The sequence below is a fragment of the Zea mays genome, chromosome 2, assembly GCF_902167145.1.
Source record: "Zea mays cultivar B73 chromosome 2, Zm-B73-REFERENCE-NAM-5.0, whole genome shotgun sequence".
Classification (NCBI taxonomy): Eukaryota; Viridiplantae; Streptophyta; class Magnoliopsida; order Poales; family Poaceae; genus Zea; species Zea mays.
In genome coordinates this window covers 110525896-110597807 of record NC_050097.1, presented here as the reverse complement: position 1 = coordinate 110597807, position 71912 = coordinate 110525896, and the positions used below count along the sequence as shown (strand labels likewise).

Below are 71912 nucleotides of genomic sequence, written 5' to 3'. Positions count from 1 at the left end.
GAGGCTACGCTAGCGCAAAACAAAAATTTCAACCCCATAATACCAAGAACTACTGCGGTTATAGGTCATGGAATTACCACTAGACGCGCAGAGCAGCGGAAGACGTCTCGATGTAGACGAACGCGTCGAGCAGTGCCGTGCAGTCGTCGGCGTCCTTCACGTCCTCGCACGGTTCGTCCTAGTGCTCCAGATGCAGCACCTCCGAGGTATCCACACGTACAGGGAGGAAGCGCCGCGTACCGAACTGCTAGGTTCGCGACGGCGGCTTGGCGAGGGCGAGAGGTGAGCGGCGGCTGCTGGTTTGCTGGTTGCCAATTAGGATAAGCCTAACCGCGCCCCCGCCCCTCATTATATAGGCGTTATGGTGGGCTTCTGACACCGAGGCCCATCATTAACCCTAAAGCCCAGTCTAATTTCGGATCTAATCCGAATTAGGCTTCCTTCCCCTTAAGTGTGTGACCCTATAGGTTCACGTACAAATAGACATAGCCCGAGTACTCTTACTTGGCCCAATAATTGACAGCGGCCTCTAGCAAGACATGTCAACTCCTATGTGCACGTAAAGATCATATCAGACGAACCATTGCGACATTGTGTACATGTTGTTCCCTTTGTCTCACGATATTTGGTCTGGCTCTAAGCTGACCTCTCTTTCTCGATACTGTGAATTGGAATCCTTTCAATGGTTAACTCTTAACCCTAGCACGACCATGCATTTCCTGATCCAATCACTCGAGGGGCCCGGAGATATCTCTCTCACAAAGAGAGGGACAAATTCCATCTTGACTGACCATGCCTCACAGCATGCTTCCTGACAAACCCAAAACTACCTTTATAACTACCCAGTTACGGGATAGCGTTTGATTATCTCTATGATTATCTCTAGGGCATATTTCTAACAACTCCTGCCAAGAGCTTTGGGTAGACACGGCCCGAGGTTCTACGGCGGCGGTAATTCTCCCTTTAACGACGACGGCGCGGCCGAGAGAGGAAAGATGAGCTACAGGCGGCGCCTGGACGGAATGCGGGGAAAAGCCACAGTGGTTTGGTTCTTATATTCCGGTTCGGTGGGAACGGCCTGCCCGATCTTCGCGGCGATCTTGACTGCGCGGACGTGCCACCGCTGGCGAGATCCGTGGAGAAGAAAGTGTTGACAGCGAGGGGCCACAAGGTAGTGAAGCGAGTGAGCGGGCGCGCTGTGTGCGACTGACGGTCGGGCCCACGTGACATGGTGCTGAGTTGAGAGGGAGCGCGAGTGTGTGGCTGGATGGTGGACCCAGCGTGTCGGCGCCGATCTGGCTGGGCTGCGCAGTGAAGTTGGAAGTGGGCCGCCTCCAGGGAATTAGGCCCAACCGCGCACAACACTGTTTTTCTTTTTTTTCTCTTTTTTCTGAGTTCCTTTTTCTCATTTTGAATTTCAAATTTAGACTTTAAATTTTGGTTTTGACTCACTCATATTTCAAATGTACAAATTCAAATCTAGTGATGAACAAGGTATAATTGTTTATGTATGTATTTCCTTCATGGCATCTTTCCTCTCTTTCTTTATTATTACAAATTCTAAATTGTAAACCAAGTCTTAATTCCCATTAATGTAATCACTATTTTCAGTGAATGCACACACACAAAATCACTTCAACATGATGCACATTTTATTAAGGAATTATCCACTTTATCTTTGCCTTCTAATAATTTTCATGAATGAAAAGGTACTACACATGAAGATTTATTTCTTTCTCTTATATGTCAAAGTTGGGTATTACAAATCCTACCCCCCTTAAAAATAATCTCGTCCTCGAGATTTAAGAAGGTCTAGGAAAAAGGTGGGGAAAATCTATGCGAAGCTCTTCTTCTCTTTCCCATGTTGCTTTCTCCTCTCCATGGTGACTCCATTGCACTTTGCACATCTTTATCACCTTATTTCTTGTAACTCGAGTCAAAGTATCCAAAATCTTGATCGGATACTCCGTGTAAGTCAAATCACCCTGAACATTGAGCTCTTCCATTGGTAACTGTTCCTCAGGGACATGGAGACACTTCTTCAGTTGAGATACGTGGAACACATTATGCACATCCGATAGACTAGTAGGTAGCTCGAGTTGGTATGCCATCTCTCCAACTCGCCTAAAGATCATGAATGGTCCAATAAAGCGAGGGGACAATTTGCCCTTAACCTTGAATCTCCTCATTCCACGAAGTGGTGACACCTTGAGGTACACATGATCACCTTCCTCAAATTCTAGTTGTCTTCTTCTATTATCAGCATAGCTCTTTTGTCTGGTCTGAGCTACCCTCAAATTCTCTCGAATTATATGAACTTGTTCTTCTACCTCTTGAATAAGTTCAGGTCCAAAGAACTGTCTTCCTCTAGTCTTATCCCAATATAAAGGAATCCTGCACTTCCTGTCATACAGAGCCTCAAAAGGTGACATCTTCAGATTGGCCTGATAGCTATTATTATATGAGAACTCAGCATAAGGTAGACTCTTGTCCCAACTGCTATCATGCTGAAGGGCACAAGCTCTCAACGTGTCCTCCAATACTTGATTAGTCCTTTCAGTCTGTCCATCAGTCTGAGGATGGTAGGCCGAACTAAAATTCAACTTCGTACCCATATTCTCATGAAAACGTTTCCAAAATCTGGAGGTAGACTGTGATCCTCTATCTAAAACGATCTTCTTCGGTACACCGTGTAGAGACACAATCCGAGCCATAAATAACTCTGCCAATTAAGATCACTTATAAGTAGTCTTGACAGGAATGAAGTGAGCTACTTTAGTCAATCTATCCACAATCACCCATATAGCATCATATCCTTTCTGGGTGCGAGGCAATCCAGTAATAAAATCCATACCAATCTCTTCCCACTTTCACTTGGGTATCTTCAGTGGATGCAATAGTCCAGCTGGCCTCTGGTGTTCAGCCTTAACTCTTTGACACACATCGGACATAGCCACATGGGCAGCCACATCTCTCTTCAATCCATACCACCAATATTTCTGCTTCAAATCCTGATACATCTTGGTACTACCAGGATGAATAGAATAATCCGAGTCATGGGCCTCCTTTAAAATAGTCTCACGAAGGCTTTCAATATCAGGAACACATATCCTATCCTTGAACCATACGGTGCCTTGCTCATCTTCCGTAAATTCCGGACCTCGACCTTCAGTAATCAGATCCTTGATCTCTTGTATTTTAGCATCACCAATTTGTCCTTTGCGGATTTTTCTTGCTCCAAGTAGGTTCCACATCAATAGTAACTTCTTCAGTGTGAGCAACTATCCCCAGGCTAAGTCTCCTGAAATTCTCAACAATCTCATCGGGTAGCTAGGCAACAACAGCTGAATGAACATGCTCCTTTCGACTCAAGGCATCTGCAACCAAATTCGCCTTGCCCGGGTGATAGTGAATTTCCAAATCATAATCCTTAATAAGTTCCAACCAACGGTGTTGCCTAAGGTTGAGATCCTTCTGAGTGAATATATACTTCAAACTCTTATGATCCGTGTATACTTGGCACTTGATTCCCATAATATAATGTCTCCAAATCTTAAGCGCATGCACAACGGCTGCCAGTTCTAAGTCATGTGTGGGGTAGTTCAATTCATGTTTCCATAACTGACGAGATGTGTAGGCAATCACATGTCCTTCTTGCATGAGCACACATCCCAAGCCTTGGCCACATGCATCACAATAAATATCAAATCCCTTCTGTAGGTCTGGCATAACCAACACTGGTGGAGACATCAACCTCTTCTTTAATTGATCAAAGCTTTCTTGGCACTTCTCATCCCACTTAAATTCTCTATCCTTCTCCAAAAGCGAGGTCATAGGCTTAGCAATCTTAGAAAATCCTTCAATAAATCTCCGATAATATCCTGCTAGTCCCAAGAAACTCTGAATCTTAGTAACTGTAGTGGGTACTCTCCACTCCATTATCTCCTTAATCTTAGCAGGATCCACTGATATTCCTCCATTAGAAATAATATGACCAAGAAATGACACCTCGCCAATCCAAAACTCGCACTTGCTAAACTTGGCATAGAGTTGATTATCTCTTAGCTTCTGTAGCACCAATCTCAGATGTTCCTCATGATCACTATCACACTTGGAATAGATAAGAATATCGTCGATGAATACCACGACGAATCTGTCCAAATACTCCATAAACACCTTATTCATCAAATCCATAAAATAAGCTGGTGCATTGGTTAATCCAAACGACATAACAGTGAACTCATATAATCCATATCGAGTCGAGAAAGCCGTCTTGGGAATATCCGATGGTCTAATCCTCATCTGATGGTAACCGGATCGGAGATCAATCTTCGAGAATACCCTTGCACCTCTCATTTGATCAAATAAATCCTCAATGCGGGGTAACAGATACTTGTTCTTCACAGTAACATCATTAAGTGATCTATAATCCACACACATCCTTTGTGATCCATCCTTCTTCTGTACAAACAGGATCGGCGCTCCCCAAGGTGAGGAACTCGGACGAATGTACCCAGCCTCTTGTAACTCTGTTAACTGTTTCTTAAGTTCCTTTAACTCCTCTACGGACATCCTGTATGGTCGTTTAGAAATAGGGGCAGTTCTAGGTAAGAGATCCATAACAAACTCAACTTCCCTATCTGATGGCATCCCTAATAACTCCTCTGGAAAGACATCAGGAGAATCCCTAAATTCACGGATGTTGTCACCCACAAACTTCTCATCTACTAAGAATGCCGCTAGTCTGATGGTGGTAGTTACTGTAATTTCAACTTCAAATCTTTCTCCTTTGGAACTGGTGAGTTCTACGGTTCCCTTAGCACAGTGTATATACTGCCTTTGCATTTCTTAACCATGACATACCAAGGATCACGTCTATAGTGCTCTCTTCTAACACTATTTCAATCAATCAAAGAAGCAAATCAGGCATTGATCATCAGAACAATCAACCAACATTTTTTTAATAGAGAAAATAGTTATAATTTCGTCTTAGGTTCCCTATCTCTGAAAAAGTTCATAGTTGTAGGACTCCAAGGTGTGAAATCTATCTTGTCTTAGAGTAGTAAAGGTAAGAATAATCAGAGTAGAATAGCAAAAGGTGAGACATGATCAAGATAAGGTAAGTATGGAATGAATCAGAGTAAGATAAGTAGGTAAGGGTTTGTCCATTTCTATCTAGGTTTCGTCCTACAGTCAACATTTCCTCTAATACCACTTCTGTCACACCCGGTTTTAAGGAACAAAGCCGGGTGCATCTCATACATGCGCCGAAGAAGACAACATATATAATAACAGAGTGTATAGAGATAAATGTCACAATATAATCAGAGTACTTATTACATAGCCGAAGACTTACAAAATAAATTATAAATATAAGACGAACTAAGGATCGTCCTTGGCGCGAGAAAGTCAATTGGGAAACGCCACCTAGATTAGATCGAACTCCTCACTTTGAGGCTCCTCCTGAACCACCTGTTCTTCTTTGTGGGGGGTTGTGAGACAGCAAGGGTGAGCTCACACATGATCATAGCTCAACAAGTTGTGGGGAATAATGTGGCATGAACTCACCAAAGGTGGGAGTTCATGTGATGTGTAAGGCTGATCAACGATAGGGGTTAAAGCTGAGCATTGCTTTTAATAAGTTGTTCAAAATTTTATTAGCAATTACTAGATGTAAGTAAATACCAAACCATAATAAAATAATAGAACAAAATTATTAACAAATCCCATGCAAATGCAAATGAAAAATTGAATTTAAGTTCCATAATTTAATCATCAGAGAGTCCTGAGCTGCTCATGACCGTGAGCTCGGCTAGTATACCAGTTTTACACTCTGCAGAGGTTGTACCCTTTACCCACAAGTCGTGTATCCCATGTCGCCAGGGTTAGCTAGACCCTTAGACACTACCGAGGTGAATGGCTAGGGATCCACTACGTGGCCTTTACAAAGTTCCACTAGCTTCCGAAAACCCGCTACAGTTTATGGGAAGAGCACTTGCAAGAATCCCCCGTCTGACCGCCATCGTAGCAAAATCAACCCGAGAACCTCCTTGCATGCAATCCCCTACTGCCCTTGCCCCTTTCGGGTAAGGTAGTCTTCCACTAGCTTTCCTAGTTAGTTGGCCAAGGGCGTCCCATTAAACCCTTGTGGTGGTATGTGTTTCTCAAGTTAAGCTCCATGTTCCAACTAAAATTAATGATCTTAACATGAACATAAATAGAATAATAAAAGAATTGGAACATGGATATAACAAAATATTATCCCAAAACCATGTAAAGCAATAGCAAAACTACCCAAGTGATTAAGGGATAACAAGGTAAAATGGAATAAAAATCTAGGGTGACCTATTGGGTCCCATCAAAATTAAGCCTATGCATTGAATAGTGATAATAAAGAGCATTCTTGGGTAATGAAAGTGGTCAAGGGCACAACTTGCCTTCAATGAGCTCCTGCTCAGCTACTTCTATCTGCTGGTCACCAGGATCCTCAGTCATAGGTTCTTCTACTCGCCACAATACAAACAAGCACACTATATAAAGAAAATTAACATCACACCAAACATATAAACAAATTACATAGTAATAATCTACATACTAAAATAACATCCTAGGAACATGAATCATAATTTTGGAGTTATATATTTTAAGATATGAATTTCCAAAGGTTTTATGTGCTTGAAAAAGGATTAAGTGAGAAATTATTTTTCTTACTGTTTTCATGTCAAAACAGAGACTTTAAGTGATAGAGAATAATATTACAAAGATTTAGAAATTAGAATGGGTTAATTTGGAGTTCATATAAATTTTCTATGATTTATTAAAGTCCTAGCACTTATTTTTGTATTAGAAAGTAAATTCTAAAATTAAATAACTGAATTTACAGAGCTATGGACAGGGTGCACTAATTACAGAGAATCCAGGGGCTAAGTCGCAAGATTCCTAAGACTCAGTGAATAGTCAGAATGGACCACGGGTTGAATCACCTAAAATACAGGGTCTATTTTGCAAAAACGGCAGGGCGAAGGGGTATGGGCATTTAACAGCCGCCGGATCTGGCTGCAACGTCACAGATTAGAATCGCGCTCTCCGTGAATCGGTACGTCCTAATAACCGCACGATCCCGGATCTGCGGTCGTAGTTGCCTTTAGCCCCCGATCTTACTACGACCGTCCATCTAGATCTACGGTTCGGATTTTGCTGGGTGACGGGATTCTATCCTTTAATGGTAGCGGCCCACGCACGAATCGACGGCCGAGCGCCTTTTCCCCCAACCAAACGGCGAAGCAGCGGCGCCACCGCACCCACGGTGAGATCCTCGCCGGAGATCAGCGATTTGCCCCAATCCCGAACAACCATGGGGCAATTTCAGCGCTACACGTCGATGGGCCAAAAGGAAACAGTAGGGGAGAGCTCATACCGAGTATTACGGCGGCGTTAGGGCGATCCACGGTGGAGAGTGGTAATGGTGGCACCCGAGGACGACGGCGAGGAATCCCAAGGTACTGTGCCCCGATTCGTCCCAGGAACGCCTCGGGTGACCTTCACCGCCACCGGGCGACTCCAATCGAACTCCCGCCAAGAGCTTTGGGTAGACACGGCCCGAGGTTCTACGGCGGCGGCAATTCTCCCTTTAACGACGACGGCGCGGCCGAGAGAGGAAAGATGAGCTGCGGGCGGCGCCTGGACGGAATGCGGGGAAAAGCCACGGTGGTTCAGTTCTTATATTCCGGTTCGGTGGGAACGGCCTGTCCGATCTTCGCGGCGATCTTGACTGCGCGGACGTGCCACCACTGGCGAGATCCGTGGAGAAGAAAGCGCTGACAGCGCGGGGCCACAAGGCAGTGAAGCGAGTGAGCGGGCGCGCTGTGTGCGACTGACGGTCGGGCCCACGCGACATGGTGATGAGTTGAGAGGGAGCGCGAGTGTGTGGCTGGATGGTGGACCCAGCGTGTCGGCGCCGGTCTGGCTGGGCTGCGCAGTGAAGTTGGAAGTGGGCTGCCTCCAGGGAATTAGGCCCAACCGCGCACAACACTATTTTTCTTTTTTTCTCTTTTTTCTGAGTTCCTTTTTCTCATTTTAAATTTCAAATTTTGACTTTAAATTTTGGTTTTGACTCACTCATATTTCAATTGTACAAATTCAAATCTAGTGATGAACAAGGTATAATTGTTTATGTATGTATTTCCTTCATGGCATCTTTCCTCTCTTTCTTTATTATTACAAATTCTAAATTGTAAACCAAGTCTTAATTCCCATTGATGTAATCACTATTTTCAGTGAATGCACACACACAAAATCACTTCAGCATGATGCACATTTTATTAAGGAATTATCCACTTTATCTTTGCCTTCTAATAATTTTCATGAATGAAAAGGTACTACACATGAAGATTTATTTCTTTCTCTTATATGTCAAAGTTGGGTATTACAAGAGCAAAGGGGTAGAGATCACTCTCAATATTTGTTAGCACACAGCTGAACAAAGGGGTTCTGTTTTAGATTATCATAAGATGCCTTACATCATAGACATAGGGGGGTATTTATACTAGTAACAACCAGCCTTAGAGAGGTATAAACACGAAACAAAAGTATTTTCACGTGCTAATGTGAAGGAGCCTCTTCGAGAGATCTGCAGAACTGAATTCTGTGTGTCTGTTTGACTTCTGCGCAGTCTTCAGTATTTTGATAATAACTTCTCCTAGGAATCTCCAAATGACGTGGGACTGGTTGCGTTGGAAATCTGACTTGATAAGCTTTCTCACCATATATAGCATGCTTATTGAAACTTCGTAGAATGATGCAGTTTAATATGAAAATTTGGTCATCAAGCAGACTGTTGACCTTCTGACCAGTCAGCACTAAAGTAGGTCGGCTGCCTTTCTGGTAGATTTGATTAAGTCGGCTTTAGAAGCATTGGAAACTAGACTTCAAGAGCTTTCCCAAAAGTACTTATGGGCCTTCATAGCTTTTGGGAATCAAAAGATATGGCTGTTTCTTCTGGACAGTTCTGTTGCGCTGGACTGACTCGTACATAGCTCTTCTTGCTGATTCGCCTTTGATATGTTTTGTCCTTCCTCTTTGGTGAACCTAAGTAATATCAACATACACAACTTAGGTAGCATAAAGTTCTCATTAGTGTTTAATTGAAATTCATAAAGTAGTGCGTGCACCTCTTGTTGTAGCTTCTTAGCTCGGCTACGTGTAATTGGTCCATCAAAGACTTGGGTTGGTGATGATGTTGGTTGTAGTTGAGTTGATGTAGTATGACTTGGGGGTTGTAACGTATTGCTTAATGGCATGGTCATATCATCCTCCTCACCTTGAAAAGGAGTCATCCTCGACTCTAAAGTGTCTTCACTTGTATATGGTAAGAGGTCAGAAACATTGATAGTGTTGCTCACGCCATAGCTTGGTGGAAGATCTATCTTGTATGCATTATCATTGATCTTGGTAAGAACACGAAATGGACCATCCCCTCGTGGCATCAATTTGGATTTGCGCTGATCAGGAAAACGCTCTTTGAGCAAGTGAATCCAAACCAAGTCACCCGGTTCAAATAACACTTTCTTCCTATGCTTGTTCATGCTTGCTGCCTTGCGCACTACTTTGATCTCAATTACTTCCTTGGTCTTCTCATGTATCTTTTTTATGTATGCAGCACGCTTGGAAGCTTCCATATTAGTTCTTTCCTGCAATGGAAGGGGCAACAAATCTATCGGAGCAATAGGTTTGAACCCATATACAATTTCGAAGGGGCATAAATTAGTTGTAGAATGTACTGCCCTGTTATAAGCAAACTCCACGTGTGGCAAACATTCCTCCCAATCCTTCAAGCTCTTCTTTACCATTGTTCGCAGCAGCATTGACAATGTACGATTCACCACTTCAGTTTGGCCATCAGTTTGGGGGTGGCAAGTGGTGGAGAACAAAAGTTTAGTCCCAAGCTTTGCCCACAATGTTTTCCAAAAATAGCTCACAAACTTCACATCACGGTCAGATACAATGGTCTTGGGCACTCCATGTAGCCTCAAGATTTCTCTGAAAAACAAATTGGCAACATGTGAAGCATCGTCTCTCTTGTTGCATGGGATAAAATGAGCCATTTTTGAAAATCTATCAACCACAACAAAAATAGAATCTCTCTTTTTTCGAGTCATCGGTAGTCCTAAAACAAAATCCATGCTTATGTCTTCCCAAGGAATTTTAGGAGCGGGTAAAGGAGTATATAAACTATGAGGGTTCAATTTTGACTTAGCTTTGTGACAGGTGACACAACGCTCCACAAATCTGATGATGTCTCTCCTCATCTTGGGCCAATAGAAATGATCACTGAGCATTTCATAAGTCTTCTTTTGTCCAAAATGACCTGTTAGACCGCCTCCATGTGACTCCTGCAATAAAAGCAATCTAACCGAAGAATTTGGTACACAAAGTTTGTTAGCTCTAAACAAAAATCCATCATGTATATGATATTTTTCCCAACCTTTTCCATCTTTACAATGATTGTATGGTTCTAAAAATTCATGATCGTCATTATACATTTCTTTCAAATTTTCAAGACCCAAAACTTTTACCTCTAGTTGAGTCAACAACACATTCCTTCGAGACAAGGCATCAGCGACCACATTGTCCTTACCTTTCTTATAGTTCACAATGTATGGAAATGTTTCGATAAACTCAACCCATTTGGAATGGCGACGGTTCAGTTTGGCTTGCCCTTTCAAATACTTCAAAGCTTCATGATCAGAATGAATAACAAACTCTTTTGGCCATAAGTAGTGCTGCCATGTTTCAAGCACTCGGACCAAAGCATATAATTCTTTGTCATACACAGAATAATTTAATTGAGCACCTCCCAATTTTTCACTAAAATATGCTATAGGTTTTCCTTGTTGCATTAAAACTCCTCATATCCCAATTCCACTAGCATCACATTCTATTTCAAAAGTTTTAGTGAAATCAGGAAGAATAAGTACATGCGCTTCAGTCAAACGTTTCTTCAATTCTTGAAAACCATCTTCTTGTGAGTTTCCCCATTTAAATTCAACACCTTTCTTTGTCAATTCATTTAAAGGGGAAGCAATGGTACTGAAATCTCGCACAAATCTTCTATAAAAAACTAGCAAGACCATGAAAACTTCTTACTTGACTTACATTCGTTGGAGCTGGCCAGTCCTAGATGGCTTTCACCTTGGATTCATCCACCTCTATTCCTTTTGCTGAAACAACAAAGCCAAGAAACACAACATGGTCTGTGCAAAAACTGCATTTCTCAAGATTAGCAAATAATTTCTCCTTTCTAAGCTCATCTAAAACTTGTTGAATGTGTTTCACATGTTCATCAAAAGACTTGTTGTAAATTAGAATATCATCGAAGTAGACAACAACAAATTTTCCAATGAAAGTTCTTAAGACATGGTTCATTAATCTCATAAAAGTACTAGGAGCATTAGTCAACCCAAAGGGCATCACTAACCATTCATACAACCCAAATTCTGTTTTAAATGCAGTCTTTCATTCATCTCCAGTTTTCATTCTTATTTGATGGTATCCACTTCTCAAATCAATTTTAGTAAAAATTGTGGAACCACTTAATTCATCAAGCATATCATCTAGCCGTGGAATAGGATGGCGATAGCGAACGGTAATATTATTTATAGCTCTACAATCAACACACATCCTCCAAGATCCATCTTTCTTAGGTACTAAAATCACAGGAACAGCACAAGGGCTTAAGCTTTCATGAACAAAACCTTTATCAAGAAGTTCTTGTACTTGCCTTTGTATTTCCTTAGTTTCTTCAGGATTGGTTCAATATGGTGGACGATTAGGAAGTGCAGCCCCTGGAATAAGATCGATTTGATGCTCAATCCCTCGAATTGGAGGTAGTCCAGCCGGTGTTTCTTGTGGAAACACATCTTCAAAGTCCTGCAAAAGATCAGCCACAACACTAGGAAGAGATGTTATGTCGTTAGGAGAAATCAAAACATATTTGTTCACAAGTACAAAGAGTACTTGATATGGGTTGTTCCTCACTTCTCTCAGCTCAGATTTTGTGGCTAGCATAACTAGATGTTCTCCCTCTTCCTTCCTTTTATCTCTTGAATTTGGCTTGTAGCACTCGCTCACCGAATTGTGGATGGCACTCAATTTCTTTTGCTCTTCTCCTCCTCTATTTGCTGTACTAATTTCAGTTTTCTTTTGTAAATGTTCAGCCATGATTTGTTGAGGGGTCATAGGCTTGAGTACAAACTTCCTCCCTTTCAGATCTAGTGTGTATTGATTTGTTCTTCCACAATGCTGAGAATATCGGTCATATTGTCAAGGTCTTCCTAGCAGCATATGACACACAGACATGGGTGCAACATCGCACTCCACTGTGTCAACATACTCTCCAATCTTGAACGGAACTTTCACCTTATAACCAATCTTGATATCTCCCGATTCATTCAACCATTGGACATGATATGGATGAGGGTGTCGCTACAACTTCAAACCAAGTTTTTCAACCATCTCACGACTTGCAAGATTATGGCAGCTCCCTCCATCAATGATCACCTTTACTACTTTGTCTTGCACTTTTGCTCGCGTTTGAAAAAATGTCGCTGTCCAATTTCAGCTTCTTTCATTTGAACACTCAAGATTTGTGTAACCACAAGAGTAGTACCATGCTCAAATTCACATCCCGTATGTTCTTCAGATTTATCAATGTCATCTTCATTTCCTGCTTCATCTTCCTCTTCACTAGCTGATGTATATTCTCCATCATCAATCACAAGGATCACACGATTATTTGGACACTCCTTTATGACATGACCACGACCTCCACACTTGAAGCACTGAATACCACTACTCTTGGCTGTTGAACCCACTAATGTTGAAGTGGATGCTGCTGGTTTATAACTCGTGTTTGGAGCAGCACCGTTCTTTCCACTAGAATTGCCTTGAATATTGGATCGCAAGCCTCCAGTTGAACCTTTTGTTGCTGAGGATGCAGCAGTAAACCTTGAGATCGATTTGCTTCCTCTAGTCATGGTTCGTGCACCATATGACAAGGGCTTGCTGCTCTTAGCATCTTGTTGCAGCTGGCGTTCAGCTTTGGTGGCTTGATGTACCAAATCAATAAGACTTTGGTACGGCTGAAACTCAACAATACGCTGAATGTTGTGGTGTAACCCAGCCATGAAACGTGCAATGGTTTGCTCTTCGTCTTCATACACATTGGCTCTAATCATGGCCTTCTCCATCTCCTTATAATACTCCTCAACAGAGAAACTTCCTTGCCTCAAATTCTGCAATTTATCAAAAAGATCACGCCGATAATGCTTCGACACAAAACAAATTCTCATTTCTCGCTTCATCTCTTGCCAAGTAATAATAGGGTCATCTCCATCTTCTTCGTGATCACGAAGGAGTTGCTCCCACCAAATTAGAGCATATCCTTCAAACTCAAGAGATGCCATTGCAAGTTTCTTCTCCTATGAATAATTATGTAGGCGGAAGATTTTCTCCGCCTTCAATTTCCATGTGAAATAATCTTCAGGATCAGATCTACCATCAAATTTTGGCATGGTAAACTTAAGTTTCCCAAATCTATCTTCTTGGTTGATGCCTCTATGATGACGACGACCATAGCGATGTTGGGACTGATCATCATCATTCCCAAATTCAGATTCCTCATTGTCATCATTTCTTCAATTCCGGCCTCTTCCTCTACCACGTGCAGCACCTTGATTTCTCCTCCCATGTTCACTTGCCCTTCTAGAATAATTTCCTTCACCTTCGTCCCCATCTTCATCATGGTTTCTTACACCGTCAGGGAGTCGACGACGACCTCTGATTTCAGCCATAAGTGTCTGAAGATCTTGTGCCAACAGATCTTGCTTGGCTTCTATGCTTTGTTTGAGCTCATTGAATTGTATCATGGTGACACATTCTTCAATCTGAATGTTGGGATCCATCTTCCTGCAAAATTAGTGGCGACAAGGCAACAAATATAGGTGGAATATGAAGCTATATAGAATCTCACAACCTCACAACTCTTACCAACCAAAGCTCTTATGAGTTCCCTGCGGGTTGCAAGAAAATGTGTGGTGGTAACAAGAAAGTGGTGGTTAAGTGAATACAAGACCAGAGTACCGATTACGATGGTTTATATGTGGAGCTTGGTGGGGAATAATAAACAAGGGATGCAATCTGAATTCTAGTTGTTGTAAAGTTAAATAACCATCCAACTAGAAGTTCCCTGCCTAGTGCTGACCACAAGATACGAGTGATGTAAATAGATCAAACACACGCGCAAGAAATTTCAGATTTGATGTAGACAAGGAGTATGATTGGAATGCAAGTGTTGCAATCAGATCCAACCAGAATTTTGCACCAAATGACAATAGCAAACTGGTTGAACAACTTGATAAAACTTTCAGCACTTGTGCACATAAACAAACTGATTGTTCTACTTTTTCTTTCACAATTTTGTTCAACACTTTTTTGGCACTTTTTTATACTCTTTTTTTATAGAACTAAACACAGAGATCTGATAGGATATTGCACACTTTATAATACTTAACAAAGAACTCAACCAGCAGCTATAACTTAAATAGGATCAAAGTTAACGCGAAGGAAATGATGAGGTTTTTCAGATTTTTCTTTTTGTAGATATTTTCAGATATATATAAGAGGCTCAAAGGAAACACAAAGGATAGAGTGACCAGCAACTAAACAAAGATTCTAAGGACTGAAACTTAACAAAACTCACTGGAACAACAGATTGAAACAAAGGGCTATGGCAAAAATATTTTATGGCTTTTTGGTGGATAGGACGAATATAAAATATATGTAGCTAAGGGTAAAGAATCCTACCGTGGTAACTGAGGCTTTGATACCAGATGATGCGTCACGATGCCCGATCTTCACGACGTAGGATCAATCTTCAGATAACTAGCTTCAAGAAGCCAAGATAACTTGCTACAAGTGGCGATAACTAGTGGAACCTGACAAATAAAACTCAAAGTCAAACACCGTATTTAACCGGTAGCCTGAATCGAGGATTCGCCCAACCACACTCTCAAAGAACCAACCAACACAGCCTACAATCAATCGAGGAGACCTTGAAGGGAGTAGGAGCACCACTTGGGAGCGGATGAAGCCGCCGCTTCTGCAATCCCGCGAAGGAATTCACAAGAGCAAAGGGGTAGAGATCACTCTCAATATTTGTTAGCACACAACTGAACAAAGGGGTTCTGTTTTAGATTATCATAAGCTGCCTTACATCATAGACATAGGGGGTATTTATACTAGTAACAACCAACCTTAGAGAGGTATAAACACGAAGCAAAAGTATTTTCACGTGCTAATGTGAAGGAGCCTCTTCAGGAGATCTGCAGAACTGAATTCCGTGTGTCTGTTTGACTTCTGCGCAGTCTTCAGTATTTTAATAATAACTTCTCCTAGGAATCTCCAAATGACGTGGGACTGGTTGCGTTGGAAATATGACTTGATAAGCTTTCTCACCATATATAGCTTGCTTAATGAAACTTCGTAGAATGATGCAGTTTAATACGAAAACTTGGTCATCAAGCAGACTGTTGACCTTCTGACCAGTCAGCATTAAAGTAGGTCAGCTTCCTTTCTGGTAGATTTGATTAAGTCGGCTTTAGAAGCATTAGAAACTAGACTTCAAGAGCTTTCCAAAACGTACTTATGGGCCTTCATAGCTTTTGGGAATTAAAAGATATGACTATTTCTTCTGGACAGTTCTGTTGCGCTGGACTGACTCGGACATAGCTCTTCTTGCTGATTCGCCTTTGATATGTTTTGTCCTTCCTCTTTGGTGAACTTAAGTAATATCAACATACACGACTTAGATAGCATAAAGTTCTCATTAGTGTTTAATTGAAATTCATAAAGTAGCGCGTGCACCTCTTGTTGTAGCTTCTTAGCTCGGCTACGTGTAATTGGTCCATCAAAGACTTGGGTTGGTGATGATGTTGGTTGTACATGAGTTGATGTAGTATGACTTGGGGGTTGTAACGTATTGCTTAATGGCGTGGTCATATCACATTGGAGCTTCTTCATATGGATCTCTTCGGCCCGTTGCTTATCTTAGCATTGGGGGAAGTAAGTATGGTCTTGTTATTATTGATGACTATTCTCGCTTCACTTGGGTATTCTTTTAGGATAAATCTAAAACCCATTAAAACCCTCAAGCGCTTCCAAAGATGGGCTCAAAATGAGTTTGAGCTAAAGGTGAAGAAGATAAGGAGCGACAATGGATTTGAATTTAAGATTCTTCAAGTGATGGAATATCTTGAGGAGGAAGGCATCAAGCATGAGTTCTCTGCTCCCTACACTCCACAGCAAAATGGTGTAGTGGAGAGGAAGAACCGAACGCTCGTCGATATGGCAAGGATGATGCTAGGAGAATACAAGATGTTCAAAGTGGTTTTGGTCGGAAACCGTGAATACAGCATGTCATGCCATAAACCGCCTCTATCTTCATTGCCTCCTCAAGAAGACGGCATATGAGCTCCTAACCGGTAAGAAACCCAATGTTTCTTATTTTTGTTTATTTGGGAGCAAATGCTACATCTTGGCCAAGAAAGGTAGACATTTAAAGTTTGCTCCCAAAGTCATTGAAGGGTTTTTACTTGGTTATGATTCAAATACAAAGGCATATAGGGTCTTCAACAAATCTTCAGGTTTAGTTGAAGTCACTAGTGATGTTGTATTTGATGAGACTAATGGCTATCCGAGAGAGCAAGTTGATCTTGATGATATATATGAAAACGAGGTTCCAACGGCCATAATGATGACTATGGTGATAGGCGATGGGAGACCACAGGAACATCAAGTACAAGATCAACCTTCTTCCTCAATGGTGGTGCAATCCCCAACTTAATATGAGGAACATGTACCTCAATACAGCGGCATGGATCAAAGGGGAGCACAAGAATAAGAAGAAAAGGAGGAGGAATAAGTACCACATGCACCTCCAACCCAAGTCCGCACAAGGTTGATGGGAAGAGCACTTCAGGGATTTGGCAGTTTTTGGGAAGGTCCCTAGTGTCTTGGAGCTCAAAGAAACAAACATTTGTTGTCCTATCCACCTCCAAGACTGAGTATGTTGTCGTAGGTCAGTGTTGCGCACAACTACTTTGGATGAGGCAAACTCTCCATGAATTTGGCTACAATTTGAGCAAAGTCCCACTCCGATATCTTCACCAAGCCTTTAGATGAGAAAAAGGTTTTGTAAGTTGTGTAGTGAGCTAAATGTATTAGATTCGTGGAACTTGGATTGATTTATAGCATACATGTACTTTTATGCCTTTGGTCATGTTATTTTGAGCTTAATTGTCTTTATTGCTTGTTTTGGTGCTCAAGTTGTAGAATGTCATCCTCATTCCTCGGACCTCACAAGTTTTTTGTGAAAATGATGCATATGTTTAGGGGGAGGTGAAAGGGAAATGTGCCCTTGAGCCATTTCTATTATATTTTGGTGATTAAGTGTCCAACACATACTAAGTGAGTTGAGTATGTGCCAAATGAAGAAAGAAGTGCAAATCATGTAACAAGGTATGTTTCTAGACTTAGTACATTGTTTTGAGTACTAATATATATTGTCAAAGTGCTAGAAACAGAGAAAAGAAGAAAAGAAAAGAGATGCAAAAGACTTGGCTTGGTACAACCAAGACTTTGCTTAGTCTGGCACACCGGACTGTCCGGTGGTGCACCGGACAGTGTCCGGTGCGCCAGACTGGACTCCGGTGAATAGGCCGCTCTTGGGAGAATTTGGCGGCGTACAGCTATAATTGACCGGACTGTCCGGTGGTGCACCGGACTGTCCGGTGAGCCAACGGCCGCCAGCGCAATGGTCGGTCGTGCAATCCACGGGCGACGCGTGGCCCGCCCCAACGGTCGGTAGGGGGCACCAGACAGTGTCTGGTGCGCCAACTGCCACGGCGCTGCAACGGTCATCTATGCCAAATTAGGAAGGAGATCCGCACCGAACATGCTACAGTGACTGTCCGGTGGTGCACCAGACTGTCCGGTGCACCACCCGACAGAAGGAAACTTTGGCCTTCCTTGATGGCCTCCAACGGCTCCTAGCTGCCTTGGGGCTATAAAAGGGACCCCTAGGCGCATGGAGGAGTCACCTAAGCACACTATAAGCATTCCAAGACTTCTAGTCCTCACTTTCACGCAATCGTTCATCGTTCTTGAGATTGGAGCACTTTTCGAGTTGTAAACTCCCCGTGCGTGTTTTGTGTGCTCATCTTCTCACTTGTGTGCGTGTTTGCAGTGTGGATTTATTTCTAGTGTGCGTTGCTCTTCCAACCTTACTCCGTGCCTTCTTTGTGAACAATCTTGTAAGGGCGAGAGGATCCAACTTGTGGAGATTCCTCGCAAACGGGAAGTAAACTATAAGGAAGAATACCATGGTATTCAAGTTGATCATCGGATCACTTGAAAGGGGTTGAGTGCAACCCTCATCCATTGGGACGCCACAACGTGGAGGTAGGCTAGTGTTATACTTGGCCGAACCATGGGATAAACCATTGTGCCTCTTGTGTTGTCTTTCTCTGTGATCATTATGATTCGCAAGAGCTAGCTCTATAGCCACTTAGTTCTATTGCACTAACATCTTTATAACCAAGCTTGTGGCTATTTAGTATTGAATTTTACAGGATCACCTATCCACCCCCCTCTAAATGCTCTCAATTGGTATCGGAGCCGTTCTCTTCACGTAAGGGACTAATCGCCCGAAGAGATGGATCCTAAGGGAAAGGGGATGGTGGTCAACGATAAGGAGAAGGAGTCCATCTTCAACGAGCCAAGAGATGACAAGCCCACTGACTCTGGCTCGAGTCACAAGAAGAAGGATGGGAAGAAGAAGAGGCGCATCAAGAAGATCGTCTACTACGATAGCGATGAATCTTCCTCTTCACCAAGAGACGACAACGAGAAAAAGAAATCGGTTAATTCAAATTTTTCATTTGATTATTCTCGTATTCCTTTCAATTCCAATGCCCATTTGCTTTCAATTCCTCTTGGTAAACCTCCACACTTTGATGGAGAGGAATACTCTTTTGGAGTCACAAAATGTGTAGTCATCTATTCTCTCTCCATCCTAGTATTTGGGAGATAGTTGAAAATGGAATGCAATTTGATAGTACGGATAACCCTGTGTTTATTAATGAGAAAATTCATAAAAATGCACAAGCTACCACTGTTTTGCTAACATCTTTGTGCAGGGACGAGTACAACAAGGTGAGTGGCTTGGACAACGCCAAGCAAATCTGGGACACCCTCAAAATATCACATGAGGGAAACGATGTCACCATGATCACCAAAATGGAGTTGGTGGAAGGCGAGCTGGGAAGGTTCGCTATGATCAGGGGAGAGGAGCCAACACAGACGTACAACAGGCTCAAGACCCTGGTCAACAAGATTAGGAGCTATGGGAGCACGAGATGGACGAACCACGACGTCGTCCAACTTATGCTCAGGTCTTTTACTGTTATTGACCCTCATCTTGTGAACCTCATCCGTGAAAATCCTAGGTACACAAAGATGACGCCCGAGGAGATACTTGGAAAATTTGTGAGCGGGCGCATGATGGTCAAGGAGGCAAGGTATGTTGATGATGCATTAAACGGCCCCATGCCCATCTACGAGCCGCAGCCCGTTGCGCTCAAGGCAACAAGCAGCAAGGAGGCGCTACCAAACAAGGTAGCACAAGTAGAGGCTGCCGGGCTCAACGAGAGTGAAATGGTGCTTATCATCAAGCGCTTCAAGACCGCTCTTAAAGGACGCAAGGAGTACCCCAACAAGAACAAAACAAGGGGAAAGCGCTCCTGCTTCGAATGTGGTAAGACTGGTCACTTTATTGCAAATTGTCCCGATAATGATAGTGACCAGGGACAAGAAAAGAACGGGAAGAGGGAGAAGAAGAAGGCCTACAAGAAGGCGAAGGGTGTCACACCCGGTTTTAAGGAACAAAGTCGGGTGCATCTCATACATGCGCCAAAGGAGACAACATATATAATAACAGAGTGTATAGAGATAAATGTCACAATATAATCAGAGTACTTTATTACATAGCGGAAGTCTTACAAAATAAGAGATAAATATCGCAGGATCTAAAATCTATCCTTGGCGCCAGAAAGCTGACTGGGAAACGCCACCTAGATCAAATCGAATGCCTCAGAGTTAGGCGGCTCCTCTTCGACCACCTGTTCTTCTCCTGTGGGGGGTGTGAGACAGCAAGAGTGAGCTCACATACGTTCATAGCTCAACAAGTCGTGGGGAATAATGTGGCATGAACTCACCAAAGGTGGGAGTTCATGAAGTGTAAGGCTGATCAATGAAGTAAAGGCTGAAGCTGAGCATTGCTTTTATAAGTTGGTCAGAATTTTATTAGCAATTACTAAGTGTAAGTAAATACCAAACCTTAATAATAATAAAGAAAAGTAATAGTAAAATAATCCCAAATGTGATGCAAATGTTAAATTAAATTTAAGTTTCATAGATTAATCATGTGAGGGTCCGAGCTGCTCATGACCGTGAGCACGGCTAGTATACTAGTTTTACACTCTGCAGAGGTTGCGCATCTTTACCCACAAGTCATGTTACCCATCTGCCAAGAGATGGCCAATCCCATACACCTCTACCGAGGAGGCGAGGCAGGGTAACACTACGAGGCCTTTACAAAGTTCCACTAGCTTCAGAAATCCCGCTACAGTTTATAGGAAGCTCCAGTGCAGGAATCCCTCGCCTAACCGCCATCGCAGCAAAATCAACCCAAGGACCTCCCTACACTGACCACTCCCCTACTGCCCTTGCCCCTTTCAGGTAAGGAAGTCATCCACTAGCTTTCCTAGTTAATCAGCCAAGGGCGTCCGATTATACCCTTGTGGTAGCACTGTTTTCCCGGGTGGTCGCTCCATGTTCCCATTAACATAATGATCTTAACATGAACAATAATAATAAAAATATAATAAAAGTGTAATTATGAATAGTGCATCTCTATACCCAAATCCACATAAAGCAATAGCAGGTACTACCCAAAAATGTTTCAGTGGTAAACAAGGTATAAAGATAACCAAAACTGGGGTAACCTATTGGGTCCCATCAAAATTAACCTATGCAGATCATTATAATTAATAAGAACATGACTAGGAAAAAGTAAGTGATCAAGGGCACAACTTGCCTTCAATGACCTCCTGCTCAGCTACTTCTACTTGCTGAACCTCAGATTCCACACTGGCTTGCTCGTCTACTCGCATCAACACAATACATACAGGGTATAGCAAAAATTAACATCACACCAAACATGTAATTAAAATACACAATAAAAATCTACACATTAAAATAAAATCCTAGAAACAGGAATCATAATTTTTGGTATTATAGATTTCAAGTTATGAATTTTCAAAGGTTTTATGTGCTTAAAATAGAATTAAATGAGAATTAAATTTTCTTACTATTTTCATGTCAAAAGATAGATTCTAAGTGAAAGAGAATAATATTACAGAATTTTAGAAAGTGGAATGGCTCAATTTGGACCAAGTATGGATTTTCTATGAATTTATCAAGTTCTAGTAATTGTTTTCATATTAAAATCTATTTTCAATTCATTTATTCAATTTTAAGTCAGCTCTGGACTGGGCCTCAATTTCTGCAAAGTACAGGGGTCTCGGGGTAAAAATCTGTAGACTCAGAGTACAACACCAATGGATGGCGGGTTATTTTCTTAGAACCAGAGGGTTCCATGAGTAAATATGCTAGGCCGAAGGGGTATGGCATGCTCGTGGCCGTTGGATTCAAAACTGGTGGTCCAGATTAGATCTAATCTCTCCCAAACCGGTACCAAATAGCGGACGCCCGATCGCGATCCTACGACCAAGACCCAACGCATCCCTTGATCTAATATAAGCCGCACGATCCCAGATCCACGCTCCCAGAATCATCTTCGTCCCTGTACTGAGCACGCGGTAGCAAAGGACCTCTACCGCGGCGGCTCCATCAATGGTAAGCAGGTCGGTTAGCCACCGTCGCCCCAACCCGAGCTCCAATCGGTGCAAACAGAGAATAAGAAGATGCAGAGCCTAATGGAGGTAGTCGGCATTAGTGGTGATGGTGATGCCGCCCCCAATCCAGCGACACGGCGGTGCTCTGCCCATCGACGGAGAACATGCCGGCGCGAACCACACCTAGATTTTGGTGCCCAACCACACGGCCCGGCGCTAAACCATCCTAAGGGCATAGCGAACAATCAGAGCGACTTCTTACCGATGATCGAAGCATGGAGATTCCTGGTCACGCGAGCGACGGTGTTGCAGTGGAGATCACGACGCCGGTGAGCAATTGGAGCGGCACCAGTGGTCGAAGACGGCGAACACGTTGGCGAGGAGGCGAAGACGGGGACGACGTCAGACTCGAACCCGCCCATGACGTTCTGCAACCCGCCCGCGCGCGTTCTTGGCGAAGCCGGACATGGGCGGCGGATCCACTCTCCCTCTCCTCTTGATTCTCTCTCTCCAGCGAGGATCTCTGCTCCCCAAGGTATCTGCGGCGGCTTCTAGTTGGCGCAGACGGAGGTGGGGGTATCGGGACCCGATCTATAGGGATGAGGAGTCCCCAGGTTGGTGCGAGGTACGCGAAATTCATGGGATTCCGTTGCCGCAAGCTTCGGTCCAGAGTTGACGACAGAAACGAAGATAGTGCTGGCCAACGGGACCCACTCGGCAGAGGAACACGGGAGCGGCCAGCGAGAAACCTGCAGGAGGGAGGCGTGGGCCGCGAGCGCCATTCGGCCCAGGAAGCGCAGGTTTGACCTTTTCTTATTTTCATTTTATTTTCTATTTCCTTTTCCCAAATCCAAATGTTCAAGCTAAATTCAAATGTTTTGAATTCCAGATTTCCAATATCCAACATAATCCTAATGTGATTATAAATACTACTATTTGCAATAATTTTTATTTATTTTCCTTCCTATTATTCATTTGTGGGAGGAATAATTTACTTATTTTTAAATCTTCTTTTTCTTTTTCTAAATTCTTGAATTTCTCTTAGATCCTAAATTCCACTTTGGAGTTTAATATATTTCTTTTCACATTATATTTATATTATCACAAACACACGCACAATAAAATCCCAATATGATGCATATTCCATTTTTTGTATCTTTTGTTTTTAATTAATCGTTCTCAATTATAGGCATGCTCTTGTTATGATGAATATATGGCCTCATTCTTCTTGACTTCAGGTTTTCCTTTTTTGGGGGGGGCTGGGGAAGAAAAGACTGGTTTTTGTTCATCAAATACTAGTAACGTTCCATTTTCATTTCCCCTGCCCAATTTATGGTTATGGACTGCCTCTATTTTGTTTCTAGTTGTGCAAGTTTGCATTGCTGTTGCCTACACCCTTTTGGCTAGCTGCAGGTCTGCAGCTGTTGCCCTTGCCATTTAGATTTCTGGAGCTTTTTTACTAGCCATTTGTTTCTTGTGGGCATGTATGTAACGTAATGGTGTCGACTTGCGATGAAAACAGCTTTGTAATGCTTTCCTGATAATAGATTCTGGTGTTTAACAGATGGATCTGTACAAGGGCCGCAGTGCGCCAGTGAACTTCGAATGGAAGAAGTAACTGCGGGCCTCTCAAACTATCGCATGGCAATATGCGAGGGTCAAGGTCAGGAGGATCATGCAGTGATGATGGCAATTGACAACCCACCTGACTGCATCCCCCCTGGGGTTGGGACCAAGATTGCATTGAAGTTGATAACCTTGTGCCAGGAATTGCTTCTCAGGCAAACCAGATGCCTATGCAGTATGGCGACCGCGACCGTATCCAAGAACTAGTTTCTATTGTACCACATGGTGTTCGTATGCTGGCTGAAAGTCTTGAAAATGGCAGAGCATCTGAGTTGCAGAACTATGTACAAAATGGCATTCCCGAACAGTGGATGGTTCCAGCAGATCAAAGAATGGAATCCACCTCGAGCCGCCTGCAACATGTTTTAAAATGTCTTCAGGGAGTTGGACCCTTTGGACACCATCTCGGTCCGGAATGTGCAATAATGATACCAAAGCCTGAGCCAAATGTTGTTGTCGAAAATTTGTTTAGGCAGATAGCAAGCCCTCATATCACAGACAACAAATTGAGGAATACAGCGAGCCCTCAGATGTGTGCGTTGGAGGATTTAGAGTTCGGCAAGAGATTTTTATACTCTCTTATCTTTGTCGGTAAGTCTCTTCACTTTATTGTGATTTGTGAACAAATAACCTACTGCTTCCAAAGTCCAGGACTTTGAGGCCCTGTCAGCAAATATACAGTTTATGTTTCCTTTTTTCAAGTATAATTATGTAATTCTAAGTGAATATGCGGTTTCTTCTAAATATCATCTACCTGTTTGAGACAGGAATGGCCTTTGTTTGTGCTACAACTGCTAAGACATCTTCCTTCCATCTTGCAGGAATAACCTGGAAGATGAAGTTGTACTGACTGTGGACTATATTAAATCGTTGAAGTTTCTGTCCATGGTTCATTTTGAGTCCCAAATTTGGAGGAAATTTGGTTAGAAGAATTTTCAGGCATCCAATAGAGCTGCAACAGATAGGGCAAAGGTCATATAATAGTGTTTTTCTTGTTTATCTTACCTCATAATAGGACTGTCACAATTGTCAAATCAATTCCTTTTATTCTAACATGGTAGCCCATGATATGTTATGTTCAATGAAACCACTAGGTAGAATTTGCAACTGCACATGTCATGAGTTTCCTTCAATTTGCTCATGCATGAGCATTTCAGCCTTTTACTTACATTTGAATTTTTGTCGCGGACGGACTCCTCTGAAGTGAACATACTTCGGACTCCTCTGAATAGATCGCGGACGGTCCGGCCACTTGGCTCGGACGGTCCGCCAGACCCATGACTTAGCAACTTTTCTAACACGCTTTCGAAAAGATTTTTAACTCTCGAAACTGGAAGCGCTGTTAGACCTCATGCAAATGCAACCACTAGATGCTCTATGAGGCACTAAGTTTTACACAGGCCAAAGTCATTGACCCCTCTTAATAGTATGGCCATCTAGCCTACTAATACGGTCAAATGTATTCTCTAAACTCCTGGAGACCGGCAAAAACAAAAACATATGTTATACCTTTGCCTTAACTTGATCCACAACCAATGCTTATAAGTCTCTAAGATTTTCTGTTCTCTGTGGTCCAACCTGAATTCTTATTTCTTCAAGAACTGTTAGTCCACAAATAGTGGTCAATAATTACCAAAACATCACTAAGGGGCCTAGATGATTCACACGCGCTCGCGGGAGTACGGACTCCGATCGGAGTTGCAGAAGCCATGGTGGCCATTACAGCGGGAGGAGCGGCTCTGGCCGTGTGGAGGGCTGGCCGCAAAGGAGCGGCGGCAGTGGAGAGGGTGGCGGCACGCTCACCGCTGTGGGCTGCGTTTGCGGTGGCCGCGCCTGGGCGGACGCCTCCAGGGGCCTAGGTGCCGGTGTCTGCCATGGAGAGGGAGGGGAGGAGGCAGTTGAAAGGGAAATGTGCCCTTGGGCCATTTCTAAGGATTTTGGTGATTAAGTGTCCAACACAAATGCCTTTACTATTAATAAGTGTCAAATGGTGGATGAAGTGAAAATCAACACAAAGGTATGATTCTAGACTTGGTATATTGGTTTTTGTGTACTAACATATTTGTCTAAGTGCTAGAATCAGAGAAAACACAAAAAGGAAAAAGACTTGGCTGGAGCTGCCAAGACTCTACGCAGTCTGGGTGCACCGGACTGTCCGGTGGTGCACCGGACAGTGTCCGGTGCGCTAGGCTGGCGTCTGGTCAACTGGCCGCTCTTGGGAATTCGCCGGCGACGTACGGCTAAAATTCACCGGACTGTCTGGTGGTGCATCGGTCTGTCCGGTGAGCCAACGGTGGGCCGCGCAATCCGCGCGTGACGCGTGGCCGAGCCAACGGTCTGATGGGGGCACCGGACAGTGTCCGGTGCGCCAACGGCTCCAAATCTTCAACAGTCGGCTGCGCCAATTTAGGAAAGCAATCTGCACCGGACACTGAACAGTGCCTGTCCGGTGGCACACCGGACTGTCCGGTGCGCCACCCGACAGAAGGCAAGAATTGCCTTCCTGGATTGCTCTCAACGGCTCCTAGCTGCCTTGGGGCTATAAAAGGGACCCCTAGGCGCATGGAGGAGTACATCAAGCATACTTTGAACATTCTAAGACTCCCGCACTTCATCTTCGCACACTCGATTGACATTCTTAGTGATTTGAGCTCCGTTCTAGTGGTGAACTTGGTGTGTTTCATTTGAGCTCAAGTCTTGGCTTGTGTGTGTGCGTATTGCTAGGATTTGTGTGTGTTGCTTTTCCCTCCCTTACATCCGTGTTTCTTTGTGATCATCATTTGTAAGGGCGAGAGGCTCCAAGATGTGGAGATTCCTCGCAAACGGGGTATAGTGAAAGAAAGAAAAACACCGTGGTATTCAAGTGGATCTTTGGATCACTTGAAAGGGGTTGAGTGCAACCCTCGTCCATTGGGACGCCACAACGTGGATTAGGCAAGTGTTGTACTTGGCCGAACCACGGGATAAACCATTGTGTCTCTTGTGCTTGTTTTCATTGTGACTATTGTGTTTCACAAGAGCTCGGTCCTTAGCCACTTGATTTCGTTGTGCTAACCCTTAATCAAGTTGTGTGGCTTTAAGTTTTAAGTTTTTATAGGATCACCTATTCACCCCCCCCCTCTAGGTGCTCTCAGCAGTACGACAGCGGACGAAGATGGAGGGGGAGGGGTCTGGGTGGCAGCCGGGCTAGGTCGTGTCGACAACGACTGGAGGTGGGAGGGAAGGGGGCTGACGGCTGCAGGGAGAAGGGGAGGAGAAACCTAGCTTTTTTTTCTCGAACGCGCAGGAGAGTTGCGCATCTTTTATATTAGAGAGAACAAAAGGTCTGACAAGATGAGGACCTTGGTACCATGTTAGATAGACTGAAACCCTAAACCCTGACCCTAACCAGGGTTGAGAGATGTATTTATAATGAGAGTAGTTGGGTCTACGTTCATTACATAAACACAACCCATCAGTACACAGTTGCTCTAACATTTTCTACACTATTCGGTGTAATGATGAATGGAGGAGTTGGCTGCCCAAATTTTAGGTTGTGCCTCAAAAAGTATTCCCACGACTTACATGGGTCTTCCCTTAAGTAATAAAAGACTCAATTCTGGTGATCTTATTCCGTGGATTTAGAAAATTGCAAGTAGGTTTCCAGGTTGGAAAGCTAATCTCTTAAACTTATCTAGGAGAATAATCTTAATTAAATCTGTGCTCTCTGCCATACCAGTCTATCTGCTTGTTGCCCTCAATGTTCCAAAATGGGTTATTAAGCCCTTGACAAAATTAGGAGAAATTTCTTGTGGAATGGCAGAAAAGAGACTCGTGGAGGAAACTGTCTTATAGCTTGGGAGAAGGTTACTAGGCCTTATGAGTTGGGAGGCCTTTGAATACCAAATCTCGTCATTATGAGTTGGGCTCTGCAAATGATTTGGTTGTGGTTTCAGAAAACAAGCCCTGCTAAGCCTTGGAGTGGCCTCGATCTTAATATCTCACCCCATGCTAGAGCCTTATTTCGGATAGCTTTAATCACCAATATTAGTAATGGAGTCACAACTTATATTTGGACAGATAAATGAATTCATGGGACCTCTATTGAAGATGTAGCACTGAGTATTGTGGCTGCAGTTACTAAAAAGTTGAAAAGGAAAGGACTGTGGAGCAGGCCCTTTCGTCTCTTTCTTGGGTCCAATACATACAGGGTAATCTTTCTCTTGCAAGCATTGAGCAATATCTATAGTTGTGGGATGTCATAGAAAATTTTCATGTAGAAGATACAAATGATAAACATATTTGGAGACATAACATTAATGGGGTTTTTGGGTTCCAAGTCTGCATACAGAGCTTTTTCAGGGGTGCACTACCTTTTGAACCATGGAAAAGAATATGGAGGACCTGGGCGGCCCCCATATGCAAGACCTTTGTATGACTTGCCATAAAAAATAAATGTTGGATAGCACAATGGCTAAAGAAAAGGGGGTTGGATCATCCCCATAGTTGTGTTTTATGTGATCAAGAGGAAGAAACTGTACAACATATATTAACCAACCGTGTTTTTGCAAGGCAGTTTTAGCATGCTATCTTATCTTCAATTGGTCTTAATAATGTCGTACCTAAGACAGGTGATGATTGCTTCGTGGACTGGTGGAGGAAAGCTTCATATATGGTCCCTAAATGCAAAAGAAAAGGTTTCAACGATATTATCATTATTGGAGGATGGAGCTTTGGAAACATAAAAAAGTGTGTCTTTCATGGAAAGAGACCTTGCCTATCTTCTCTTGAGGAGGGGTTTAGGGATGAGTTGCAGCTTGGGCTCTTGGTAGGTGCCAAAAATATACGAAACCTGTTCGACACTGGTTAGAGGAGTTTCTCTCCTTGTTTGTTTGTGTGTGTGTTGGGCCGTGTATATGTAGGTGGTGTTTTGTGAGTGAGTGTGTGTGTGGGGGGTGTTTCTCTCCTTTTAATATAATGATACACAACTCTCCTGTGTATTCGAGAAAAAACTACAATTACAAGGCCTAGTAGGATTGTATGTCTAATTCTAGCAGTCACACATGCCATAGCAAGAAACTTAGCCTTGTTTTCTTGGTTCAAGCATTGAGGGAGCCACCAAGAAAAAACGTTGTTGTCAGAAAGAGGATAGATGATAAGAGGAATGGCTAGCCCTATGAAGAGCAGGAGTGCAAAGAAAGATAGTGAGAGTCCCACAAATATTATGATGATGCATGACATGGTATATAAAACATGCCCTGCAGCACGCTCACCGAATCATGTGTAACAACTAACAAAAGCATGACATACGAAGTGGGAGTAGGCTTGTGCTGACCTAGGAGCAACTTGTTGCCACATGAAATTATTGGTTGAGTAGCATCTCCCAGAAACAAACTTTATGATATTGTTGTGCTTCCTATGTCAAGTTTCTCCTAAAAGATGAAAGTGTGGAACTTTAATAACAAACTACCAGTTTAGGCACATCCTTCCAACTTGGCTCATCATATTCCCAAAGTCTAGTACTTCACCTCGGGCCACTACACCACCAACTTTTTGTAGAACATCATAACTCTTTAGCAGCGGGTTGCTTCCTTGTCTTACCATCGGGCAAGCCAGACTAGCTAGACTTTTCCTGTAAGTTAAATATTACATTAGTATTTCTTGTTTTAGAGAATTACATCCCCCCTGTGTGCTAGCACAATAGCATTATTTTTGCACATTAATATACATTATTGTTCTTTTTTAAATAGTCAAAAGGAGTTCTACAATTCTGATAGCAAAAAATGATGTTTCAGTTACTAAAGACTTTCGAGAAGCGAAGTGAGCCATGGGTTGAACTATTAAAACTGAAGGAGACCCAGCACAGGCTTAGCAGACCTGGGGATTTAAATGAATTGATTCTCGAAAGAGTGCTATTTAATGAATGCTTGACGACTATGTGAAAGGGAATTAGGCTTACACCTAGTTCCTATATAATTTTGGTGGTTGAATTGCCCAACACAAATCTTTGGACTAACTAGTTTGCTCTAGTGTATAAGTTATACAGGTGTCAAAGGTTCACAACAAGCCAATCAAAAGACCAATTTTGGATTCAACAAAGGAGCAAAGGGCCAACCGAAGGCACCTCTGGTCTGGCGCACCGGACTGTCCGGTGTGCCACCGGACAGTGTCCGGTGCACCACCGGACATGTCCGGTGCACCAGAGGACTCCAACTCAAACTCGTCACCTTCGGGAATTTCCAGAGGCACACGCGCTATAATTCACCGGACTGTCCGGTGTACACCGGACAGTGTCCGGTGCGCCAAGGAGGAGCAGCCTCAGGAACTCGCCAGCTTCGGGAAACTCCAACGGCTAGTCCGCTATAATTCACCGGACATGTCCGGTGTGCACCGGACTGTCCGGTGCAACTCCGGAGCAACGGCTATCTCCGCGCCAACGGCTACCTGTGGCGCATTAAATGCGCGCGCAGCGCGCGCAGAAGGCAGGCGTGCCCATACTGGCACACCGGACAGTAAACAGTACATGTCCGTTGTGCACCGGACACCCAGGTGGGCCCACAAGTCAGAAGCTTCAACGGTCAGAATCCAACGGCAGTGATGACGTGGCGGGGGCACCGGACATGTCCGGTGTGCACCGGACTGTCCGGTGCGCCATCGAACAGACAGCCTCCCAACGGCCACTTTTGGTGGTTGGGGCTATAAATACCCCAACCACCCCACCATTCATTGCATCCAAGTTTTCCACTTCCCAACTACTACAAGAGCTCTAGCATTCAATTCTAGACACACCAAAGAGATCAAATCCTCTCCAAATTCCACACAACGCCATAGTGACTAGAGAGAGTGATTTGCTTGTGTTCTTTCGAGCTCTTGCGCTTGGATTGCTTTCTTCTTTCTTGATTCTTTCATTGCGATCAAACTCACTTGTAATTGAGGCAAGAGACACCAAACTTGTGGTGGTCCTTGTGGGAACTTTGTGTTCCAAGTGATTGAGAAGAGAAAGCTCACTCGGTCCGAGGGACCGTTTGAGAGAGGGAAGGGTTGAAAGAGACCCGGCCTTTGTGGCCTCCTCAACGGGGAGTAGGTTTGCAAGAACCGAACCTCGGTAAAACAAATCCGCGTGTCACACTCTTCATTTGCTTGCGATTTGTTTTGCACCCTCTCTCGCGGACTCGTTTCTTTATCACTAACGTTAACCCGGCTTGTAGTTGTGTATTTATTTGTAAATTTCAGTTTCGCCCTATTCACCCCCCCCCCCTCTAGGCGACTATCAATTGGTATCAGAGCCTGGTGCTTCATTAGAGCCTAACCGCTCGAAGTGATGTCGGGAGATCACGCCAAGAAGGAGATGGAGACCGGTGAAAAGCCCACTACAAGCCACGGGAGCACTTCATCGGAAGAGTCCCGCACCAAGAGGAGGGAGAAGAAGAAGAGCTCCTCCAACAAAGGGAAGGAGAAGAAATCTTCTTCTCACCACAAAGAGAAGAAGGAAAAATCTTCTTCCCACAAACCACATCGGAGTGGGGACAAGCAAAAGAGGATGAGGAAAGTGGTCTACTACGAGACCGACACCTCATCAACATCGACCTCCGGCTCTGATGCGCCCTCCGTAACTTCTAAACGCCAAGAGCGTAAGAAGTTTAGTAAGATCCCCCTACACTATCTTCGCATTTCTAAACATGCACCTCTACTTTCCGTCCCATTAGGCAAACCACCAACTTTTGATGGTGAAGATTATGCTAGGTGGAGTGATTTAATGCGATTTCATCTAACCTCACTCCACAAAAGTATATGGGATGTTGTTGAGTTTGGTGCACAGGTACCATCTGTAGGGGATAAAGACTATGATGAGGATGAGGTGGCCCAAATCGAGCACTTCAACTCTCAAGCAACAACAATACTCCTCGCCTCTTTAAGTAGAGAGGAGTATAACAAAGTTCAAGGGTTGAAGAGCGCCAAGGAGGTTTGGGATGTGCTCAAAACCGCGCACGAGGGAGATGAGCTCACAAAGATCACCAAGCGGGAAACGATCGAGGGGGAGCTCGGTCGGTTCCGACTTCGCAAAGGGGAGGAGCCACAAAACATGTATAACCGGCTCAAGACTTTGGTGAACCAAGTGCGCAACCTCGGGAGCAAGAAGTGGGACGACCACGAAGTGGTTAAGGTTATTCTAAGATCTCTCATTTTTCTTAACCCCACTCAAGTTCAATTAATTCGTGGTAATCCTAGATATACTAAAATGAACCCCGAGGAAGTTATCGGGAATTTTGTAAGTTTTGAGTGCATGATCGAAGGGTCGAGGAAGATCAACGAGCTTGATGACCCCTCCACATCCGAGGCTCAACCCGTCGCATTCAAGGCGACGGAGGAAAAGAAGGAGGAGTCTACACCAAGTCGGCAACCAATCGACGCCTCCAAGCTCGACAATGAGGAAATGGCGCTCGTCATCAAGAGCTTCCGCCAAATCCTCAAGCAAAGGAGAGGGAAAGACTACAAGTCCCGCTCCAAGAAGGTCTGCTACAAGTGTGGTAAGCCCGGTCACTTTATTGCTAAATGTCCATTATCAAGTGATAGTGACAGGAGCGACGACAAGAAGGGGAGAAGAAAGGAGAAGAAGAGGTACTACAAGAAGAAGGGCGGCGATGCCCATGTTTGTCGGGAGTGGGACTCCGACGAAAGCTCAAGCGACTCCTCCAACGATGAGGACGCCGCCAACATCACCGTCACCAGGGGACTCCTCTTCCCAAACGTCGGCCACAAGTGCTTCATGGCAAAGGACGGCAAAAAGAAGGTTAAATCTAAATCCTCCACTAGATATGAATCCTCTAGTGATGATAATGCTAGTGATGAGGAAGATAATTTGCGTAACCTTTTTGCCAACCTCAACATGCAACAAAAAGAGAAACTTAATGAATTGATTAGTGCCATCCATGAAAAGGATGATCTCTTGGACACCCAAGAGGACTTCCTTATTAAAGAAAATAAGAAGCATGTTAAGGTTAAAAATGCTTATGCTCTAGAAATTGAGAAATGTCAAAAATTATCTAGTGAGCTAAGCACTTGCCATGAAACAATAGACAACCTTAGAAATGAAAATGCTAATTTGTTAGCTAAGGTTGATTCTCATGTTTGCAATGTTTCAATTCCCAACCCTAGAGATAATAATGATGATTTACTTGCTAGGATTGAAGAATTGAACATATCTCTTGCTAGTCTTAGATTAGAAAATGAAAATTTGATTGCTAAGGCTAAAGATTTTGATGTTTGCAAAGTTACAATTTCCGATCTTAGAGATAAAATGATATTCTACATGCTAAGATTGTTGAACTTAATTCTTGCAAACCATCTACATCTACCATTGAGCATGTCATTATTTGTACTAGATGTAGAGATATTGATGTTGATGCTATTCATGATCATATGGCCTTAATTAAACAACAAAATGATCATATAGCAATATTAGATGCTAAAATTGCCGAGCATAACTTAGAAAATGAAAAATCTAAATTTGCTAGAAGTATGCTCTATAGTGGGAGACGCCCTGCCATCAAGGATGGCATTGGCTTCCAAAGGGGAGACAATGTCAAACTTAATGCCCCTCCTAAAAGATTGTCCAACTTTGTTAAGGGCAAGGCTCCCATGCCTCAGGATAACGAGGGTTACATTTTATACCCTGCCGGTTATCCCGAGAGCAAGATTAGGAGAATTCACTCCAGGAAGTCTCACTCTGGCCCTAATCATGCTTTTATGTATAAGGGTGAGACATCTAGCTCTAGGCAACCAACCCGTGCTAAGTTGCCTAAGAAGAAAACTCCTAGTGCATCAAATGATCATAGCATTTCATTTAAAACTTTTGATGCATCTTATGTGTTGACTAACAAATCCGGCAAAGTAGTTGCCAAATATGTTGGGGGCAAGCACAAGGGGTCAAAGACTTGTGTTTGGGTACCCAAAGTTCTTGTGTCTAATGCCAAAGGACCCAAAACCATTTGGGTACCTAAAGTCAAGAACTAAACTTGTTTTGTAGGTTTATGCATCCGGGGGCTCAAGTTGGATACTCGACAGCGGGTGCACAAACCACATGACAGGGGAGAAGAAGATGTTCTCCTCCTACGAGAAAAACCAAGATCCCCAACGAGCTATTACATTCGGGGATGGAAATCAAGGTTTGGTCAAAGGTCTTGGTAAAATAGCTATATCTCCTGACCATTCTATTTCCAATGTTTTTCTTGTAAACTCATTAGATTACAATTTGCTTTCTGTATCTCAATTATGCAAAATGGGCTACAACTGTCTTTTCACTGATATAGGTGTCACTGTCTTTAGAAGAAGTGATGATTCAATAGCATTTAAGGGAGTGTTAGAGGGTCAGCTATACTTGGTAGATTTTGATAGAGCTGAACTCGACACTTGCTTAATTGCTAAGACTAACATGGGCTGGCTCTGGCATCGCCGACTAGCACATGTTGGGATGAAGAATCTCCACAAGCTTCTAAAAGGAGAACACATTTTAGGATTAACAAATGTTCATTTTGAGAAAGACAGGATTTGTAGCGCATGCCAGGCAGGAAAGCAAGTTGGAGCTCATCATCCACACAAGAACATCATGACGACCGACAGGCCACTTGAGCTACTCCACATAGATCTATTCGGCCCGATCGCCTACATAAGCATCGGCGGGAGTAAGTATTGTCTTGTAATTGTGGATGATTATTCTCGCTTCACTTGGGTATTCTTTTTGCAGGAAAAATCTCAAACCCAAGAGACCTTAAAGGGATTCTTGAGACGGGCTCAAAATGAGTTCGGCTTAAGGATCAAGAAGATTAGAAGCGACAACGGAACGGAGTTCAAGAACTCTCAAATTGAAGGCTTTCTTGAGGAGGAAGGCATCAAGCATGAGTTCTCTTCTCCCTACACTCCACAACAAAATGGTGTAGTGGAGAGGAAGAATAGAACTCTATTGGACATGGCAAGAACCATGCTTGATGAGTACAAGACTTCGGATCGGTTTTGGGCCGAGGCGGTCAACACCGCTTGCTACGCCATCAACCGGTTGTATCTTCACCGAATCCTCAAGAAGACATCATATGAACTCCTAACCGGTAAAAAGTCCAACATTTCATATTTTAGAGTCTTTGGTAGCAAATGTTTTATTCTTGTTAAAAGAGGTAGAAAATCTAAATTTGCTCCTAAGACTGTAGAAGGCTTTTTACTTGGTTATGACTCAAACACAAGGGCATATAGGGTCTTTAACAAGTCCACTGGACTAGTTGAAGTCTCATGTGACGTTGTGTTTGATGAAACTAACGGCTCTCAAGTAGAGCAAGTTGATCTTGATGAGATAGGTGAAGAACAGGCTCCGTGCATCGCTCTAAGGAACATGTCCATTGGGGATGTGTGTCCTAAGGAATCCGAAGAGCCTCCAAAAGCACAAGATCAACCGTCCTCCTCCATGCAAGCATCTTCACCAACTCAAAATGAGGAAGAGGCTCAAGTTGATGAAGAAGAAGATCAATCAAATGAGCCACCTCAAGATGACGGCATAGATCAAGGGGGAGATGCAAATGATCAAGACAAGGAGGATGAAGAGCAAAGGCCTCCACACCCAAGAGTCCACCAAGCAATCCAACGAGATCACCCCGTCGACACCATCCTCGGCGACATTCATAAGGGGCTAACCACTAGATCTCGTGTTGCACATTTTTGTGAACATTATTCTTTTGTTTCCTCTATTGAACCACACAGGGTAGAGGAAGCACTTCAAGATTCGGATTGGGTGGTGGCAATGCAAGAGGAGCTCAACAACTTCACTAGGAATGAGGTATGGCATTTAGTTCCACGTCCTAACCAAAATGTTGTAGGAACCAAATGGGTCTTCCGCAACAAGCAAGATGAGCATGGTGTGGTGACAAGGAACAAAGCTCGACTTGTGGCCAAAGGATACTCTCAAGTCGAAGGTTTGGATTTCGGTGAAACCTATGCACCCGTAGCTAGGCTTGAGTCAATTCGTATATTATTGGCCTATGCTACTTACCATGGCTTTAAGCTTTATCAAATGGACATGAAAAGTGCCTTCCTCAATGGACCAATCAAGGAAGAGGTCTATGTTGAGCAACCTCTCGGCTTTGAAGACAGTGAGTATCCTAACCATGTCTATAAGCTCTCTAAGGCGCTTTATGGGCTCAAGCAAGCCCCAAGAGCATGGTATGAATGCCTTAGAGATTTCCTTATTGCTAATGGCTTCAAAGTTGGAAAAGCCGATCCTACGCTCTTTACCAAAACACTTGAGAATGATTTGTTTGTATGCCAAATTTATGTTGATGATATTATATTTGGGTCTACTAACGAATCTACATGTGAAGAGTTTAGTAGGATCATGACACAAAAGTTCGAGATGTCTATGATGGGGGAGTTGAAGTATTTCTTAGGATTTCAAGTGAAGCAACTCCAAGAAGGCACCTTCCTAAGCCAAACAAAGTACACTCAAGATATTCTAAGCAAGTTTGGAATGAAGGATGCCAAACCCATCAAGACACCCATGGGAACTAATGGGCATCTCGACCTCGACACGGGAGGTAAGTCCGTGGATCAAAAGGTATACCGGTCGATGATAGGTTCATTACTCTATTTATGTGCATCTCGACCGGACATTATGCTTTCCGTTTGCATGTGTGCAAGATTCCAATCCGACCCTAAGGAATCCCACCTTACGGCCGTAAAACGAATCTTGAGATATTTGGCTTATACTCCTAAGTTTGGGCTTTGGTACCCTCGGGGATCCACATTTGATTTGATTGGCTATTCGGATGCCGATTGGGCGGGGTGCAAAATCAATAGGAAGAGCACATCGGGGACTTGCCAGTTCTTGGGAAGATCCTTGGTGTCTTGGGCTTCAAAGAAGCAAAATTCAGTCGCTCTTTCCACCGCCGAAGCCGAGTACATTGCCGCAGGTCATTGTTGCGCGCAATTGCTTTGGATGAGGCAAACCCTGCGGGACTACGGTTACAAATTGACCAAAGTCCCCTTGCTATGTGATAATGAGAGTGCAATCAAAATGGCCGACAATCCTGTCGAGCATAGCCGCACTAAACACATAGCCATTCGGTATCATTTTCTTAGGGATCACCAACAAAAGGGAGATATCGAGATTTCTTACATTAACACTAAAGATCAATTAGCCGATATCTTTACCAAGCCTCTTGATGAACAAACTTTTACCAAACTTAGGCATGAGCTCAATATCCTTGATTCACGCAATTTCTTTTGCTAAATTGCGCACATAGCTCATTTATATACCTTTGATCATATCTCTTTCATATGCTATGACTAATGTGTTTTCAAGTCTATTTTAAACCAAGTCATAGGCGTATTGAAAGGGAATTGGAGTCTTCGGCAAAGAAAAAAGGCTTCCACTACGTAACTCATCCTTCGCCGTCACTCCAAGCAAATCTCCAATCTTGGGGGAGAAAGCATGAGCACCAAGAAAAGGAATTCGTCTTTGGGGAGAGAGTAAGAGCCCAAAGCAAAAAGACCGGACTTCATCTTTGGTATAATCTTAACTCAATCATTTATGACCAAAGGGGAAGATAGCACTTCGAGGGCTCTAATAATTCCGTTTTTGGCGATTCATGCCAAAGGGGGAGAAAGTAAGAGCCCAAAGCAAAAGGACCGCACCACCCCACCAATTTCAAAAACTTCGTGTTTTCAAAGAATTTTATCAATTGTATCCTATTGTGTTCAAAAGAGGGAGAAAGTAGTATTTCAAAAATGATATATCAAAACCCTCTTGAACACTAAGAGGAGGATCTCATTTAGGGGGAGTTTTGTTTAGTCAAAGGAAAAGCATTTGAAACAGGGGGAGAAAATGTCAAATCTTGAAAATGCTTTGCAAACTCTTATTCATTTACCTTTGACTATTTGCAAAAAGAAATTTGAAAAGGATTTACAAAAGAGTTTGCAAAAACAAAACATGTGGTGCAAGCGTGGTCCAAAATGTAAGAAACAATCCATGCATATCTTGTAAGTAGTTATATTGGCTCAATTCCAAGCAACCTTTGCACTTATATTATGCAAACTAGTGTAATTATGCACTTCTATATTTGCTTTGGTTTGTGTTGGCATCAATCACCAAAAAGGGGGAGATTGAAAGGGAATTAGGCTTACACCTAGTTCCTATATAATTTTGGTGGTTGAATTGCCCAACACAAATCTTTGGACTAACTAGTTTGCTCTAGTGTATAAGTTATACAGGTGTCAAAGGTTCACAACAAGCCAATCAAAAGACCAATTTTGGATTCAACAAAGGAGCAAAGGGCCAACCGAAGGCACCTCTGGTCTGGCGCACCGGACTGTCCGGTGCACCACCGGACATGTCCGGTGCACCAGAGGACTCCAACTCAAACTCGTCACCTTCGGGAATTTCCAGAGGCACTCGCGCTATAATTCACCGGACTGTCCGGTGTACACCGGACAGTGTCTGGTGCGCCAAGGAGGAGCAGCCTCAGGAACTCGCCAGCTTCGGGAAACTCCAACGGCTAGTCCGCTATAATTCACCGGACATGTCCGGTGTGCACCGGACTGTCCGGTGCAACTCCGGAGCAACGGCTATCTCCGCGCCAACGGCTACCTGTGGCGCATTAAATGCGCGCGCAGCGCGCGCAGAAGGCAGGCGTGCCCATACTGGCACACCGGACAGTAAACAGTACATGTCCGGTGTGCACCGGACACCCAGGTGGGCCCACAAGTCAGAAGCTTCAACGGTCAGAATCCAACGGCAGTGATGACGTGGCGGGGGCACCGGACATGTCCGGTGTGCACCGGACTGTCCGGTGCGCCATCGAACAGACAGCCTCCCAACGGCCACTTTTGGTGGTTGGGGCTATAAATACCCCAACCACCCCACCATTCATTGCATCCAAGTTTTCCACTTCCCAACTACTACAAGAGCTCTAGCATTCAATTCTAGACACACCAAAGAGATCAAATCCTCTCCAAATTCCACACAACGCCATAGTGACTAGAGAGAGTGATTTGCTTGTGTTCTTTCGAGCTCTTGCGCTTGGATTGCTTTCTTCTTTCTTGATTCTTTCATTGCGATCAAACTCACTTGTAATTGAGGCAAGAGACACCAAACTTGTGGTGGTCCTTGTGGGAACTTTGTGTTCCAAGTGATTGAGAAGAGAAAGCTCACTCGGTCCGAGGGACCGTTTGAGAGAGGGAAGGGTTGAAAGAGACCCGGCCTTTGTGGCCTCCTCAACGGGGAGTAGGTTTGCAAGAACCGAACCTCGGTAAAACAAATCCGCGTGTCACACTCTTCATTTGCTTGCGATTTGTTTTGCACCCTCTCTCGTGGACTCGTTTCTTTATCACTAACGTTAACCCGGCTTGTAGTTGTGTATTTATTTGTAAATTTCAGTTTCGCCCTATTCACCCCCCCCCCCCCCTCTAGGCGACTATCACTATGTTTATACCCAAGTATTGTATCTCTTCAATTATTAATCATGTTCATGTTGGGGACTTGTTCTCAAATGCTATGAATTAAGAACAAGGCAACATAAAATGTTAAATGTTAATGTCCTTCATCCAACGAAGCATTATTCCCTTGGGGATTAATGGACCTTGGACGAAGGTTGATGACAATACGATTACGAAGGTTAATTCTTCGTAATTGAATTTTAATAGATTGTATAAGATAACATAAAATATAGAGTATCAAAGGTAAATGAATCATAAACGAACCATATTATATCTACTCAGTATATTTAATCACTGAATACAGTTATACCTCTGCCTTGGCAAAGATTGGTTCTCGAATGATGCGATTGCAAATACAGGAATGCGTGAACAGTAAAGGAATACTGTTCACTATTTATAGGCACAGGACACAGCCTGTGGGGAATTACAATTATGCCCCTTATAAGGGATTACAACAGCGACCCAAACATTTATGGACTAAAAGGTCATTCTACTTTTAAGTCGGTTTGTAATTCCGAAGCTTTATGAAGAGGATCCTTCGGTCATCTCATGCGGACAGCTTCAGCCGAAGCTGCTTCTTTCTACAAGACCTTCGGCGACGAAGCATAGTCCCAACAGTAGCCCCTTTCGCGGCGCTAGATCGTTTTTCGTAACGAGCTTGATCCGTGAAAAAAGTCTCTTAAGCTTCGGGAAGCCGAAGGTCCAAAAAACACCTTCCCTGAGCTCGTTGTCGAGAAACGATTCAGTTTCCGAGCGCGTAGCGGTCCCACCTTGCAGAGCTACTGTTTGGTCTCTGCGGTCCACCGAGCAGCGAGTGCAAGCGGCTGTCCGCCTGGTGTAAAAATCCTGGCGATTCACCTTCTTACCTGCATCCCTATATAAACAGACGAGTAGGTGTGAAGTTACCACAGCATTCATTGCTATTTGCACTGTTTTGCTGCCAAAATTTTTAACCAATAGCCGAAGCTTGACTCTCAGAATCAGACGAAGCTCCAGTTTGAAGCCTACTTCGTCAGAAGAAAAAGCTTCGGAAGAAAAAGCATTTAGTTCCCAAAAAATTCAGAGTTAAATGGCTAGAGTGCGTTCTACCGCTAGGGTTGAGCGTGAGGGAGGCGAAGCTGAAGGATCGGAGACTGTTCCCATCTTCGAAGCGATGCAACGATCCGGACTGATAACCCCGGAAGAAATCCCCACTGCTGAGACAGAACAGGCAACTGCCGAAGCGGAAGAAGGAAACATTGAGGAAACTGATTCCGAAGATGATTATCGTATTGCCATGCCAAGTAAGCCCAGCCACTTGGATTTCGAAAAGTCGACTGTTTCGAAGGCTGATCTCTCCAAGATGGTGAAGTCGGGTTATTTCAGTGAAAGTCAGAAGAAGCTACTACGCTTCGGGGGGAAGAAACTACCCCGAAGCCAGAGAAGGATGAAATAGTCATTTTCAAGAGCTTTCTAAAGGCTGGGTTGAGATTCCCCCTGCATGGGATTATTGCAGATGTATTGAAGAGGTTTGGGATCTACTTTCATCAGCTGACTCCTAACGCTATCGTTAGGCTTAGCGTCTATATCTGGGCCCTCCGAAGCCAGGCGGTGGAGCCGTTTGCCGATAGCTTTTGTCGAGTTCATGAGCTGCATTATCAGACGAAGGCTAGAAAAGATGGATTGCATGATAACTTTGGTTGCTATAATTTTGCCTATCGGAAAACCACAAAGTTTTCTGTCATCAGCTATCGAAGCAAGTGGCCGGCAGGCTGGAAATCGGAATGGTTCTACGTCAAGGTTGATGACGACAAGGAGAAGCTTGTGCAGAGTCCGCTTGAACTAATCTTCGGAGAAACCCGACCTCATTGCAACATGACACCAGAAGGTCCAACCCAAAAAGCGTTGGCTGAGTTTAAAATTATTTCAGAGCATATCAGCACAAGAGACCTGGTTCAAGAGTTTTTGGCTTTCAGGGTTTTTCCTACCTTAAAAGAATGGGAAATGCCGAAGCTAGAGGGGGAGAAGAAAGAAGGGGAACTTGTGCGGTTACCTTACTATTACAAGTTTAAGAAATATTTTAAAACACCTTGCCAAGAGTGGCTGGACACAATTGAAATAATGTGCAATGAAATACTCGGTAATTACTCCAAAAAAGAGGATCAGTTGATGACTGCGGCCTTCGGTACCCGTCCGAAGCGAAGACTGAATCGAGTGCTGGACGCCTTGGGTTTTGAATACCCTGACTACGAAAATCTGAATAAAGGTGTCGAAGGCCGAAAAAGGAAAACGGTAGCCGAAGCTTTAAATGAAGATGAGAAAGAACCACCAAAAAAGAAGAATATTCCGAAGAAGAGGAAAGTATCATCTCCGAAGCAAAAAGTATCCGACGAAGAGGAGACTCCCGCATCACGCTCTGCCACTGACGTGGAAGAGATTTTGAAGGTAATGACTGAATCCCTGCCTGCGAAGCTAAGTCCATTAGGGCCTCAACTGACAAAGTTTTTTCAGAAGGAAAAGGAGCCCGAAAAAAACGAAGAAAACAACTAAAACAAAGAGACAAAGAATCATCGCAGTGACAGAAGTCATTGACAAGACACCACCGAGAGCTTCAGCTCAGAAGATACCAGCGGCTGAGGAAATAACAAATATTGAAGTCACACCTTCGGAGGTCGCGGCTACCGAAGCTACCTCAACTGAAGATTTGAATTTGGCAAGCACAATCGAACACATCGACAAAATGCTGCTAAACATGGCCACAGAAGAAGCCACTACTGCCGCCGAAGAGGCCATGGCCGCAGTGTCTGAGAAAGAAAAGGAAATTGCTGACGAAGCTTCCGAGGACGAAGCCTTCATGTTTCAAAATTTAGTTGGACAAGAATTGTCAAAAACCGAAATAGAAGAGCTTAAAGAATATGCCAAATCTTGCGGATATAAACCAGGAGCACTCCTCTTCGGGGGTATTGACGATGAAAAATTAGACTGTATCCGGGATCAAACTGGAGCTAAGGTTATCGGTACTCTATCAAAGAGTATCGGTTTTCCGAAGCTGGAAACGGACATTAGCCGCTACCGACGACAACATATCGTTGGTAGTTTATTTTATTTCAATTTCAAGGTGAACTACTTTTCCCTTGACTTTTATTGTTTTTAATAATGAAGACATGTCTAACGAAGGTTGTTTACGTGCAGAGTATGCTGTTGAGCAAGGCTTTGAAAATGCAGCAAGATCTAGAAGACAAAAAACACGAGGTTATAATTGAAAATTTAGAGAGCAAAATAAAAGAGCAATCAGCTACTATTGAAAAGAAAAACTTCGAGCTTCAGACAACTGAAAGCTTATTGGCAGAAGCCGAAGCTAAAGTAGCAGAATTGAATACGAAGTTTCTCTGCCAATCTGAACAGTTTGAAAAAGAAAATCAAGAACTTAATACGAAACTTGAAGTCGAAGTCCAACAAAATTCAGATTTGAAAAAATTATTGGCAAGCCTTCAAGACAAATGTTTGGAGTTTAGCAATAAATGTATTCAACGACTGAGAAAAATCTTCCACTCAGTCGGGGCCAGCAGTGGGAAGTTCACCCCGTCAACTGAAGATTTACCAAAGACCTTCGAACATATTGAGGGTGAAATTGATGAGCTTGACGAAGTTATAGCCGGGCACGGTGACTTCTGTGCCTGGGTAGCTTCTCGGGGCACTGCTGTGGCTTTTCTGAAAACTGGCTGCGACCATGGAAAAATTGTTAATAGGCCCAATTTTACTCTATCACCATCAATTTTAGATGATATTCCTGACCTCGCCCGAAGCATTTCTAATAGATTTGTAAAGATGATATGGACAAAAGGCGGGCGAGAAAAGGCTGGAGACGAACCTCGGAGTCATCTTGAACCAGTAAGAAATCATACCTTGTGCTTACCTTTTCCTTCAAGCTTGGTTTTGACCCACAACAACTTAATTCATGTAGGATGACGAAGCCGAGACCGATGCTTAAAGAGTATGACACCGAAGCTGAGGCCTCATGAAGATCAGTAGGAGTAGACTGTAGACAAACTCAAGAAACTTTTGAAATAACTTTTGTAAATATGACTAAACTGTTCTTAATGAATTCTGTTCATACCTTGTAATATGCTCTTACCCTTCCATTAATGTATGAGAGACGCTTTGATGTGGACGAAATTATCTTTTTGAGCCGAAGGCGAAAAAACACCTTCCCTTCTTTTCGTACACAGCGAAGCATAAAAAACAACTTTTCCTTTTTTCCGAAGCTCTTCTTTTCGTACACGACGAAGTACAAAAGACAGTTTTTTCCTTTTTGCCGAAGCAACCACTTATGCTATGATGATGGTTATCCTACATATGCCTGGATGAATGTTTATGAATGCAAATGTTATGATGTAATGTGATGTGCAAATGAATGTCCAAACACATATCCGAAGCCATAATCACAACCGTTATTTCCTTAGAAACAATCACATATCAGCGCTGACTTTTCGCTGTAAGCCTCCCTTAGGAGCTTCTTCGCCTTTTACTTCAGCGGAATCAGCGTTGACTTTTCGCTGTAAGCTCTGCATTCCCTTAGGAACGTCTTTGGAGCTTCTTCGCCTTTTACTTTCGGCGGAATCAGCGTTTATTTTTCGCTGTAAGCTCTGCATTCCCTTAGGAACGTCTTTGGAGCTTCTTCGCCTTTTACTTTCGGCGGAATCAGCGTTTATTTTTCGCTGTAAGCTCTGCATTCCCTTAGGAACGACTTTGGAGCTTCTTCCCTGTTTCTTTCCGGCACTCGATGGTGCGTTCTCAGCTTTTACATTTACATCTTTGGGGGATTTTGCTCTTATAGAGCTAAAAAAGGAAATTACATGTGATGGCCCCATTAAAAACCTTTCTCCCCCTTCAGAAAGGAAAAGGGTGCCATGAAAGAAAAAATAAAAAATATAAAAAATTACATCAAGTTATACATAATATCGCCGAAGCTCATCCGCATTCCAAGATCTAGGAATGTCGTTGCCGTCCATATCCTTCAATCTGTATGAACCGGGTCTTGACGAAGATACTACCAAAAAAGGTCCCTCCCATTTCAACTGCAACTTGCCCACTGTATCTGGGTTAGCCACTCTCCGAAGCACCAAATGTCCTGGCTCAATATTCTTTAGCCGAACCTTTCTATCACGCCATTTGATTGTTTCGGCTTGATATTTATTGATGTTCTCCACAGCTTGAAGCCTGATCCCTTCTATAGCATCTTTTTCCACAGAATGATCAGCTTCAGGATCTGATTCTGCCGAAGCTACTACTCTTATTGATCCAGTTTTAGCTTCTTCCGGGGTTATTGCTTCGTCACCAAACAATAATTTGAATGGAGTAAAGCCTGTTGACCTTGATGTTGTTGTGTTGTGGCTCCATACCACTTTGATTAATTGATCTGGCCACTTTCCCCTGGGTTGATTGAAGATAACTTCATTATTCTTGTCATTATGATGCCATTGGCTCTTTCAACGAGTCCATTTGACTCCGGATGCCTGACTGATGCAAAATGGATCTTCGTGCCAATTTGATCACAGAATTCTCTGAAAGCTTCGGAGTCGAACTGTGTTCCATTATCTACAGTGATGGCCTTTGGTACTCCGAAATGACAAACAATATTCTGCCAGAAAAACTTTTGAATGGTGGCCGAAGTTATTGTGGCTAAAGGCTTTGCCTCAATCCATTTAGAAAAATATTCCACAGCCACTACAACATATCTTAAGTTTCCTTGGGCCGGTGGTAACGGACCTAACAAGTCAAGGCCCCACCTTTGCAATGGCCAGATGGGTTGTATTAGCTGAGTTAGGGACGAAGGTTGTTTTTGATCTCTTGCACATTTCTGACAACCTTCGCACTTTTGAACTAATTCCGCTGCATCCGAAGCTGCCTTTGGCCAATAAAACCCTTGACGGAAAACTTTTCCAAGTAACGGCCTAGATCCAATGTGAGATCCACACAGGCCTGCATGTATTTCTTTCATCAATTCTATGCCTTCGGCTCTAGATAAACACTTGAGTAATGGAGCACAAACTCCATGCTTGTACAACTCCCCTTCTATCATGACATATGGACGAGCTCTTGCCTCTATCCTCCTGTTGTAAGTTTCATCATCTGAAAGGAAATTACCCTGAAGGTAAGAGATAATCTCAGTTCTCCAGTCTTCACTATAAACAGGAGATATATTGAGGACTGCTCTTTCAAGAAGTTCCACTGAAGGTGCTTTTATTGTTTCGAAGAACACATCCGAAGGTAAGGGCAGCCCCTGTGCTGCTGACTTAGCTAGCAAATCAGCATGCTCATTTTGTCCTCGAGGGATATTTTTGACAGAAAATCCTTCGAAGGAAGCTTCAATCCTTCGGACCGTGTCTAGATATTTTTCAAGCTTCGGATCTTTAGCCTTACAACTCTTGTCGATATGACTCGAAACAACCTGGGAATCAGTTTTAAGAATGGCCCTTCTGATTCCCATTGCTTTTAACTTCCGAAGGCCCAAAAGCAGGGCTTCGTACTCAGTAATATTGTTAGTACAACTAAAATCGAGTCTTGCTGCATAACAAGTTTTAACTTTGGATGGTGAGACCAACACAGCGGCTGCTCCTGCTCCGAAGGTTCCCCAAGACCCATCGCAAAACACTGTCCATACTTCGGCATCTTTATTTGTTTCTTCATCCTGAGCCCCTGGCGTCCAGTCAGCAATGAAATCTGCCAACGCTTGAGACTGGATCGAAGATCTATGCACATAATCAATGCAAAATTCATTGAGCTCTGCAGCCCATTTTCCAATCTGTCCAGTAGCTTCTCTATTTCTCATAATATCCTTCAACGGTTGTGAAGAAGGAACAACAATATTGTATGCTTGAAAGTAATGTCGAAGCTTCCTGGATGCCATCAAAACAGCATATAACACCTTCTCCAATTTTGTATAGTTTTTCTTTGATATACTAAGAACTTCAGATACAAAATACACTGGGACCTGCTTCTTGACTTGGCCATCAAGCTTCTCCTGGACAAGTGCTGCACTTACCGCTGAATGCTAAGCTGCCACATATAATAACAAAGGAGCCCCTGGCGTTGGTGGAGTTAATGTTGTTAAATCTATCAAATATTGCTTCAGTTCCTCGAAGGCTTTTTGTTGGCTTGGTCCCCATTGAAAGACTTCGGCTGATTTCAGCACTTCGAAGAATGGTAAATTTCTCTCTGCTGATCTGGATATGAATCTATTGAGAGATGCCAGCCTCCCTGTCAATCTTTGGGCCCCCTTTTTTGTAGTTGGTGGCTCCATTCGAAGTATAGCTTCAATTTTACTTGGATTAGCTTCAATTCCCTTTGTTGAAACCAAGCATCCAAGAAATTTCCCCTTCTTTACTCTGAAGACACATTTTTCTGGATTCAACTTTAGACCAGCTTGTCTAAAACTGGCGAAGGTCTCCTGCAAATCAGCAATGTGATTTTTCCTGTTTCGTGCTTTTTACAATGATATCATCAACATAAGTTAGCACATTTCTGCCTATCTGAGACTGGAGAACCTTCGCAGTCATTCTGCTGAAACTTCCTCCAGCGTTCTTGAGCCCCTCAGGCATCCGAAGGTAACAATATGTTCCACTAGGGGTTATGAAACTGGTCTTCGGCTCATCCTCCTTCTTCATCCAAATTTGATGATAGCCTGAATAACAATCGAGAAGACTCATAAGCTCTGACGAAGCTGCTGCATCAACTAAGGAGTCTATCCTTGGCAATGGGAATTCGTCCTCCGGACAGGCCTTGTTGAGATTCGTAAAATCGATACACATTCGCCATTTGCCATTGGCCTTTTTTACCATAACAGTGTTAGCTAGCCATTCTGGGTACTTTACTTCTCTGATAACTCCTGCACTGAGGAGTCTTTTGACTTCATTCCGAGCGCCTTCGGCCTTGTCATCAGACATTTTCCGAAGCCTCTGCTTTCTGGGTCTGAAAGATGGGTCAACATTGAGCGAGTGTTCAATAACATCCCTGTTAACTCCGCAAAGATCAGTGGCTGACCATGCAAAAACATCTTTGTTGTTGAACAAAAACCTTATCAAGGTTTTCTCCTGTTCTTCGGATAATTGAGAGCCCAACAGCACCTTCTGCTCTGCTATGTCCTCACATAAGAGCATGGGCTTCGGCTGATCTGCTGAAGCTGCTTTCTCCCTTCTAAATTTGTACTGTTCACAAGCTTCAGCTCCATCTATGTTATGGATTGCTTTTGAGTCAGTCCAGTTTCCCTCGGCCCTTCTGGCAGCTTCCTGACTTCCATGAATAGCAATGGGTCCTTGATCCGAAGGTATCTTCATGCAAAGGTAAGCAGGATGAAGAATTGCTTCGAAAGCATTGAGGGTGCCACGACCAATAATTGCATTGTAAGGGTATTCCATGTCAACAATGTCAAACACAACTTGCTCGGTTCTGGTGTTGTTGATGAAGCCGAAGGTCACTGGCATGGTGATCTTGCCCAGTGCTACAATCTGTCTTCCTCCGAAGCCACAGAGAGGGTGTGTAGCATCATGAATCTTGTCTTCTGGCTCTTGCATTTGTCTGAAGGCCTTAGCAAATATAATATCAGCTGCACTGCCAGTATCAACCAAAACATTGTGGACCAGAAATCCTTTGATAACGCAAGAAATAACCATAGCATCGTTATGAGGAAAATCCTTGAGCTGAAGATCCTCTTGGGAGAAGGTGATTGGAATGTGTGACCATCTTGACTTGATGAAGGGTCCCTGCACTCCAACATGTTGTACCCTTCTCTGCGCCTCTTTCTTCTGCTTTTTGTTGGCTGGTTCTGAGCACGAACCACCTGTTATCGGGAACACCAGCTTCGGGGCCGAAGCAGCTCCAGCTTGATCGTTAATCGAAGCCATCAGCTCAAAAAGTGGAAGTGAGTTGACCGGAGGTGGGCGCCAATGTTGGGGACTTGTTCTCAAATGCTATGAATTAAGAACAAGGCAACATAAAATGTTAAATGTTAATGTCCTTCGTCCAACGAAGCATTATTCCCTTGGGGATTAATGGACCTTGGACGAAGGTTGATGACAATACGATTACGAAGGTTAAATCTTCGTAATTGAATTTTAATAGATTGTATAAGATAACATAAAATATAGAGTATCAAAGGTAAATGAATCATAAACGAACCATATTATATCTACTCAGTATATTTAATCATTGAATACAGTTATACCTCTGCCTTGGCAAAGATTGGTTCTCGAATGATGCGATTGCAAATACAGGAATGCGTGAACAGTAAAGGAATACTGTTCACTATTTATAGGCACAGGACACAGCCTGTGGGGAATTACAATTATGCCCCTTATAAGGGATTACAACAGCGACCCAAACATTTATGGACTAAAAGGTCATTCTACTTTTAAGTCGGTTTGTAATTCCGAAGCTTTATGAAGAGGATCCTTCGGTCATCTCATGCGGATAGCTTCAGCCGAAGCTGCTTCTTTCTACAAGACCTTCGGCGACGAAGCATAGTCCCAACAGTTCATATCATTGTTTTCATAGGATGTTACTTGGTTTTGAATTGATCAGTATGCTTTGCATGATTTCATCATTTATAAATACTTTTGCTAAACCTTATAAAGATTCTTTAATTTGTATTAAATTACATATCTTTAATTTATTTCAAGATATTCAATCAACTATGTGACATTCATGCATATTTGCAAAGCTAGATGAAGTTGTATGCTTAAATATAAAAAGGCACAATCATGCTTATAATGGCATGCCTTAATGACTTACATATTGCTCATGCCTTTTGTTAGTCCGATATGTAGTGCGGACTGGTGAAATGAATTATTTCTCGTCATTGCCTTCATTGTGCAGTTCAACTCGGACTCTAGGTATATTTTATCAATTGGATGTAGTGTCCTTGTAACCGAAACACATTGGATGCATTCCGTATCATATGGCTTGTGGGCACCCAAAGATGTCATTGTTGCCTTTCCCAAATTTGCTTAGTTTATTATGATCACCATAAATTCCATCATCATATTATTGATATTGTTAGAGTGGGAGAAAACCCTAACCCTAATCAGGGTTGGACATGTATTAATAGATGAGTTATTTGGGCTAAAGCCCATTACAATAAAGGTATACATGGCAACCCTAACACTTACGCTAACACCCCCTCACAGTCACAACTCTATCCTGTATATATGTTGAGGCGGGAACAAAACTCAATCAAAATAGTAGAAGGAAGCCCCTTGGTGAAGATGTCAGCAAACTGCGAAGTGGTCAGAACGCGGACATCACCGTCGGCGACATGCCTGCGGACGAAGTGAAGCTCGATCTCCACGTACTTCGTGCGCTGATGATGCACGAGATTGGAGAGGTAGATCTTGCTGAGGTTGTCGCAAGAGACGAGGGTGGCGCGGGCGATGGGGTTGTGGAGCTCATGAAGAAGTTAACAGAGCAAGGACGTCCCGACCACGTCATTGGCCATATCTCGATACTTGGCCTCCGTGTTGGAGTGGGAGACCACGGGCTACCGCTTTGAGTACCATGAGATGAGTCTAGCGCCCAAAAACACAATGTAGTCAGATGTTGACCAGCACATGTTGACGCAGCCAGCCTAGTCGGTGTTGGTGTAGACATCCAGCTCAGAAGTCGGAGAGGGCCGAAAAAGGAGGCTGAGGTCGATAGAGCCACGAATGTAGTGAATAATCTGTCTGACAACGGTGAGGTGGGGCTCACGCGAGGTGTGCATGTGAAGGCACACTTGCTGGACCGCGTAGGCTACGTCGAGTGAACATGAGGTACTGCAGTGTCCCGGTGAGGCTCCGGTAGACCATCACATTGCTCACTGGGGTGTCATCATCATCGGAGAGCTTCGCCTAGGTATCGACCAGCGTGGAGCAAGGCTTGCAGTCGGACATGTCGGTCCCTTCCAGAATGTTGAGGTCATACTGGCGCTGGTGGAGGAAGAGGCCCTAGGGGTGCCGCTCCGCGGTAACCCTGAGGAAGTGGTGGAGAGGACCTAAGTCCTTCATCGTGAACTCAAGCTAAAGGGCAACAATCGTGTGATGGAGGAGGGCAGCACTGGACGTTGTAAGCACAATGTCGTCGACGTTGAGGAGTTAGACGGTGTCGTCATCCCACCATTGGATGAACATGGATGTGTCCGACTTGGCCTCGATGAATTTGAGAGAGATCAAGTAAGAGGCAAAGCGACTATACCAAGCTCGTGGTGCCTGCTGAGGCCATACAGAGAGTAGTTCAACTTGCAGACCAGACCCAGTTGAGAGGTGTTGACAAAGCCGACGGGTTGGCTGCAGTACACTGTCTCAGTCAAAGTGCCGTGTAGGAAGGCATTTTTTTCTCGAACGCGCAGGAGAGCTGCACATCATTATATTAAGAGAGAGAAAGGTCTAAAATGGACCACAATACAATGCCCAAACAAGGCAAAAGAACACAGGGGAAAAAGACCAGAACCCTAATACAAACAGGGAAAAAACTCTATCCTTATCTCATGTTGTAATAGGATGACCTCAGTTGTCACGGCATTAAGCGCTAGAAATAGTCCTGGCCCTAGAAAAGGCAGCTGGGAGACCAAGGCTTTTAAGTTGCTTTGCACCAGCCCTACTCCAACACTCCACTTGATCCATAAGCAGTCTCTGAATGGTGCTCAAGGAAGGACTTGTTCCATCAAAAACAGACCTATTGCGATGGAGCCATAAGCACCAGGCTCCCAGAATAATGATACTATGAATACCTTTTCTGATTTGTTTGGGCACTCTCTTATGCACCTTGCCCCACCACTCAGCAAAAGAGCCCACATCTCTATTAGGCGTGAGATGGCCCATCCTCAAAGATGAAAAGATAGCGTGCCAAAATTGTCTAGCAAAACTGCACATACATAAGAGGTGCAAGATAGTTTCATGCTCTTGGTCACATAAAGGACATACCACCGGGTGCGGTAATCCTTTTCTTTGAAGCCTATCAACAGTCCAACATTTATTCCTTATTGCCAACCAAACGAAAAATTTGCATTTCGGGGGTGCCCACGACTTCCACAACCTTTTCCATGGCTCAAAAGAAATAGCTCCCATAAAAACGCCGAATAACAAGACTGTGAGGAGAATTTTCCAGAGCCTGAATGCACCCACACATGTCTATCCTCCTCCTGGTTAAGCACTACTCCATTTAAAGCATGCCATAGCTGCAAGTACTGCTGCAGCCCAATAAAAGATAAGGGATTCACAATGTCGCTAACCCATTGCCAGTTATGCAGCGCCTGAGCAACAGTTCTTGAAGTAATGGATCTGCTACCCACCATATAGACAACTTCAGGGGCAAAATCTTGTATCATCTTCCCATTTAACCATCTGTGGAGGCCCTTGGCCCAGAAGCGTGCCGGTAGGTGCGCCTGGAGGAGAAGAGTGCGGATGGTGTCGTTGGTCGTGCGGATCATGCGCTCAGCCTTGCTGTTCTAGGAGGAGGTATACGGGCAAGACATCCGCAACTTCATCCCGTGGGAGAGAAAGAAGTCGCAGGAGGTGGAGTTATCGAACTCCTGACCATTGTCACACTGAACGGCCTTAATGGTGAGGCCGAACTGAGTGGACACCCAGGCGAAGAAGTGGCGGAGGGCGGGGAAAGCCTCAGACTTGGCACGCAAAGGAAAAGTCCACACATAATGAGAAAAATCATCAAGCACCACAAGATAGTATTTGTAGTCTGACATACTGGTAATAGGTGAAGTCCACAAATAACAGTGTACAAGATCAAATGCATGAGTAGCATGCGAGGAAGAAGAAGAAAAAGGAAGACGAACATGGTGGCCTAACTGGCACGCATGACAAAGATGCTCATCATGTGATCTAGTACATGGGATAGTCGCACTACGAGTAAGCTGCATCAAGGCATCGCGTCCGGGGTGACCAAGACGACGATGCCAGGTGGTAGAAGACGTGGTGGCAGCAAAAACAGCAGCAGTGGCAGGTGACGAAGATGAAGAAGAGGTGGCGTGCGGAAGCCGAAGGGTGTAGAGGGGGCCAAGTCAGACACGTCTCTGTTCGTCCACCATCATGGAGCAGAGACTGCCTACTTGTTTCTCTATGTGGGTGACATTGTCCTCACCGCCTCCAGTCCGTAACTTCTTCACCGCCTCGTTGACGCACTTCAGCGGGAGTTTCCGGTCAAGGATCTGGGCGTGCTTCACCATTTCCTGGGGGTCACTGCTGAGCCTCGTCCCTCAGGACTCCTTCACTAGTGACAGTACACTCTTGACATTCTGGAGCTGGCCCAGATGAGTGACTGCAAGCCCTGCTCCACCCCAGTCGACACGCAGGCCAAGCTCTCTAAGGCCACGGGTGACCCAATCGAGGACCCCACCGGCTACAGGAGTCTTGCCGGTGCCCTTCAGTACCTCACCTTCACTAGGCCGGACATCTCCTACGCCGTGCAGCAGGTCTGTCTCCATATGCACGACCCCCGGGAGCCCCATCTCGCGGCTCTCAAGCGCCTCCTCCGCTACCTCCGGGGAACCGTCGACTACGGACTGCTTCTTTACCGGTCTACCTCCTCCGAGCTGGTCGTCTACACTGACGCTGACTGGGCCGGGTGCCCAGACACTCGGCGCTCCACCTCCGGCTACGCCGTCTTCTTAGGCGGCAACCTGGTGTCCTGGTTGTCGAAGCGCCAGCCGGTCGTCTCCCGCTCGAGCGCAGAGGTGGAATACCGTGCTGTGGCCAACGGCGTGGCGGACTGCGACAACGTTAGCGCCATCTACCTCTCCACCAACCCGGTGCAGCACCAGCGAACCAAGCATGTGGAGATCGACCTACACTTCGTCCGAGATCTGGTCGCCGTCAGTGACGTTCGAGTCCTCCACGTCCCAACCACCTCCCAGTTTGCCAACATCTTCACCAAGGGTCTTCCGTCCTCGACCTTCGCCGAGTTTCGCTCCAGCCTTAATATCTGTAGTGGCTAGTTGAGTCTGTGGGGGGATCCTATTGTGTGATGTACTTCTTCTTTTCGAGTCCAGTCTGTCAACTCCGCTGCGACGGATGTTCAGACTGCGGGGGGTGTTAGAGTATATGGCTAGGCCCATGTGGCCCATGTAAAACACTATATAGCTACCCTCTAGGGTTAGCCCTAATAGTCAATCATTACCCTCTAACACACATCATCAGCATAAATGGAAAGCCTATTTCGGACTCCTGCTCCTTCTAAGCTATGAAGCAGTCCCTTGCTTTCAGTAGCCCTAAAGAGACTGCTAAGAACATCCATGATCGACACAAACAACATAGGGGAAAGTGGGTCTCCCTGACGAAGACCTCTTCAATGCCTTATATGATTCCCAGGATACCCATTCAATAACACTTGAGTAGAAGAAGCCAGCAGATAGGAAATCAGATTGCGCCAAATAGGACCAAAACCTTGGTGAGATAACACGTCGGCCACGCTCGATCTCCTCATCCTGCTTCTCGTGCTCTTCTCGCTTGCCTTCCTGCTCGCCTCCTCGCTCTCGCACGTCGCGCGCTCGCTCTCCCCGCCCTCTGTCTCCGGTGGCTGCTGGCCCCAGCCCAACCGCCGCGCCACCGGCCTTCTTGCGTGTCGAGCTGTCCCCCTCCTCCCTCTAGTGCAGCAACGGCGGAGGCGGCCGGGCCACCTGCCTGCGGCCCACGTCCGCCCTCCAGCGCCGCTGGCCGGGCCCGCCTGCCTGCGCTCTCCCGTGGAGTGGCGGCAGCGGCGGCCGGGCTCGCCTGCTTGCGCGCCTCTAGTGCAGCAGCGGGGGCAGGGGCCAGGCTCGCCTGCCTACGGCCCACGTCCGCCCTCCAGCGCCGCTGCGCTCAGCCGCGGAGGCAGGACGAACTCTTCCCTGCCATGGTCGTGGATCTGGCCGCCGATTCCCTCTCTCGCTCCCCTCTGCCAGTCGTCGTCACGCGCACAGGCGCCCGCCCAACCGTCAGACTCCTCCCTCTGGCCGCCGCGGCTGACCCCTGTCCTGCTCGGCGCTGGCACGCTTTCCTGGCTACAGCGTGACAGCCCTCCCCGCCGGCCTCCCCGCTCCCTCTCCTTCTACTCCAGCGCTATGCAGTCCCCGTCGTCGCGCTGTCTACCTCGTCCCTGATTGCGTCGACGCCCAGCAGCGCCTCTTATCTTCAAGCTTCTCTCGCTGCCGGCGTCAAACTCCCCTACCAGGTCCGCCGCAGGCCCCTGCCCGGCTGGCCCTGCCCTGCCGCGCGCCTCCCTCCTTCGTCGGTTCCGTCGCTGCCGCGGCCTTCCCGGCCAGATCCACGTTGTTGCGACCTTCTCGGCTCGATCCGTCGTCCCTTTGACCTGATCGCGTCTTCCCGACCGGATCCGTCGCTGCCTTGGCCATCCCGGCCGGATCCGTCGTTTCCCTTCTATTCTGCCGCGGGCGCGGACACCATGACCGGCGCAGACGCGTGTGCTGCCGTCGGCCTCCCTGGTGGGGCTCCTCGACGTCCGAACGATCGAAGAAGCAAGAAGGTCGGCATGCTGATGCTCTTTTGTCGTGTAGCCGATCGTTGACGCTCGAACATCCAGGGGCTAACTCAGCATCCAGGGGCTATCGCCTTCTCGGAATCCACACCGGTCTCTTCACCAGTCGCAACATTCGCACCCTCACGATACTGTGACTGCGGGGGGATTTCAACTCGTCGGCTCCTACGTTCGGCCTCTACTCCAGTCTCATCGTGTGTGGTACCCCTGTTGCGACTGCAGGGGGATGTTAGACTGTGTGTGTGGGTCGGCACGTTGGGGTGTCAGCCCATTAGGGTTAGGGTTTTATGAGAGTCTATATATTGTAACCCCATCTCCTATCAATATATTAACCATTACATAATTCTACACGCAGAATCTTTTTGGTTTTGTTATGTTGGTCTGATGGAATACATGTTTGGCTGTCCCTCCTTACTGTTGGTTAGCACCTGACTGTTGGTTAGCACATATGGACCGATTATTAACAGAAGGAGTCGATCAAGATGAGAAGAAGTCAATCGTGGAAAACATGATTAAATTAGTTGACCTTTATTATGCGGCTCTGGATGGGCACAAGGTTAGTTACGATCTTGTGGTTTGATATGGTTTAGGCTTCCATGCAATTCTGAATTTCATATCATTCTTTTTTATATATTTGATCTATCCAGCAAAAAAAGGTACAAAAATAAATGAAACCTAAGTTAACTTCACTGGGTTATTAGTCTTGTGGCAGCATGCTCTGTTTCGACAGCTGTTTCTTGCCGTGCTCTGTTTTGGCAGGTAGATGTTGATCGCCATCTGAGAGTAAAAGCATATCCACACTTCATGGAGAAGAAAGGATTTGAATCCTACCATTCTTCATCTATTTTGGGCAGAATCTACGATGAGACTGAGGAAATAATAGCGCAGCAATGTGACGAACAGATCCGTGAGTAGTAGTCCTTGTGCTAGTTGGCACTCCGCTGTCACCTTCAGCCAACTGATCTAGCTTACTAGCTTTCTTCAACAAATTCTCCGTTTCTTGTGTTGTGTGTGATCAGAGATAACGACACTGGCGTGCTTCAGTGAGGTGGAGTCAACCCCGGAATGCACCTCCCTATGGGAACACCGGTACCAGGAGTACTTGACAAAGAGCAGGGGCCTTTTCGATCTGGGCAAGGAAGAAAAGAACGACGAGTTCCAGAAACTCTACCAACACTACAAACATGTAAGCCATCGTATCTCTCCTGTTTTACCTGACTAACCAGAAAGAAAGAAAGAAAGAAAGAAACAAACAGGCAGAGAAGTAACCCTGGATGCACGATGCACGCCGACGAACTGGAGGAGACCTCGCGGGACCTCTCAGACGTGTTCATGGAGGCCTGCGCGATCTACAGGATCGTGTACGAGCGAGCATGGTGTACCAGGAGCGTCAGCAGGTGCCGTTTCGTGTGGAACGTGGCTGGAGCGGCGCTGTGCCACCTCCACGCGACCAAGTACGCGGCGCAGCGCGGGGAGAAAACCGCGCTCTGCCCGCTCTCAGTTATCCGCCAGCTTTACATCTGATTTTTTTTTTTTTTGGTAAAGCAGCTGATTTCTGCCTGTAAAATGAAACGGGTGAGCTGATGCGTCTTAAGAGAAGTATATACTGGGGCTCTCGATCAACTTAGTCAAGAGCTTCACAGTTGCTTTGATTTGATGAGGTTAATATAGAATTGCATTCTTGTACGTCACCAGCCTTCAACCCTAGAGACTCATTTGCATCTTTTGATACACACAAGTTGTGTAGGTTTGCCGATTTTTTTTATCTAAATGACATATCTGGTACAGATTTATTGAAGCTTGAATTGCAGTTGAATAACTTTATTGCTGACATTTATCGGAAGTAAGTTGAGAAATAAGATAGTTATATTGAACTGAATTAAGTATACATTGTCATGCTTACAAATATATTAGTTACAACCTACAACAATATACATTTGTATCGATTTGGTAAGGTGACGATATTGTAATTAAATTACTAGTTTGGTATATTCAAAAATAAAATTATAAATCCACTAGATGTCTAGGAGGTGCTTGTTTTAGCTTAAAAATTGGATTTCAGTAGTTAAAATTGGCTTCTAGCAGCCAAACGTTCGGCTTCTCAGCTTGTCTATACAAAACCGTTTCGATGAAAATCGTTTAAATTAAAGTGAACACAAAATCCGCTGAGTTATCGTGTCGATGGGAGGGATCCGTCACATCCTGCTCATCCATTTTCCTTCGTACATAAATCCGATGATATTTAGATTTTCCTTAACTTAAATTCTCTAGATTTTAAGAAATAACTTATAAAAAAAGCTAAACCAAACTCGCAAGTCGCAACAGGTCAGCCCTCACCCCCCGTCGTCCCAGGCATGGCCCCAACGAGAGCGCTGCCCGCCCTCTGGTTGTCCATGGCCGCCGCCGCCAGCTATGTCGTCGGAGAAAAGTACTGCAGGTTGTGCTATCTGAAGGGCAGTTCCATGGTCCCCACTATCCAAGCCCAGGGCGACGTCGGGCTGCTGGACCGCCGCTGCCTTGCCGGCTACGACTTCTCCCACGGCGACGTCGTTGTTTTCAGGTCAGCTGCTGCGCGCAGCCGGACTCTCCTTGGCGTTTCTTCGGTTGGATGGGTCGGCCGGCCCGCTGATGCCATCCCGTTCGCATCGCAGGTTGTCGACGGATCATGGGATGAAGATGGTCCAGAGGCTGATCGCGCTGCCGGGGGATTGGATTCAGATCCCGGAGAAGCGGGACATCCGGCAGGTCCCCAGCGGCCACTGTTGGGTGGAAGGGGACAATGCCGGCAACAGCTGGGACTCGAGACACTATGGCCCCGTAAGGGCATTCTCCCTAACAATCATTCTTAGCAGATTTTCGTCAATCTGTTCAGTTTCTTTCTTTAACAAGAACTGGTAAGTTTCACAGTTTAATTATCAGCACAGCAGGTAATAATGTTATTAGGAAAGACAAAATGTGGTACTAATCAAATTTGTTTGTAGCCATCTATACGTAGGTTCGGTATATACGTTCTAACTTTGCAAGCTTCAGGTTCCTCTGGACCTGATGGAAGGGAAGATCACACACATAATCTGGCCACCCCATAGAGTGCGTCGGGTGGACAGGATGGTACCGGAAGGCAGGATTATGCCTCTGTCAGCAACTCCAAGGAGGAAGCAACAATAGGGTCTCAATCGACCGCATCGAAGGCGTCAACAATTGGAAGGTCTTCATACAAGAATGCATAACAGAGGTGAAATGTAATAAAATGGGATAGATGAATAATATATGAGAACTTATCTCTATTGCCTTAGCATTCTCAGTATGTCTCTCGTTACATTAGATAAACTTATAAACATACCTTCGGCTCCTGAACAATGGGATGCACGAAGGTTCTTCGAAGGCTAAGCACTATGAAGTTATGGCCCTTGTAAAAGGTATCTTATGTAGGACATTGTTCATCTATTTATAGGGGAGATGAACCGCCTTAGTATAGATTTACAATAATTCCCATCAGTTTTTACATAAGTCGTTTACAAATGACATCAGAACAGTAATGTATTTTCTTTGTTCTCAGCTCCGCAAGTTTCAACCTTCGTCGTTCGTTAGCCTCCCCTTCTGGGCTTGCTCCCGAAGTTGCTGCTTTCAGCCATCATCTTTGTTACTTACGCATAGACGAAGCGCCTTTGTGCACTTCTTTAGCCGAAGCTTAGCTTCGTCTACTAGTGAGAATATTCCTGAAATACACTTGTTAATGCCGAAGCAATATGTTTGATAAGTCATTGTTTCTTCGCTAATAAGTGATCTTCGGCATAAGAGGCCCCCAACACTATTATTGCAGCAAGTGACTATAAAAATTAGCATATATATATATATATATATATATATATATATATATATATATATATATATATATATATATATATATATATATAAAGATGGCATCATAATTTTTTGCTAATAGGTTCATAAATCACATAATAATATCATCACATTTTAAGAGCTTTTTTATATTTCAGGTTTCAAAGGTTAGGAACTGAACCCAAACCCATACCCCGAAATATATCACATATAGGAACCGAACCCGAATAAAAGGACAATTCGGTCTATTCAGGTTCGGGTTTCGATTTTAAAATGCCCACCCCTAGGTGTGGGGGATGAAGCCCAGTGCGTGGGGGAGGGCGACAGGGCCACGGCCATCGGGCCAGCCTGCAGGGGACGCCGACGAGTCGGGATGGGTGTTGGTGTTGCCATGGAGTGAGGTGGACAGTCCTCTAGGCGCGCCGGCAAGGAGAGCAGGATATGCGCTAGGAGACACGCCTCTAGGTGCGCCGACGTGGAGAGCAGGGCGGGTGTTGGGAACCGCGCTGGGAAACAGACCCGCGCTCGCGGGAGTATGGACTCCGACCGGAGTTGCAGAAGCCGTGGTGGCCATTATTGCGGGAGGAGCGGCTCTGGCCGTGTGGAGGGCTGGCCGCAAAGGAGCGGTGGCAGTGGAGAGGGTGCTGGTGAGGGTGGCGGCACGCTCACCGATGTGGGGTGCGTTTGTGGTGGCCGCGCCTGGGCGGACGCCTCCAGGGGCCCAGGAGCCGGTGTCTGCCATGGAGAGGGAGGGGAGGAGGCAGTACGACAACGGACAAAGATGGAGGGGGAGGGGTCTGGGTGGCAGCCGGGCTGGGTCGTGTCGACAACGACTGGAGGTGGGAGGGAAGGGGGCTGGCGGCTGCAGGGAGAAGGGGAGGAGAAACCTAGCTTTTTTCTCTAACGCGCAGGAGAGCTACGCATCTTTTATATTAGAGAGAAGAAAAGGTCTGACAAGATGAGGACCTTGATACCATGTTAGATAGATTGAAACCCTGACCCTAACCAGGGTTGAGAGATGTATTTATAATAAGAGTAGTTGGGTCTACGTCCATTACATAAACACAACCCATCGGTACACAGTTGCTCTAACATTTTCTACACTACTCGGTGTAATGATGAATGGAGGAGTTGGCTGCCCAAACTTTAGGTTGTGCCACAAAAAGTATTCCCACGACTTACATGGGTCTTCCCTTAAGTAATAAAAGACTCAATTCCGGTGATCTTATTCCATGGATTTAGAAAATTGCAAGTAGGCTTCCAGGTTGGAAAGCTAATCTCTTAAACTTATCTAGGAGAATAATCTTAATTAAATTTGTGCTCTCTGCCATACCAGTCTATCTGCTTGTTGCCCTCAATGTTCCAAAATGGGTTATTAAGCCCTTGACAAAATTAGGAGAAATTTCTTGTGGAATGGCAGAAAAGAGACTCGAGGAGGAAACTGTCTTATAGCTTGAGAGAAGGTTACTAGGCCTATTGAGTTGGGAGGCCTTCGAATACCAAATCTCGTCATTATGAGTTGGGCTCTACAAATGATTTGGTTGTGGTTTCAGAAAACAAGCGCTGCTAAGCCTTGGAGTGGCCTCGATCTTAATATCTCACCCATGCCAGAGCCTTATTTCGGATAGCTTTAATCACCAATATTGGTAATGGAGTCACAACTTATATTTGGACAGATAAATGAATTCATGGGACCTCTATTGAAGATGTAGCACCGAGTATTGTGGCTGCAGTTACTAAAAAGTTCAAAAGGAAAGGACTGTGGAGCAGGCCCTTTCGTCTCTTGCTTGGGTCCAATACATACAGGGTAATCTTTCTCTTGCGGGCATTGAGCAATATCTATAGCTGTGGGATGTCATAGAAAATTTTCATGTAGAAGATACAAATGATAAACATATTTGGAGACATAACATTAATGGGGTTTTTGGTTCCAAGTCTGCATACATAGCTTTTTCTGGGGTGCACTACCTTTTGAACCATGGAAAAGAATATGGAGGACCTGGGCGGCCCCCATATGCAAGACCTTTGTATGACTTGCCATAAAAAATAAATGTTGGACAGCAGAATGGCTAAAGAAAAGGGGGCTGGATCATCCCCATAGTTGTGTTCTATGTGATCAAGAGGAAGAAATTGTACAACATATATTAACCAACTGTGTTTTTGCAAGGCAGTTTTAGCATGCTATCTTATCTTAAATTGGTCTTAATAATGTCGTACCTAAGACATGTGATGATTGCTTCGTGGACTGGTGGAGGAAAGCTTCATATATGGTCCCTAAATGCAAAAGAAAAGGTTTCAACAATATTATCATTATTGGAGGATGGAGCTTTGGAAACATAAAAAAAGTGTGTCTTTCATGGAAAGAGACCTTGCCTATCTTCTCTTGAGGAGGGGTTAGGGATGAGTTGTAGCTTTGGCTCTTGTAGGTGCCAAAAATATACGAAACCTGTTCGACCCTGGTTAGAGGAGTTCCTCTCCTTGTTTGTTTGTGTGTGTGTTGGGCCGTTATATGTAGGTGGTGTTTTGTGAGTGTGAGTGTGAGTGTGTGTGGGGGGGTGTTTCTCTCCTTTTAATATAATGATACACAACTCTCCTGTGTATTCGAGAAAAAACTACAATTACAAGGCCTAGTAGGATTGTACGTCTAATTCTAGCAGTCACACATGCCATAGCATGAAACTTAGCCTTGTTTTCTTGGTTCAAGCATTGAGGGAGCCACCAAGAAAAAACATTGTTGTCAGAAAGAGGGATAGATGATAAGAGGAATGGCTAGCCCTATGAAGAGCAGGAGTGCAAAGAAAGATAGTGAGAGTCCCACAAATTTTATGATGATGCATGACTTGGTATATAAAACATGCCCTGCAGCACGCTCACCCAATCATGTGTAACAACTAACAAAAGCATGACATACGAAGTGGGAGTAGGCTTGTGCTGACCTAGGAACAACTTGTTGCCACATGAAATTATTGGTTGAGTAGCATCTCTCAGAAACAAACTTTATGATATTGTTGTGCTTCCTATGCCAAATTTCTCTTAAAAGATGAAAGTGTGGAACTTTAATAACAAACTACCAGTTTAGGCACATCCTTCCAACTTGGCTCATCATATTCCCAAAGTCTAGTACTTCACCTTGGGCCACTACACCACCAACTTTTCCTTGAAACACCTTGTAGAACATCATAACTCTTTAGTAGTGGGTTGCTTCCTTGTCTTACCATCGGGCAAGCCACACTAGCTAGACTTTTCCTGTAAGTTAAATATTACATTAGTATTTCTTGTTTTAGAGAATTACATCCTCCCTGTGTGCTAGCACAATAGCATTATTTTTGCACATTAATATACATTATTGTTCTTTTTTAACTAGTCAAAAGGAGTTCTACAATTCTGATAGCAAAAAATGATGTTTCAGTTACTAAAGACTTTCGAGAAGCGAAGTGAGCCATGGGTGGAACTATTAAAACTGAAGGAGACCCAGCATAGGCTTAGCAGACCTGGGGATTTAAATGAATTGATTCTCGAAAGAGTGCTATTTAATGAATGCTTGACGACTATGTTTGTACCCAAGTATTGTATCTCTTCAATTATTAATCATGTTCATATTATTGTTTTCATAGGATGTTACTTGGTTTTGAATTGATCAGTATGCTTTGCACGATTTCATCATTTATAAATACTTTTGCTAAAACTTATAAACATTCTTTAATTTGTATTAAATTACATATCTTTAATTTATTTCAAGATATTCAATCAACTATGTGACATTCATGCATATTTGCAAAGCTAGGTGAAGTTGTATGCTTAAATATAAAAAGGCACAATCATGCTTATAATGGCATGCCTTAATGACTTACATATTGCTCATGCCTTTTGTTAGTCCAATATGTAGTGCGGACTGGTGAAATGAATTATTTCTCGTCATTGCCTTCATTGTGCAGTTCAACTCGGACTCTAGGTATATTTTATCAATTGGATGTAGTGTCCTTGTAACCGAAACACATTGGATGCATTCCGTATCATATGGCTTGTGGACACCCAAAGATGTCATTGTTGCCTTTCCCAAATTTGCTTAGTTTATTATGATCACCATAAATTCCATCATCATATTATTGATATTGTTAGAGTGGGAGAAAACCCTAACCCTAATCAGGGTTGGACATGTATTAATAGATGAGTTATTTGGGCTAAAGCCCATTACAATAAAGGTATACATGGTAACCCTAACACTTACGCTAACATCCCCTCACAGTCACAACTCTATCCTGTATAGATGTTGAGACGGGAACAAAACTCAATCAAAATAGTAGAAGGAAGCCCCTTGGCGAAGATGTCAGCAAACTGCGAAGTGGTCAGAACGCAGACATCACCGTCGGCGACATGCTCGCGGATGAAGTGAAGCTCGATCTCCACGTACTTCGTGCGCTGATGATGCACGAGATTGGAGAGGTAGATCTTGTTGAGGTTGTCACAGGAGATGAGGGTGGCACGGGCAATGGGGCTATGGAGCTCATGAAGAAGCTAACGGAGCAAGGACGTCCCGACCACGTCATTGGCCATATCTCGATACTTGGCCTCCATGTTGGAGTGGGAGACGACGGGCTACCGCTTTGAGTACCATGAGATGAGTCTAGCGCCCAAAAACACAATGTAGTCGGATCTTTGGTTGAGAAGTAAATCTTTGGTTGTGGCCGGCTCCATCCTGCCAAAGCCTCCTTGGTGGGTAGTTGATCTAGGAAACTTGTTTAAAGTTGTTGGCAGCTGCAATAGGAGTAAAAGTGTAGCTAGGAATATTCAGAGCCAATGTTATATGAGTGGAGTGGTGTATCACACTATCTGGCTGCTGGTATTATTTCAGTATATATCAACTTGGTGCTGGTTTTCAACTACACACCTAAATGAGTTTAGGAGGATCAACTTGGCCTGGGAAGTTGATTGTGTTTTCACCTGGTCTGCGCTTCGACTTCACAGTGTTGTTCATAGCAGTCCAGACAGCGCCACCGATGGTTGTTTTTTGTAACGCCCTGAATTTGGGGGTAGAATTTTTTCTTCTTTTCTCTCACCAAATTCGGGCGTTACTCTCTTTTCTCTTTCCCCGTTTGCTCCTTCTCCCCAATTTCAAACCAGTATAGCGACAGGTGTCCGTGTCATGTATAAACCAAAACCTAAGTGTCATGGGTGTTGCATCATGCCGAAGCACATTTCTTTGTCTGATATTGAGTGTTCGTCTCGTTCCGTTTCGGATTTCGATTCGCGATTTAATTCCGTTTAGTGGTCCGCGCTCGTCGTGGGTTTTCGATCCGCGAAGTGGCCCGGCCCAACCTAGTCCAGCCCAGCCGGCCCGGCCCGCCCCGGCCTGCGCGCCCCTGGCGCCCAAACCCCCCCATGCGCCCCCCTCCCCTCTCCTCCCTCTCTCATTTGGATCTCCCGCGCAACAACCTCTCCTCTCCCTCTTCCACCTCTCTCTCCCCGTGGTGCCCTAGGATTTGGAGACGGCGATCACCGGATTTTGGACCCCGAGGTGAGCTCCCCTCCCCTTCTCTCTCTCTCCCTCTCCCTCCTCTCCTCCCCCCCGCCCGCGCGCGCCCTCCCTTTTCCCCCTGCTCGCGCGCGACCCCGCCCGTCCCCGCCCCTGCCCGGCGCGGCGGCGCCCGACCCCGTCCCCGCCCCCGTCGGCGGCGCTTCCCCCACCCCGGCCCGCGGTGGCGCCCCTGCCCGCCCCTCCCCGCTCGGCCCCCCCGCGGCGGCGCTCGGCCCCGCCCGGCCTCCCTCCCCGCGGCGGCGTTCGCCCCCCCCCCCCCCCCCCCCCCCCCGCTCGCCCCTCCCCGGCGCGGCGGCGCCCGTCCCCGGCCTCCCCTCGCGCGGCCCCGCTCGGTCTCCCTCCCCGGCGGTGCTCGGCCCCTCCCCCTCCCTCCCCGGCGGCGCTCGACCCCGTCCCGGCCTCCCCGGCGGCGCTCAGCCCCCCGCCCGGCCTCCCTCCCCGGCGGCGCTCGGCCCCCCGCCCAGCCTCCCCGGCGGCGCCCGCCCCTGCCCCGGCCCCTGCGCGTGCCGCTCGCCCGCCCCGCCCCTCGGCTCGACCGGCCGTGGTGGCCCGGCGCCCTCCCGCGGCGCGGCGAGCCCCGCTCGCCCGCGCGCCCCCGCCCCTGGCCGGTTCAACCGCCCCGGCCCCGGCTCGGCCGCCCGTTCCCCCGTCCCGGCCTCGCCCGACCGTATCTTCGCTCGCCCGCGCTCGCGGTGATTATTTGTTAATTAGCGTGTTGCGTCGCGCGCTTCGCCGCGCGACGGATTTGTCTAAATTCAGATTCTATCTTGTGTTGCGTCGTGCGCTTCGTCGCGCGACGATCCATTTTTGTTTCAGGTTGTTTAAGGTGTAACGTCGCGTGTGTATTCACGCGACGTTCCACTTTGGACTCAGTTTAGCCGACGTATGCCGTCGTGCGCTTCGTCGCGCGACGCTTAACGTCTCCTCTTAACTAAGGCGAAGTGTCTCGTTGCGTGCTCGGTCGCGCGACGAGTCGTTAACTTCTTAATTTGTTTTAGAGAGCTTTGTCGCGCGTCTCGCCGCGCGACCATCTTTTTATTTATCTCCACCTGCTTATAATAATTAGACATGAAATGTGACTTTACTTTACGCTAAACATAGTGTCTACATTAAATTTCCTTCCATTAAGCGAGTGGTTAATTTATAATCATGTAACGTGATCGTTTCTCGACTGTCTTTTCCTCTTTCTCTCTTAACCGTACTCGCGAGCCCGCGTGGAACGTCTGTTTACTTATTGCATTCTATTGTATGGTGTGCTGTTCTTTTGTATTAAATATGTGGATATATGTATGTTTGCGCTCGCATAGAGAACGATCCGGTCGAAGAGCCCGAGGAACTCGCAGGAGAAGCCCCTGAGCAGCAGTCGATTGGTGGAGGCAAGTGTCCTTTGACCTATCTCTGTCCTATTCATTCTTTAATTCACCTCCCGCTTTACACATTTATGCCTAAGGATTGACTAGCTTCTGTTATCCATATCCTTGTTTACCTATTTGGGTTGGATTATTATTGTTTAGCTTTATGCTATTGCTTAACTCTAATCAATGAACATGATGAGAATATCTATGATACGCTGTTTTCCCCTCTCTTATTATGATGTTATACTTGTGGTCTTCAAGGGGGCTCGAGCGGTTTCTCGAGTGCCTCTCCGTAAGGACCTGTTCTATGGATGACCGCCCGGGAAAACAGTGCAACCATGAGGGTGGAATGGGATGCCCTTAGCTGAATAATTAGAGGATCCGGGGTGTAGTTCACTTAGTCGTCGTGTCGTCAATGGGGCTCGGTGTATGCGGCTCGCTCTGCCAAGTTTGGGTTCACCCCTTGGGGAGGAGTGCGGTGCATTGAGGAAACCAAACGGGTGGCTACAGCCCCGGGGAATCTTTGTAAAGGCTACATAGTGATGCCCTGCTGGGTCACCTTGGTAGTGATCAATGGAGAGTCATGATCTCCGGGCAGAAAGGGAATCACGGCTTGTGGGTAAAGTGCACAACCTCTGCAGAGTGTTTGAAAACTGATATATCAGCCATGCTCGCGGTTATGAGCGGCCAAGGGAGCTCCAGTGATTAGTGGTACTTGATCAGAGATACTTTGGTACAGGTGGCTATGAGATTGATGGTTTTGGTTATGACTATGGTGCTGGTAAGTGGTATTCTTTCCGTTTGGAAAGGGTACATCGGGCTAATAACTTGGGTTAATGCTAAAACTTGGCTTTCTATTAGTAAATAATAATCTGACCAACTAAAAGCAACTGCTTGACTTACCCCCCCCCCCACATAAAGCTAGTCCACTACAGCCAAACAGGATACTTGCTGAGTATGTTGATGTGTACTCACCCTTGCTCTACACACCAAACCCCCCCCCCCCATCCCCAGGTTGTCAGCATTGCAACCACTGCTCAGGCGAAGATGAAGCTGTGGAAGGAGACTTCCAGGAGTTCCAAGACTACGACGAGTTCTAGGTGTGGGTTAGCGGCAACCCCCAGTCGGCTGCCTGTGAAGGCCGCGGTTATCTACGTTTCTTTTCCGCACTTTGATTTATTGTAAGGACTATATGGACGTCTCAGACGTATGATGTAATCGACTATTATTTCCCTTTTAATACTATTTTGAGCACTGTGTGATGATGTCCATGTTATGTAACTGATGTGTACGTGAATAACTGATCCTGGCACGTACATGGTTCGCATTCGGTTTGCCTTCTAAAACCGGGTGTGACATAAGTGGTATCAAAGCCGTGCTGACTGTAGGACCGCTAACCTAGAGTAGAATGGTCGTTCTAAGGACTATAGACCTCTGTCCCTGCCTTGACTTTGGTATCCCTTCAAAAGTTGGTCATACCGACCAAACCTATGTTCTACTATATATTATACCTTGCTGAAAATCATGTTTTATTCTAATCCTTCATTTACTTATGATTCATTATTTGCTGGTCATATTGATTCTGTTCTCACCCTTTTGCTTGCGATGTCTTTTGTAGATGGCTCGACTTAGACACACTGCACGAAAGTCAGTCATCCCCTTCTTACCCTCCCGCCTTGCTGAGCGTCCGCTTCGCCGTCCCGTGGCCGGACAGTCCAGCCACTTGGAGAGGCTGCACCACCGCCTGCATGAGGAGCAGGAACGTCGACGACAGGAGCAGCAGGGCTCTTCCTTCTCGCTCCACCAGGAGATAGAGTCTGTGAGGAGCTGCTCCCCTGTGCTTCCTCTGGAGGCGCCCCCTGCACCACCACTGGGCGTCCCAGCTTCTGGAGTAGCTGCTGGAGGAGACCCAGACGACGGAGGTAGCGACGACAGCTCGAGCCACGACACCGACTTCTCTGCTAACCTTGAGCCGGAAGGATGGGTTGCTCGACCCATCACTCGCGACGCTGCTCGCGGGTGTCACTTCCACGATGCGCTCGACACCCTGCTACGTCGGGCATTTAACCGGCATACTTGGTCCGTCGAGTATCGCTGTGTGGTCTACCAGCACAGTCGCGGGGTCTACCCGGACCGCTGGGAGGCAACCTGCTTGGTGCGTTGCCCGGAGAACAGTCTCCAGGGTGCGGAGGCCTGCTCAGAGCACTATTCCATCTCTGAGCGGGACTCAGCTGAGGCAGCCATGCAAGATGCTGCACGGCGTGCGCTTTCGCACTACTGCTCGGTTTTCGGTGGGGCAGCTGACGGTCTTGACCTGAAGTATTACCCCCGCCGTCCATCCGGCAGCACAGGAGGCGTGATTGTCTCACCTGTCGGTGAGGGCAATCCTAGGTTGAGCAGCACAGTCAACCTAGCCGCCGTGCTAAACACGGAGCTGGACCATGCATTAGACGAGCTGAGTAGGGCTCGTGCTGCGATCGCCCTGTTGTGGGCTGAGCGCGCGGAACATCGTCACCTGGATGGTGGTTCCCCGCTCCCGTCGGGACTCAGCACCCGTACCGCTCACCTCAGCGTGGACACCAGTCTTATGGCAATCCCGACTGCAAGACCAAGATAACTCTAGAACCATAGATCGTTGGAGTTGGATCTTGTAATTAATACGAAATATATACATAGAAGCTACAGTCTTAGCGTTAGTCTCGGTCTTAGTTAGTCTTAGTTAGACAGGGTAGTTTGCTATATCCTGTGCATTTATGTTTGTCATGATGAACTACGTTTGGTTTGGATCTTTGTAATGACTGTCACCAGAGTGTGGGTATCCCCTGCATTTTGGTTTACCTATTATATTAATGGAGTTAGTTATATAGTTGGGAAACCCTTTATTCCACTTTCCTCTTTATCTGAGAAGCTGTGTGGTCTGTGTTGGAGATCAGTGAAGATGCTCATCTGTTCAGCGCTGTTGAAGAATTCTATACTCTTTTCTTATGCTGCAAGATTTGCCAGATCAGTTCTGATGTGTGGTTGCATTCTGCAGATGTCAGAGAACAGGCGCAGAGGAGGAAGGCGTGCTCAGCAGGAGCGAGCCGCTCAACAGGAGGAAGTGCCCCAGCAGCAGCATCTGCCGCCCCCGCCCCCGATGTCGATCGAGCAGATGTTTCTGATGCAGACTCAGGCAGTTCAAGCCATCGGTCAGACTTTGGCCGCCATTCAGCAGCAGCAGCAGCAGCAGGCCCCACCACAGCCTCAGATGCCTCAGATGCCTAGAGACAAGCGTGCTGAATTCATGAGAGGTCATCCACCAACGTTCGCTCATTCTTCTGACCCCATGGATGCTGAAGACTGGTTGCGCACTGTGGAGCGGGAGTTGCATACCGCTCAGTGCGATGATAGGGAGAAAGTCCTGTATGGTCCCCGTCTGTTGAGAGGAGCAGCCCAATCATGGTGGGAGTCTTACCTCGCCACCCATGCCCACCCTGACGCCATCACTTGGGAAGAGTTCAGAGGAAGCTTCCGTCAGTACCATGTTCCTGCAGGTCTGATGACAGTAAAGAAGGAGTTCTTGGCCCTCAAGCAAGGGCCATTGTCTGTCAGTGAGTACCGGGACAGGTTTCTGCAATTGTCTCGCTATGCTCCTGAAGATGTCAACACTGACGCCAAGCGACAGTACCGTTTCCTGAGAGGCTTGGTTGACCCTCTGCAGTACCAACTGATGAATCACACCTTCCCGACATTCCAGCACCTGATTGACAGAGCAATCATGACAGAGAGGAAGCGTAAGGAGATGGAGGATCGTAAGCGCAAGATCAGTGGACCCCAGCCTGGAAGCAGCAATCGTCCTCGTTTCTCAGGCAATCAACCTCAGCAGTTCAGGCAGAACCAGCGTCCATCTCAGCAGCATCAGCAGTTCCAAAGGCAGTATCCTCAGCATCAGTATCAGAACCGTCAGAGCAATCAGTCAGGAGGTCAGTTTCAAAGGCAGAATCAGCAAGCACCTCGTCTTCCTGCCCCAGCAACCCAGCAGAGCAATCAGGCAGCACCAGCTCAGGTTGGAAACAGAGCATGTTTCCACTGTGGAGAGCAAGGCCACTGGGTGATGCAATGTCCGAAGAAGGCAGCCCAGCAGCAGTCAGGCCCCAATGCCCCAGCAAAGCAGAATGTGCCTCAGTCTGGAGCAGGCAATCGCTCTCAGCCGCGCTATAATCATGGAAGGCTGAACCACTTGGAGGCTGAAGCAGTTCAGGAGACCCCCGGCATGATAGTAGGTATGTTCCCAGTCGACTCCCATATTGCAGAAGTGTTATTTGATACTGGAGCAATGCATTCTTTCATTACTGCATCATGGGTAGAAGCACATAATCTTCCAATTACTACCATGTCAACCCCCATTCAAATTGACTCAGCCGGTGGTAGAATTCGAGCCGATAACATTTGTTTGAATATAAGTGTGGAAATAAGGGGGATAGCGTTTCCCGCCAACCTTATAGTAATGGGTACTCAGGGAATAGATGTCATCTTAGGGATGAATTGGCTAGATAAGTATCAGGAAGTTATCAGTTGTGATAAAAGGACCATCAAGTTGGTGTCTCCACTTGGAGAAGAAGTGGTGACTGAGTTAGTCCCGTCTGAGCCAAAGAAAGGAAGTTGTTATCAGATGGCTGTTGATAGCAGTGAAGCAGACCCAAGTGAGAGGATCAAGGTTGTGTCCGAGTTCCCAGATGTGTTTCCAAAGGACTTACCGGGTATGCCACCAGAGCGGAAAGTTGAGTTTGCTATAGAGCTTCTTCCTGGAACCGCCCCTATCTTCAAAAGAGCTTACAGAATATCCGGACCAGAGTTGGTTGAACTTAAGGAGCAGATTGATGAGCTGTCAGAGAAAGGCTACATTCGGCCAAGCACCTCGCCTTGGGCCGCCCCTGTCTTGTTCGTGGAAAAGAAAGATGGCACCAAGAGGATGTGTATCGATTATCGAGCTTTGAATGAAGTCACGATCAAGAACAAGTATCCCTTGCCCAGAATTGAAGATCTGTTCGACCAGTTGAGAGGAGCCAGTGTGTTCTCCAAGATTGATCTAAGGTCAGGTTATCATCAGCTCAGGATCCAACCTTCGGACATTCCGAAGACGGCATTCATTTCCAAGTATGGTTTGTATGAGTTCACTGTGATGTCTTTTGGTTTGACCAATGCGCCAGCGTTCTTCATGAACTTGATGAACAGTGTATTCATGGATTACCTTGATAAGTTTGTGGTGGTATTCATTGATGACATTCTGGTTTATTCTCAAAGCGAAGAAGAGCACGCAGATCATTTGAGGATGGTATTGCAGAGATTGCGAGAGCACCAGCTGTATGCAAAGTTGAGCAAGTGTGAGTTCTGGATCAGTGAAGTCCTGTTCTTGGGTCACATAATCAACAAAGAAGGATTGGCTGTGGATCCGAAGAAAGTGGCAGACATTTTGAACTGGAAAGCGCCAACAGATGCTAGAGGAATCAAGAGTTTCATTGGAATGGCCGGATATTATCGGCGATTCATTGAAGGGTTTTCGAAGATTGCGAAACCAATGACAGCGTTGCTAGGCAACAAAGTTGAGTTCAAGTGGACCCAGAAATGCTAAGAGGCCTTTGAAGCGCTGAAAGAGAAGTTGACTACAGCGCCTGTCCTAGTCTTGCCTGATGTGCACAAGCCCTTCTCGGTGTATTGCGATGCTTGTTACACAGGTTTGGGATGTGTGTTGATGCAAGAGGGAAGAGTTGTGGCTTACTCGTCCCGACAGTTGAAGGTTCATGAGAAGAATTACCCAATCCATGATCTAGAGTTGGCAGCAGTGGTTCACGCACTGAAGACATGGAGGCACTATCTGTATGGACAGAAATGTGATGTTTACACAGACCACAAGAGTCTGAAGTACATATTCACTCAGTCAGAGTTGAACATGAGGCAACGAAGATGGTTAGAGTTGATTAAAGACTATGAGTTGGAGATTCATTACCATCCAGGCAAAGCAAACGTAGTGGCAGATGCTTTGAGCAGAAAGAGTCAAGTCAATCTGATGGTTGCTCGTCCGATGCCTTATGAGTTGGCCAAGGAGTTTGACAGGTTGAGTCTCGGATTTCTAAATAATTCGCGAGGAGTCACAGTCGAGTTGGAACCTACCTTAGAGCGCGAAATCAAAGAAGCGCAGAAGAATGATAAGAAAATCAGTGAGATCCGGCGACTGATTCAAGAAGGCAGAAGCAAAGATTTTCGAGAAGATGCAGAAGGCGTGATATGGTTCAAAGACATGTTGAGAGCCTGTGCGTTGCAAGATCAGTCCGGATGGGATAAGAGATTGCCTTATGCGGAGTTTTCCTATAACAACAGTTACCAGGCCAGTTTGAAGATGTCACCATTTCAGGCGCTTTATGGAAGGAGTTGTAGAACTCCGTTGCAATGGGATCAGCCTGGAGAGAAGCAAGTGTTTGGGCCAGACATTTTGCTTGAAGCTGAAGAGAACATCAAGATGGTCCGAGAGAATCTGAAGATAGCGCAATCGAGGCAGCGAAGCTATGCAGACACAAGAAGAAGAGAGCTGAGTTT

At 45.3% G+C, this 71912-nt stretch overlaps 2 protein-coding genes and 1 pseudogene across 3 annotated transcripts; all 3 read left to right on the top strand.

Annotated features, from left to right (window-relative positions):
- The first annotated feature begins 23567 nt into the window (after window positions 1-23567).
- Window positions 23568-24653, top strand: LOC103648844 (uncharacterized; annotated as a pseudogene).
- A 30388-nt stretch (window positions 24654-55041) lies between these two features.
- On the top strand, window positions 55042-56277 carry LOC103646829 (probable RNA-dependent RNA polymerase 3). Its single transcript, XM_008671476.3, has 3 exons — window positions 55042-55164; window positions 55368-55515; window positions 55628-56277. The coding sequence occupies exons 1-3, from the start codon at window positions 55057-55059 to the stop codon at window positions 55828-55830; spliced, it is 459 nt and encodes a 152-aa protein (XP_008669698.1). The 5' UTR covers window positions 55042-55056; the 3' UTR covers window positions 55831-56277.
- Window positions 56278-56918: 641 nt separating this feature from the next.
- Window positions 56919-58134, top strand: LOC100857020 (uncharacterized). Of its 2 annotated transcripts, NM_001357805.1 has the most exons (3): window positions 56929-57168; window positions 57260-57425; window positions 57639-58134. In NM_001357805.1, exons 1-3 carry the CDS (start codon window positions 56963-56965, stop codon window positions 57771-57773), a joined length of 507 nt encoding a protein of 168 aa, NP_001344734.1. In that variant the 5' UTR covers window positions 56929-56962; the 3' UTR covers window positions 57774-58134. The 2 variants fall into 2 exon arrangements, with proteins under 2 accessions (XP_023157327.1, NP_001344734.1); XM_023301559.1 differs by having other exon boundaries at window positions 56919-57502; window positions 57639-57731.
- The last annotated feature ends 13778 nt before the right edge of the window (window positions 58135-71912 follow it).

Excerpts from the sequence above, each read along its gene's own strand:
- LOC100857020 (NM_001357805.1), top strand. The coding sequence starts at position 56,963 with ATGGCCCCAACGAGAGCGCTGCCCGCCCTCTGGTTGTCCATGGCCGCC. Across the intron at positions 57,169-57,259 it reads GGCGACGTCGTTGTTTTCAG|GTTGTCGACGGATCATGGGA; the intron begins GTCAGCTGCTGC and ends TTCGCATCGCAG. Across the intron at positions 57,426-57,638 it reads ACTCGAGACACTATGGCCCC|GTTCCTCTGGACCTGATGGA; the intron begins GTAAGGGCATTC and ends TGCAAGCTTCAG.
- LOC103646829 (XM_008671476.3), top strand. The coding sequence starts at position 55,057 with ATGGACCGATTATTAACAGAAGGAGTCGATCAAGATGAGAAGAAGTCA. Across the intron at positions 55,165-55,367 it reads CGGCTCTGGATGGGCACAAG|GTAGATGTTGATCGCCATCT; the intron begins GTTAGTTACGAT and ends CTGTTTTGGCAG. Across the intron at positions 55,516-55,627 it reads GCAATGTGACGAACAGATCC|AGATAACGACACTGGCGTGC; the intron begins GTGAGTAGTAGT and ends GTGTGTGATCAG.